General features: G+C 35.1%; 4 protein-coding genes across 4 annotated transcripts; 3 read left to right on the top strand and 1 right to left on the bottom strand.

Moving 5' to 3' along the window:
* The first annotated feature begins 8,844 nt into the window (after window positions 1-8,844).
* LOC113765475 (trans-resveratrol di-O-methyltransferase-like) lies at window positions 8,845-10,773 on the top strand. The gene is made up of 2 exons (XM_027309673.1): window positions 8,845-9,650; window positions 10,004-10,773. Exons 1-2 carry the CDS (start codon window positions 8,868-8,870, stop codon window positions 10,310-10,312), a joined length of 1,092 nt encoding a protein of 363 aa, XP_027165474.1. The 5' UTR covers window positions 8,845-8,867; the 3' UTR covers window positions 10,313-10,773.
* Window positions 10,774-35,542: 24,769 nt separating this feature from the next.
* LOC113766914 lies at window positions 35,543-37,072 on the top strand. Its single transcript, XM_027311074.1, has 2 exons — window positions 35,543-36,612; window positions 36,729-37,072. The coding sequence occupies exon 1, from the start codon at window positions 35,573-35,575 to the stop codon at window positions 36,602-36,604; it is 1,032 nt and encodes a 343-aa protein (XP_027166875.1). The 5' UTR covers window positions 35,543-35,572; the 3' UTR covers window positions 36,605-36,612; window positions 36,729-37,072.
* An 11,888-nt stretch (window positions 37,073-48,960) lies between these two features.
* Window positions 48,961-58,169, top strand: LOC113765106 (plant UBX domain-containing protein 7-like). The gene is made up of 10 exons (XM_027309165.1): window positions 48,961-49,297; window positions 52,007-52,137; window positions 52,351-52,464; window positions 53,008-53,203; window positions 54,997-55,074; window positions 55,184-55,252; window positions 56,031-56,174; window positions 56,301-56,403; window positions 57,064-57,311; window positions 57,775-58,169. The coding sequence occupies exons 1-10, from the start codon at window positions 49,196-49,198 to the stop codon at window positions 57,934-57,936; spliced, it is 1,347 nt and encodes a 448-aa protein (XP_027164966.1). The 5' UTR covers window positions 48,961-49,195; the 3' UTR covers window positions 57,937-58,169.
* Window positions 58,170-62,627: 4,458 nt separating this feature from the next.
* LOC113766644 (putative F-box/FBD/LRR-repeat protein At1g78840) lies at window positions 62,628-65,635 on the bottom strand. Its single transcript, XM_027310815.1, has 3 exons — window positions 64,316-65,635; window positions 63,097-63,273; window positions 62,628-62,837 (listed from the first exon to the last, which is right to left on the bottom strand). The coding sequence occupies exons 1-3, from the start codon at window positions 65,633-65,635 to the stop codon at window positions 62,628-62,630; spliced, it is 1,707 nt and encodes a 568-aa protein (XP_027166616.1).
* Between the last annotated feature and the right edge of the window lie 6,454 nt (window positions 65,636-72,089).

Raw genomic sequence — 72,089 nt, 5'->3', positions numbered from 1 at the left:
AGGTTAGAGAAATAGCTAACGGTCGTACCTTAGCTATCGAGAAATTAAGGAAGGGTTGGTTGTTTATCGCGTGCATGACAACTATAACTGATCTATTGCTAAATGTTGGAATTATTTCTGCATCAATGATCAGTGCATGAACCATTTCTGATGTGTACCCTTGGCTAGAGTTTCCCCTTAATTATTTCTTTGAATTAATTATTTCCTGCAGTTAATTTATTTAGTTAGCATTCAATCCAAAACCCCCCATACTCTGGACTCTAGAAGGAACGAGTTATCCCCAGTCCCTGTGGATTCGACCCTACTCACCGCTATATACAAAATCTGTATTTTTCTTGAGTAGGTAATTATTATTGCACAGGTTCGGCACCTGTCAATTTTTGGCGATAGGGTATAATTTGTTAGTATTTTTATTATTAATTTTCCCTTCTATCCCTGACAAATATTGTGTTAATTGCTGATATTTACTCATATTTGGTATTTGGAATCAATTTCAGGAATGAAGCAGAAAACTACCAAAAAGGAGGGACTTTGTGAAAAATATGGAGACTTCTAAGGGCTTCAATCCTTGGGCCCTTGAATTGGTGGGGGACCACTAGTGAAAGGCATTTGGTCATTTGGGCTTCAAAGAAAGCAACGTAGAGAGACTTGGAACAAGAAGTACTTGGGAGGCTTTGTCCACATGTGTGGGGACCACCTAGATAGCTTTTAGTCATCTTTCTTTTGTTGCTTTAAAAGGGGACAACGTACAGAAGCAAGAGATATCTAGGGCTTTAGTTTTAGTTTTTTTAGTTTAGTTCTAGTTTTCTTTCTTTGGACTGGCCTCTGACACACGCCAGGTATTCGACAATATTCCCCAACGGGGAGATTTTCTCATGAGGCGTGGTTAAGCTTTTCTAGTCAAGGGGACAACTGACGATTTGGTTCGACAATTACTGTGAGATCGAATCTGTTTTAATTATTTTCTTCATTTATTGGTATTTATATGTTCCTTGATTTTAATTGCTATGGCCTTGTGTATGATTGATTAGTGCGCAATAATTAATTATTCATATAGGCTATTTTTGCTAAATAGGAGTAATTGAATCCGTAATTGTTCGTTATCTCTACCTCAGTAGCAACTGGCGTAATTGGGTTTATGTCAGGGGAGCATATGATCTAATTTAAACAAACCCTCGTAGCGTGTTTGTTGGTTAGGATTGGGCCTTTCTAATTATTCATGCAATCTAGAAATTAAATCCTACGGTCGTACCTAGGGTTATTTTTAGGTTAGAGAAATAGCTAACGGTCGTACCTTAGCTATCGAGAAATTAAGGAAGGGTTGGTTGTTTATCGCGTGCATGACAACTATAACTGATCTATTGCTAAATGTTGGAATTATTTCTGCATCAATGATCAGTGCATGAACCATTTCTGATGTGTACCCTTGGCTAGAGTTTCCCCTTAATTATTTCTTTGAATTAATTATTTCCTGCAGTTAATTTATTTAGTTAGCATTCAATCCAAAACCCCCCATACTCTGGACTCTAGAAGGAACGAGTTATCCCCAGTCCCTGTGGATTCGACCCTACTCACCGCTATATACAAAATCTGTATTTTTCTTGAGTAGGTAATTATTATTGCACAGGTTCGGCACCTGTCAACGCGGTTGTTGGTAGTCGTACGAAAAAATCCAAACTGTTTCCTGATGTTCTTGTTCAGCATCCAGCAGTGATTTTCATTCAATTCTGACCACCCACTCTATATTTTTGTATTCGTTTCGAGCTAAAGAACTAGTAATGATATAGGCAAACAAAATTCCCAACCTTTTTCCTTTGTACAAATTTCTTATATTTAAACGCATGTCATGACGATGAATTGTTTTATTCTATTCCTTGGTGCTTCAGTACACACTTTTTATAGTCTTTTCAACCTTTGTTCACACCTTGTAAAGTTTTACCACTTGCTAGCCATCTACAGTTGGGATCAAAGAGTTACCAGTGGATAGGAGAAAATAAATCCTACACTTGATCTTTTATGAAGAAATAAAAATAAAAGGTAAAGAAATTATTAAATATTTAATAGGACTTTCTGGCTAATTTCTTAGATTATAGATTAAAAAAAAAAAACATCCGCCAAATGCACCTCCGACATGGTGTGTGTCTCAATTTATAGATGCCATGCTGAGTCAGCACGGTCGCATGGAAGAATTTTTTTTTTTTTTAAAAGTCAGAATGGGCGTGACTTTTTAGTCAGCACGGCTGCCGACAGGCAGTTGAAAAAAAACCGTCAGGAGCCTGACAGTCACAAAGGCCGACAAGGCCATGTGAAGTCTGAGCCGGATGAGCAGGGGCAGGGGGTCATATTCTTGTGCACTATTTCGTGAAAATAAATAACAATAACAACACCAAAGAATTTCATTTCAAGCCAACAGAAAACAGGCATCATATATTAGTTTCACTTCTCAATTTTCAACATTACTTCAAGATGCATATTAATTATTACTAAAATTATCAGCAAAAAAGGCTCCTTTTGCCTTCTCAATTACAAAATTTCAAGAAAATATTATAGTAAAGAAAAAGCCAGAACCACTGTGAACTATAGGTGGCAAACCAACCCAATTAACTAAATTTACTTATACCCGCCAATGAATAGATGGGTATGGTATCTTAAATTTTTGTATATGAGTATCAATGGTTTACCCAATAATACACATTTATTAAATGGATATTATTGGATAACCCATCAAACCCAGTTAATCCATTTAAAATTCTCTTTCCCCACCCATTTTTTTTTTCAGATTTTTCATTTTGTCATGATGTTAACTACTTTTATTTCATTATTATTATTATTTGTTGGTTTATCTTATTATTTATTTTCTCATAGTTTGTTAACTTGCTCATTTTTTAGCATTACCAATTTATGATAAATTTTAGCCTCTTTTTTTTATCTTTATAAAATAAAATTTTAAATTTATATATAAAAAAATGTTAGGGGTTCAAAATTTTTGGATTAAGTTTTAATATTAACTTTTATAGTACTTAGTTCAAATTGTTATATTCTTATTATTTAATTATTAAATAATATGTAATTTTGCGACATAGAGTATCAATGGAAAAAAATTGGTAATTAGGCTTATTGAACATTATAAGTAAATATTTAAAACTAATGATAGGTACAAAGAGCGGTATAAATTGATAACTTAATTTGTAAGAAATGCTGCTCCAAAAGCTCCTCTGCCAATCTGCTCCATTACTTCATATTCTTCCAACCGGGATTCGCCATCTCCATTTTCTGTCTCTATTAGGCCTCTTCCTCTATCTAAAGATGAAAAACAAAAAACCAAAAGGGTCAGTCCAAATCCAGCCAAAGATACAAACCTGAGCTGATTGAAGCAGTTTCTGCACTTATCCTGCTTTAACCGAGGAAAAAAATTATGGGCTCACAGCTAAATCCTTATAAGCAACGAACAAAGGAAGAATCTTGGGTTTTGCACAGCTGCAATCAAGCAAAAGATGCCTTCAAAGTTCGGTTCTTGATAGACAATTTCAGCAATGACTAGGCATAGAAATAAAGTCTGCAAAAAAGCAACATTCTACAATTATGTCAGCTTTGTGTCAGTCCGAGCCGTGCTGATTATGCACGGCTCGAACTGACACAAAAGCTTGGCTGCAGGTTTGTGTCAGTCGGAGCCGTGCTGACTGTGCACGGTTCTGACTGACACAACGTTGAATGCACTGACATTTTTTTACTTGTGCGAATTTTAATTTTGGAGCCGTGCTGAGTCAGCACGGCACGTATAGAATAAGAACAAGCCCGTATCAGAGGTGCATTTGGCAGATGTTTCTTTTTTTTACCTATAATCTAAGCAATTAGCCGACTATATCAACCTCGACTTCTCCATTTAACTCATAGACTTTCATTTTATCCGCCAAACTTGGCACCAATTCACTCTCTTTTTTTTTTAAAGGTCAAAATATTTTTAATATTATGTTTTGACCTTTAGATTGTTAAAAATTATTAATATATCTCAAATGTTTCAAACTTTATAAATATTGTCCTAAAGTTTGGTTTTATTTTTCAAATAAATTCATAATTTTAATTCTAAACTTGTTAATGCTCATTAAAAAATACAAATTGCTACTTGATTGTTCTAATTTTTTTGTATTTTTTTGTTAAATATATTTGAAATATCAAATATATATGAATATACTTTTATTAATATTAACATGTTATTAGGTATTTTACATATAATATTTAATTTTTAAATAATTTTTATTTATGACGTCATCCAGTTCAATCTTGATCGAATCCGATTGAATCTATTAAACCCTGACCTCTGACCTCGATCGAGTCGATATTCGGTCCGGTTCTGAAAACATAACTATTTTCTCCTTCACATTACTTGAAGTAACGTTAAATAAGCATCTTGTATCCAGTAAGAGTGGCATTTATACGTTTAAGGTGCAAGGACAAGTCTATCATCATCTTTCTAACCTAATGCATAATGAGATGCACAACACCATCTCTAACATTTCTGCAAACGCAAAGAATGGGATAATATCATGAAGTGCTAGTTTAAGCTAAGCGCGTATTGTACTATTTAACAAGTGGAGCTTTATAATTTTTTTTAAAATATTTATTTGGAGTTTTACAGTATAATTTTTGTCTGTTTTTCATACCTGTAGACAATTAATACCAAATGAATAATCATAATAAGATTAGCCGTCAAATTGTGATTGGGTAATACGCTAGCTCGCTGCTCCATGAACAGCCCCATGGGGAAATGGCGACCATGCAAATGCCAAATGCTTTGAACCAAGTAAGTTTGTGAGGAATTTGAGGGCAAGCTATGCATGTGAAAGCAGAGCACGGGCTGCTTAGCTACCCAATTAATTTCAGGGAATAATTTCATTTCTTCCCGAATTAACTCTTTGATGATTTACAATTCACAAATTAACTCTTGATATACACTAACTTCATTAACTTAACTTGAGGAGACAAAATGGTTTTGAGTGGATATCTTCCCTCACTGGGTCACAATCTGCCTCAAAACTAACTAGGGTATACCTGACTATAACCGTGCACCCCATAATAATAATAGTAATAATCATCATCATCATCCGTCCTTTGCATGGCTACTGGCATTCTGGCAAACGCATGTAACGTGATTGGGAAATCCCATGTTGATTTACTCGCATAATATGATGAATTATGACTAATTGAGAGGAACTGGATATTACTTCATCATTGCATTAAGTTTTGTTTATGTTGAATTAATAGTAGACAGTCAATTTCTGGGAGATGCTATCTACCAATTCGGATGAGTTCTAACTCATTCAAATGAAGTTGAGATAGGCTGTAGATGGCTGTGACAAAGGTTAATTGAAATTTGTCAAATTTAATGTGTTTTTCAGTTGATCTCCATGTTTTTTTTAATTCATTTTTTTACATATATATTTTTCTCAATACGCTCATTTTGATAGGACATTGTTTGTTGACTTTATTAAGTTTATCACGGAAATTATAGCTACGTGATTTATTTTAGCCTCGTGACCTGCACTTGAAATCATTGAAGATTGAGGAAAAAAAAAAAAAGCTGCTGAACTACTCAAAGCTCAAGCCAACAAATATTCAACTTCATAAACTTTCTATTCCTCAAATGTGCAGTTTAACTTCATAAGCAGAAAATGACATGGCCAGCCAATCAGCCTTGCTAAATTGATCATTGCTATACCAATCAACAATGCAGGTCTCTTTTTATTAGTTGTCTCATGCCGATTTAATCCATTCAGACTTGTTCATTAAATCAAATTAGCTTCCTGAAAATGAAATCAAAAGGTATCTGCTCACTTCGATAACAAGATATGCAAGTAATGTTGGAAACAAAACCAAAAGTGACAAAATATAATTTAAAAGCTTAGTACCCAAACAAATGTGTATATTTTTAATTATGTGTCGTAATTCTTTTTTAAGATGTTTGACAGACTAACTGCACTGCAAATATAGCAACAAATCAAAGTCAAGAAACAAAAGTTTAGCCCATTCTGGAGTTCAATATAATATAATCAAAGTTTAAATTGTATAACGGGTGAACATATAACGCTCGTTAAAATATATTTCAAATGTTATACTTTTTTAAAATGTAAGATTAATTAGATAAAGTAAATAAATATAAGAGAGGGTAGGTAAGATTAAATAAGGAAAGTATATAAATACAAGAAAAGATAATAATTGTTACTATGTGTATATATATGATACGTTAAGTGAATATTATCTAAGACACCCATTAGTAAAACCCAAGTTTAAGTTCTTCAAATATTCAAATCAAATATTTGTACTTATATATATTTTTTCTTTGCGAGGATTTTGGTTCCTTTAACACTTGTATAGGCTTTCCTTTCTCCATCTGTACAATAACAAGGAAAGCTTTCCAAATTTACATGCGTTAGAAAATGTCTGCCTGTGTTGAATTTCCAAAATAAAGAACTTTTAAATTAAGAATTGTGTTATCTTGTGGCCATTAAGACTTGTAAATCATACCAAACTCACCGTATAAATATACATCCTAACAATTACTACTATACCTTATATTTAACTTTACATTTCTAAGATATTTACATGTGAACTTCATCTTAACAACAAGTGCTTAATGGACACTTATTAGATAGGACCCTAAATTAAAGACTACTTCATTTACTTTAGCATCATGCCGTGCTCAATTACCCCATATTTTACAGGTCGAAAGTGAGTACTAATTTGATATTGATTAACAATAATGGCGAGTACTAATTTTCGAATCCATCAGAGTTGTCAGTCTCTCATAGCAGGATGAAAACAAGTCTTAACGTTTCAATTAAAAAATCGATCCCTATATTTAGGACAAGATATAAAGTTTCTTAAGCATTGCAATACATCATATCGTTGTGAAAATTAAGAGAATTTGCTCAAGAATGACGCATCGACGTAAACTTTAACTCAACCATGACTCAAAAGTTGTGACTATTTAAATTTCTTTTTCTTCACCTTCCAAACAAGAAGCACCACCTGCAGCGTGCATTATGTGATTTTCTCAAGTGATAATACGAGTCGACACAAAGAACAATTAATTAACAAGCGCTGATTATACACTTTAATTTAAGCACGTCTCCAGAAACAATGAATTATGTGTAGTCACACCAAGAAGGAGACTGAGTAACCCATATACTCATATATGAATTGGTCAATGATGGTTACAATTTTATCATTTATTTTATTATTAATTTTTCCTATTACCTGACCTGATGTGGATTAATTATTAGATTTGATTTATTTTTCGTAATTTGTATTTATTTCAGGGAATAGAACGAAAATATGATAACAAGCGCCAATTTTACGATCACCGGGAAAGAATTAAAAAAGAAGGCACTCAAGGGCATTTTTGGAACAAAGGAGGCGCAGCCCTTTTTGGTAATTTGGCCGAAGAAAGAAAAAAGGGAAGTCTTCGGTTTTCTTGATAGCCGCGGACGCCGCACAAGAGTAGGAGGAATCAGACCTTCAAAAGTTGCCGGCTTTTGAGAGTTCTCACGGGATTAAGGTTAGTAAAAAGTCGTCCAAAAGTCTGCTGACTTTGACAAAAAAGATAGTTTTTCTTTTGACTTTTCTGGAGTAGCTTTTCTTTCTTCAGATAGTAGGACCTCTAGCTTAGTTTAGTTTTGGACTTTTTCCATGTCATCTTCTTGTGGTTTCTCTTATGCGTATGTAAAGACCAAGTGGAAACATTGAATTCCTTCCTGTAGCTTGTCTTTCTTCTTGATTACTACGAATTGAATTTCCCCGATTTCAAGGGACAATGGCCGCGGTTTCCTTTACAATTTCCTATGGGTTTTGTTCATCAAATATGAATTAAATCCCCTCCTCTAGTCAAGGAACAACGAATGGTTTGAGTCGCCTAAAATTGTGAGATCGATTTAATTTTATCTCTTTCTTTTATTTATTGGTATTCGCATATTCCCTGGTTTCAATGTTTGTGATTATTCAATTAATTGATTGTTTTAGATCCGAATAATCAGTTAATTTGATAATCTATTGTCAATTGGGACGTTAAATCCGTAATTGTTTAATTGTCTCAAAATAGTGACAACTGACATGATTAGATTTGTGTCAGGGAGATACGCGAGCTAATCTAAAATAACCCAGGTAGTGCGTTATTTTGTTAGAATAGGGCCCCTCTAATACGTAAGGCAATTGGGGAATTAAATCTTACGGGCGTACTTAAGATTATTTTTCAATTAGAACAGTGATTAACGTGCGTACCTTAGTCACCGATACAGTAAGGAGGGGTTGACTGTCATCGCTTGTTTGGCAGTTGTAACCTATTTATTAGTAAATACTTGGAATTGCCTTTGTTTCGATGATCAATTAGGTGAATCATTGCTGAAGTTATTTCCTGGCTAACTCGTTAGTTATCATTCATTTGACTTTAGTAAATTGTTATTTAATTTTTAGTAGTTTCTTGAATTTTATTTGCATTTATTTGATTGTCACCTTCTACGTAAAAACACCCTCTGATTACTGTGAATTTGAAAAGAAACAGTTACACCCAGTCTCTGTGGATTCGATCCTGCTTACCACAACTACAAAAATTAACTTTAGTTGAGCAGGTTTTTATTATTGCACAGGCCCGACACCTGTCAGTCAAGAAAAGGAAACTGATGTCAGCTGCCTTTGGATCCTTTTTTCTGAGTTGATTTCATTGTTTATTTTTTTAACAGGTTCTTGTCAGACTATTAGAAAAAATTATTGCAACATTATTCCTGTGAATCCCATAATCCGCCTATAAAATGCGAGTTCTACTTGCAATTCCCACCACCAAAAAGCGCAAAAAATCCTAGAATTTCAAACAAAAAATGGATTTGGCTAGAAATATTGGTGATCATACTGATGAGCTTTTTCAAGCACAAGCTCACATATGGAACCATATATTCAACTTCATAAATTCTATGTCCCTCAAATGTGCAATTCAATTAGACATTCCAGATGTTATTCACAAGCATGGCCAGCCGATGACCCTCGATCAATTGATCGATGCTATTCAAATCAAGAATGAAAAAGCCCCATTCGTTTATCGTCTCATGCAGATTTTGATCCACTCAGGCTTCTTCATTGAAGCAAAGATTCCTGGAAATGAGAATGATAATCAAAAGGGTTATCTGCTCACTTCTGCTTCTGAAATTCTTTTAAAGAGCAACCCTTTTAGCGTGACGCCATTTTTACTGGCCATGCTCGATCCCGCCTTGACTGATCCATGGCACCATCTCAGCCAGTGGTTTCAGAACAGCGATGAAAGCCCATTTTATACTTGCCATGGGAGGTCACTTTATGATTTTGCGAGCCATGAGTCTCAGCTTAATCAATTCTTTAACGAAGCAATGGCTAGTGATGCCCGGATGGTTAGTAGCGTGGTGACCAAAGATTGTAAGCACGTTTTTGAGGGTTTGAATTCATTGGTAGATATTGGAGGTGGAACTGGAACCTTTGCTAAGGCAATTGCTGATGCTTTCCCTCGCCTGAAATGCACTGTGCTTGATCTTCCTCATGTTGTTGATGGCTTGGAGAGTAGTAAGAACTTGGCCTATGTTGGAGGTAACATGTTTGAAGCCATTCCTCCTGCAGATGCTGTTTTAATGAAGGTATGAAATCGATGTTGCACGTTTTCTAGTTGACAATTTTCTTTTATAGAAGTTTTATTTAGGTTTTCATCCTAACTGCCTGAGATTATAGGATTAAAATTCACCAATTATGGGAAGTGTCAACTTCAAAAGTAAGATTGAGCAGAAGAAATTGAGGCTATGCTTAATCTAAGAACTGCATCATGAAGAGGGACAGAAAAAGAACAAAGTTTTAAACGTCAAATTGATGGCATGTGTTTGGTACTATAGGCGAATAGTTTTGTTTTTTCTTTTTGACGCAAAAAGCTTTAGATGGGGTGTAATGTCTCTAACAAAAATTTTCTTTCATTGTGATACAATTTGCAATCGAGCAGTGGATATTGATTGATTGGAGCGATGATGACTGTGTACAAATACTAAAAAAATGTAAAGAAGCAATTCCTAGCAAGGAAAAAGGAGGCAAAGTGATAATTGTTGACACGTTCAGCAAAAGCCAGCAGAAAGGGGATGATGATCATGAGGCGATTGAGACCCAACTGTTCTATGATATGGGGGCGATGGTTCTAGTCAAAGGAAGGCAAAGAAATGAGACAGATTGGGCGAAACTTTTCTCTGAGGCAGGCTTCAGTGACTATAAGATAACTGCAGTATTGGGCTTGAGATCTATCATTGAGGTTTATTAGTAATTAATTAATATGTCTTTTGAAAATGTTGTTTGTGCGATGAACCTTTAGTTAGGGTGTTCAGAATAAATTTTATGGCTTTGGAGTGTTTGTTTTACTCATTTATTGGCAATAGACAAATTGCCAAAGTCCATCTTGAAGCTGAACGTGGGCGGCTGATCAATTTGGTTCGTGCTTGTATCTTGAACCAGATTTACTTGCAAAGTTCACCAGATTTTCTGGCAATTGGGCATTGAATGAGAAGAGAAAAATTACAGCCGCTTGTAGGATCCTTACTAGTATAAATAAATGCCATTTCCTCAGTTGAAGGGCACCAAAGCTCAAGTGAAAGATAGGAAATGAACGAGTTCAATTGTGGAGTGAGTGTTTGAGCAGATATCTCAAGAGTGAGCCTCTGATAAATTAGACCAAATATTCTCAACAGTGAGGCTCAATTATTAGTGTCTAATATAAATGTATTTTGTCTGTTGTTATTATATATATTTTGAGTGTAATAAAATTGTTTGTTTAGCTCCTTTATATAAAGGATTTAATTCATTGATTTGGTATTAAACCCCACCACAATCCAACATTGGAATGCGTCCAAATCCCAGTCTGGAATACGCAGCAAGCACATTATGTATAAATGGTGTGGAGTTGAGGTAGCTAAGGACAATAACTGTTTCCAACATTGTTGAAGTGGATGCATCGCTTCCACTTTAAATTCAGTGATTACAGTTGAATGTACGTTGAAGAAAGAACGGATAAACATGAGGGGCAAAAAACTGAAAAAGATTTTCAGTTCTTAACTTGCCTAAATTGTACAGCACTTTCTAAACAAAATGTAACTCAATGTAAATTACTTATTCAATTTTGAAACACTGACATTGTATCTAATTAATATTCGTGTATGTTGAACGACGCGTTGGTCAACAAACGCGTTTTCTGCTTTGTCCCACATCAATAGAAGCCAAAGGAATTCTTCCTTTGGTTTCCTATAAATAAGGAAGCCTATTGAAGGTTTTAGGTGCACCACTCAAGAGAGTTATATAGGCTATTAGTTTTTTGAGTCATCTAACCCATTTAGTCAAATATTTTAGGCTTTCTTGTTTTGAATTTAGAAATATTTTCTAAACTCTTTTGTAAGTGCCTTATTAGTATAGGAACCACTTTCCTACGGCTTTTAATATTTCTTCTTCATAGTAGAAATATTACTCCTCCCTCACCCGTGAACGTAGGTCAATTTGACCGAACTACGTAAATCTTTTGTGTCTTTTATTTGCTTTATTATTTGCCTTTATTGGGTTGCCGCAACCCTTTTATATGGTCGGTTTTACCGCCTAATTATTTTATGGCTGGTGTCTACCGCATAAACATTATATGGTCGGTTATACCGCCTAATTTGTGCTAACTCTGGTTTGTTTGTTCCTGGGCCGGTCCTAAGAAACTGGTATCAGAGCTGGTTGTTATATTTTGCAAGACAAGTTCATCTGGTGGGGCCCGTTCATCTTGTGGGGCCCGTTCATCCCGTGGGGCCCGCTTATCTCTTGGGGTTCGCTCACCCTGCGGGCTTGTTCACGAGACTTGCATATCTGTTTGACCAATTTTTTTTGAGACAAGTTTCAAGTTATAGATTTTGTAGCAACAATGACGATAACAAAGACGGTTGTCGAGAAATTCGACAAGAATGTCAACTTCAGCATGTGGCAGCTCAAGATCGAGGCCATTCTTGTTCAAGACGGAGTTGATTTGGCAATTCAAGGAATTGAGAAAAAGCCAGAAGATAGGAAATGAACGAGTTGAATTTTTGAGTGAGTGTTTGAGCAGCTATTCTCAAGAATGAGGCTCAATTATTAGTGTCTAATATAAATGTATTTTGTCTGTTGTTATTATATATATTTTGAGTGTAATAAAATTGTTTGTTTAGCTCCTTTATATAAAGGATTTAATCCATTGATTTGGTATTAAACCCCACCACAATCCAACACTGGAATGTGTCCAAATCCCAGCCTGGAATACACAGCAAGCACATTATGTATAAATGGTGTGGAGTTGAGGTAGCTAAGGACAATAACTGTTTCCAACATTGTTGAAGTAGATGCATCGCTTCCACTTTAAATTCAGCCATTACAGCTGAATGTAAGTTGAAGAAGGAACGGATAATGAAGAAAAAGATTTTCAGTTCTTAACAAAAATATAGCCCATTGTTCCGTTCCAATTTCTGAATTTTCCCCATCAAAACCTTATTCTTTTTCCTTTATTGATTGTTTTCTACAACTTATGGAAATAACTATGCCGTAATTTCTTTTCACCTTCAAACGAAGAGACAAGAATTTCAAGAGTAAGGTATTACAAAGTCTATATGTATGTTCAATTGTCAAAATGAAAATGTTTTTACATAACCCAATAATGAAATTACAGCACATCTGACATATTCGTTCCTTTTTTCTTTCACTTTTTTTTTTTCAATTGAGCATTTTGATATGGATTTCTCTATTATCTCATAGCATTAATGCATTTGTTGTTGTTGAGCTGAATTTTATTTTAGTACGTGTTAAAAAATTCTAAACATAAAATTTGGTTAGAAAACCACTAAGGTGCAAAGAAACTAATAATAGTTAAGACCACAACATCTGGTAGATAAAATTGATAATATGAAATAGTAAGGTCGTTCCATGTTAACTACATAACATAGTTTAGTTATATCTAAAAAGTTTTGACAAACATATGAAAAAATCCATGTCGCTTTCATATCTTATTAATACCACTTAAGCAATAGCAAAATTAATTGAAAATTAAAAAAAAAAAAGAAGTAAGGGATTAGATGGTAATCAGTAGATTAGGTAGGTGAGATGGGAGATTGTAGCCAATTTAAATGCAACTACCAGTTCACAGAACCTAGAATAAGATATTTTGGCTGATTAAATCCTTGGATTAGGGTCTATACCTCAAATGGTTAGCAACTTACCAATTTGTATTAGACTTCCAGATCTCATTCGGTTTGTGTTCAACTAACTTGTTTTTATGTACTATTTTTAAATGAAATACAGGTCAAATTGGACACACACTCATTTTTGGTGAGTTCTGATCATATTAATAGAGTCAAGTGATGTTTATAATTTGAAGTGATTTTCATCATATCGTTTTCAAAATATAGTTTCTTTGAGCTACTGATGGGCTTTTGATATAAGTACAAGTTTAATTCCGAAATATACCCTTTTGACTGCAAGTATACAGGTCAAATTAGTAGTTTATGGCAAATATCTGGTCAATCCCATGAGGAAGATTGGACAAATACCGGCACTACTAAAACTTCTCTATTATTTAGACGATCAATGAATTAAAAGAGATAAAACTATGTTAAAACTTATGCAAGATAAAAACAAATGAAAGCTCCATAGATTATGGTATTCCTAACCATTCATGCAAATGCTATTTTGGATCATTGATTACTACTATCTTGGCTAGTTATGGCGTAATTTTCTTATGCATGTGAAACCTACTCTCGTAATGAATCAACTATACTTATAACTAATCCATGCCTACTCTCGTGGTTATTAAATTAGCTACAAGTTCATTTCTTCTATGAAATTACATGAAATAAATCACTAAAGCCACATAGACGCACTTCTACTCTCGTGAGTGTACTCCCTAGGTTTAGCACTTTTTGAACTAGTGTTAAATCTCAATTTTCATTGAAGAAACAACACATTTAGTAATCACAATTAATGGTACCAAGTTAATCATGATTTAAAGAGCTAAAGTGCTAAATAACTTGCTCAAAATAATCGCATCAAATAGTCAAATAATAAACACTAACAATCAAAGAAAGTTTAACCAAACCCAAGGCATTAACTTTAGATACACATAGTGAACATAAACTTTAATGTATACCAGATGCCCTGGTTATTTCGACTATTGGAATTAATGATGCATACATGCAAAATTACAAACCTTATTGGACAGTGATTCCATGAAATCTTTAGGTGAAACTAGAAATCAGGTAATTGATAGTTGGAATTGTAGACTTTTTATACATAATATGTTTTCTTTTTATCTTTTTTTTTTTAGAAAAATATAGTAATTGGGAAATCAATGTCCGATTGCTGACGTCTTCACAATTTTCAAAGTCCGATCACCTTTGCATGAGCTCATTGTCCATATTTACATTTTTTACTTTAATTTCCATTTATTTTTAATTTTTTATTGATTTGTTGTTTTTTCTTTTTTTTCATATTCTGTTTTGGGTTTTTCTCCTTTTTTTTTATTTTGGTATATTGTGTTATGTTACTTGATGATGATGATGATTCAGTAAAGTTCAAAATTTTCTATTTGAATTGGATATATATTTTTTAATTTTCTAATGACGATTATACATATTGTCAATCTTTGGTGTTATTCATTTGGATACCTCAAATTTTAATAGATAAATTCAAAAGAATTAATTTTTTTTGTTATAACAATTTTAGGTCCCATTTTAAGATAGAAAAGAATTATTTCTTTTTTTTGTGACGATTTTATGTCCCATTTAACCATATAAGAGAGGAAATTTTTAATGAAAATAAATTTGGGATGTTAAATTTAGACAAAAACATAATAAGAGTGAAGTCTGGTGATTCTCTTAGTGAAGGATGTCTGTACAAGATAGGTATTTTGGAGATATTAGTCTATGTCTGCGTATCTGTGTGAGATCAATGGAGGCTGTTTTGTTAATATTATTCTTGTTTTGTGCAGCAGCAATATACACGGTAAAAAAAATTTATAGGTTCATTTTCCACCTTAGAGTGTTAGTTATAATGCTCATGCAATTAGCTAGTAGATTAGTACTATCAATGATCTATCTGCCTACAAATGGCCATATGATATGGATTTCTCTATTATCTCACTGCATTTATGCATTCATTGTTATTAAACTGAATTTTATATTAGTACTTGCTCAAAACTTATAAAGATAAAATTCAGTTAGAATACCACTAAGGAGCAAAGAAGCTAATAATAGTTAAATCCTCAACATCTGGCATATAAAATTGATAACAAGAAATTTGTAACTTCATTCCAAGTTAATTGCATAACATAGTTTAATTATATCTAAAATGTTCTGATGAACATATGAAAAAAATCATGTCGTATTCAAATCTTACTAATACAACTTAAGCAGTGTGCAAAATTACTCGAAAATTAAAAAGATGTAAGAAATTAGGTGGTAATCAGCAGATCAGGTAGGCGAAATGGAAGACTGTAGCCATTTTGGATGCAGCTATCAGTTCACACACCATAAAACAACACATTTAGGTTGGTTAACATCCTTGGATTAGGGTCTATATCTCAAATGGTTAATAACTTACTAGTTTTTATTAGACTTTAAGATCTCATTCTGAGTTTTAACAAGAATTACACTTATTTTCTGGTTTTATTGTATGTTTGGGTACAACAATCAAGTTTTGCAGTTACATCTGACAAGACCAAGCTAACTTCAAGAAAAGTTATAAAATTATAGAGGATCTAATTTACAATGTGTCATAGGAAATGCCAACGGATGGGTTGGACTAACCTATCTTTGCATACGGTCGGAGTAAAGGATGATTGGATGGACACTGAAGATTATAGCTTTTATTGCAACTGTAGCTTTTGCATTCGTTGTTAAAGCTAATGTTGTCCTGTTATTTGGTGCATCCTTGTTGTTTCTGCAATCTCTAATGCTGTCCTGTTTGTTGGAGGTAAAGTTGCTGAGAGTCCACAAATGACACGCGAGTTCTAACAAACAGCTGAAGAAACTTCTGGACATTATCCTTCGCTGTGCATGTTCCCTTGCTCCAAATCATGGTATTGACCCCAGAAGCTTGATTTGATTAATCCTACTTGTAAGAAGGGAACACAATGGCAAAGCCTACAGCTCTAATTTACTGACACCATGAAGTAATGTCTCAAGTTAAATCAGCTTGGCCACTCAATTTTCAGTTTTCTTCCCAAAGTTCGACTAGAAAAACTATAGTTATTAAACCCGGTCCGAAAGGGAGCTGACGAAAGAGGTGGGTGAATGAGTTACTGGTTCAACCAGTGAGTAAGTGGTTCAACCGGTGAGTCACTAAATATATTTAAATATTATATTTCATAATTTTTGATATAGTTAAAACTATAATAAATTATGTCATAGTAAATGCTGAATTTGCCTAATTTATTATAGAATCATTAATTCTTATAAAAATTAATAAAACCTAAATTCAATTAGTAATCTATCAAAGTTCAAGTATAAAATTTTATTTAAGTGTAATTATCGGGTTTATTTATGAATTTTAGGTGCAAAAGATTATTAGACATGAATTGTGTGTAAAAAATTATTATGATAGTTATTAAACGATATTAGAATGAATTGTGTGATATGTTATGTTTTATATTCGTTTCGTAATTTATAGAGTTTGGGGAGTAATAAAATTTATTAAAAGATTCCAAATAAATTTTATTTTTAAAAAATAAAATAAGGATAAAAGTCTAATAGATAATATAAAAAAGACTAAACAATCAACAAATGAGTTGTTGCTGTAGTGGTAATTGCATTTGCATATATACAAGAAGTTTGGGTTCAAATCTTCACATCTAAAAATTTTTAACATGTAAACTGGGTTCCCTATAAAATCGAATGGTTCATCGGATTGACCGATTAAACCGTCGATCCGTTAAAAAGTCAACGGTTCACTTGTAGGAATGTTTGAATCAAAAAATTTGGCTTGGTTCAATGACCAGTTCACAGACTTGACGAGTCGAACCACCAGATCAAATTGGGTTTAATAACTATGAGAAAAACTCCAAGTCTATTGCAAACTACATGTGCTCGACATACATAAATAATCTAACAAGAAACTAATTCTGGAATTGGGCTTAGACATGCTTCCTGAGGTTGTAGAGCTTAGCCCGAGATTTAACTGATTCAGCCTTCAGTCAAAACTTAAAACAAAATACAGTTCAGTTCCCGATTTGATAAGTTTGCTGAATCGGAAATGTACAAGAGATGTCAATGGAAACCCTCGCTTGCGGCAATGTTTGTTTTTCTTGGTTTTTTGCCCTTTTTTTTTCTGCTAGTAATTAATTCTCGTTCTTTTTCACTCCCTCATTTTCAGTAAACTTTGATCAATTTAATTGATTCCTAACCCCTATTGCGTATATGCTTGTACCAAGTATGTCTTTCCTAATAATTATTCTTTTGTATTAATATTTTTTCCGATGTTTTTTTCCTTTGAAGGTAAATGCACTAGTGACTAAGTAGCTTACAAGAGAAGTACAAGTGATAGGTCATAATTTGTTGTTAAATTTATAATTATTCTCCCCCTGATTTTAGCCAAATATTATTTTAATCGTCGGATTCTACTTATATTTGGTATTTTGTGCTTATTTCAGGAGAAAGAATGAAAAGTGCTTAAAATCAAATTTCAGAGAACTTCTTGATGAGTAGGTGTGCCCACGCCTAACTCCAGCCTTCTTGGCCGGACCCGCGGGCTTGGTAGCAGCAAAAATAGGCAATTAGAAGGTTGGGTCCACGTGAACCGCGAGAAGCGTGGGATTAAAACTCCAAAAGATTAGCTTTGGTTTCATTAATTGGGTCAAACGTTTTCTTGGCTCCTGGCGGCGCTATAAAGGAGAAAAAAAGCCAGATTTACGGGAGGGCATTTAGTCATTAGCTTAGCTTTTGCTTTTTAGGGTCAGACGTTAGCTTTCTCGAGGGCGGCGGCTACTAAAGATATAAAAGGGCCAGATTCACGTGTAATTGGGGGCTCAGCTTTAGTTTCCTTTTTCCATCTGAAAACATTAGAAAGCTCCGACTGTTTTATTTTCGCACGGCTGGTTCTCCATTAATGGAGAACTAGCTTCTCAATTCTAGTCAAGGGGATAACTGAAGATTTGGTTCAACAATTACTGTGAGATCTAATTTATTTTAATTGCTTCTTTCATTTATTGGTATTCATATGTTTCCTGCTTTTAACCGTTATAGCTCGTGTGGATGATTGATTAGTGCGTAATAATTAATTATTCATATAGGCTATTTTGCTAATTAGGGGTAATTGAATCCGTAATTGTTCGTTATCCCTATCTCAGTGGCAACTGGCGTAATTGGGTTTATGTCAGGGGAACATATGATCTAATTTAAACAAACCCTCGTACCGTGTTTGTTAGTTAGGATTGGGCCTTTCTAATTATTAATGCAATCTAGAAATTAAATCCTACGGTCGTACCTAGGGTTGTTTCCGGGTTAGAGAAATAGTTAACGGTCGTACCTTGACTATCGATAAATTAAGGAAGGGTTGGTTGTTTATCGCGTGCATGACAACTATAACCAATCTATTAATAAATGTGGAATTATCTGTGAATCGATGATCAGTGCATGAACCATTTCTGAAGTGTACCCTTGGCTAGAGTTTTCCCTTAATTATTTCTCTTAATCAATTATTTTCTGCAGTTAATTTATTTAGTTAGCATTTAATCCAAAACCCCCCATACCTTGGACTCTAGAAGAAACGAATTATCCCCAGTCCTTGTGGATTCGACCCTACTCACCGCTATATACAAAATCTGTATTTTTCTCGAATAGGTATTTATTATTGTACAGGTTCGGCACCTGTCAACAAGATATAAGGTGCCTTGCTTCCATTTAGAAAAACATGCAACCTATCTAGTTTACAAGTCTGCTACTACGATTATGCTTGCATCTCCTTTCTACTGATGCAGCGCCAGCACTATTTGGATACCTATGAGAAGTTGGATTTTCCTTCCCCTCTACTAATTCTTTGATTAATCTCACCAGCAAGCATTTCAATCCATAAACCATGAAAATTCATATGCCTTCTTGGAAAATCTAATCTCAACCTCCTCCTTAATAAGAGCTTCTGCATAGAACTTATAATGCCAGTGCGGTACAACCTGGGGAGGACCATTACTGCTATACCTATTAATTTCGCCAAACCATCAACAGTTGGCTTGAATGTACTAAGAGGAGGTGAAGGCCACCAGATCACAATTTCTCTATGATTTGCATCCTGAAGAAAAATGAAGAAGACTCATCTGCCAGATCATAAACGAGACAAGCAATAGGCAATCTGATGGAGCAAATTGAGAACATGACAATGGCACACCATTGATGAAAATAAACCGTTCGTCTACCATGGAGCCGCGCTTGGTCAATGGTAAATGAACAGATAGCATAAATCAGGCAGCCTAACATAGTAAAAGGAAGGTTGATATTCGCCTGGTCTTATATGCACATTTAATAGCATCCCAGCAAATTCTGCTGGAAATGACACGCACCACCTCCCCCCTTTGCTGTCAATGCATCATAGTACAATCGCCATCAGTCAATGTCAAACTAGATCCTGCACTACTAGAAGAGGGAAAAAATCGCAAATGTGTAAATCATGATGCTGGAAGACAAGAAATGGTCATTTGTTTCTTCAGCCCAAAAGAATTGACATTTTGACATCTGCACAATTCCAGAAGACATAGTTCGTGATACCTATGAAAACAACATGTTACACTTTTCAGATGCCAGTCTTTTAGCCGATGAAACTTGTTTTCTCAGACAGAAGAATCTAAGTTGGCCAAGTAGTCAGGGACTTCCCCCGCTATTTGGTTGAGGGTTCAAATTTTGGACTCAACAATTGGGAGTGGGAAGGGTGGGAGGTTAAAAAAAATGGTTTGGCCTGGAAAAATAACATTATCTTACTTTTTACCACTAGCATTGCAGTTGCCTTGACGTGTATTATGGTCTGCAGTCTGCACTCACTAAAGAAAGGGTCGAAACCGAAAAACCGAAAAAACAAAATAATCATAATCATAATAAGATTATAAGAATTAGAAACTTCATTTTGTTTATTCTTTGTTTTATAAGAGAACCTCCTCAGTTGAATTCTATTTTACCTCCGTCCTTAGCTAACATGGAGCTGAGAAAAGCGCTGAAATCAGCTCAAATGATGTGAATATTCGTTCGGAAAAATGGAATAACTGATTGTTGATTCGCTAAAAGAGGAAAAGTGTAAGTTTTAAGTTCTACAAAAGATGTCAGTATCAGTATCAAATGAGGAAGATGAACTGAGGTGACTGTGTTTCACAAGACGGATACTACTGTACTACTTACACCTGTTATGCCTTTCACAAGTTATTTGGTTGGAGAGATGAGATTCAGCAGCAATTCCTTCTCCCCATGAAATATTGGTAATCCAGCTTTTCATGTTTTTGTCATAAAAGTATTTTCGTATTTCAAACAGAGAAAGAAAAGCACAGGCAACATATTGGAACACACATCCTAATGTGTGTGAATGACATATGAAAAAACTTCACATAATGCTCACTTGATACCAAAGCCACAGGAAACATAAGATAAATCAGCACATCTTATAAAAAGCACTAGTGTGAATTGTGGCTCTGAAATTGAAACTCAAAAGAAAAAAAGGGATAAGGGAAGTCTTTTGCAACGCACAAATCTCACCTAAGTCAAGGAGTACATCCAAGTTGGAGGACTCTTTCATTTTACAGCTAGAATGAAAATGGTCACTCTTAGTTGCTATTTTCCGACAATCAGTTTTGCTCTTGCATGTCCCGCCTCAATTCGGAATTGCTCTCCCAATCATGGTTCGCCATCGCGGGTCGCGGTCGCGTCGCGGTCTCGATTGTTCCACATCCGTCGCGACATATCGGTTGAATATCGGGTGATACGAACATTATAACACATTAAAGTTTCCAAAAATTTTGAAAAATTATTAAAATTAGAAAATATTAAAAAAGACATAATTTAAAAAAATATCGGAGTCGACTCCGAGTTGACTCGGGTATATCGACCGATATCATGTATCACGGATTCGAATCGGTCAATATCGGTTGAGTCAGAGCGAGTCATCGCGGATATGGTGATATCCGCGTTTCGGGTATCGGTATCGGAACGGTAGGGACCGTTCCGGTTACGACTCGGCCGAGTCGTCTCGGACTCGGCCGAGTTGGCGAACCATGCTCCCAATCCAAAATGAGCCATCAGGATCCAGACAAAAGTAATGAGCTCACCACCTTTACTGAGCTGCTGAGCATGAGCATTTGCTCGGCAGTGACTGGCAGCATAGGACAACAGTTCCACCCACACTTTACTCATTATCTCCCACCTTTTCTTATCATTCAACTTTTTCAAATCCTTTGCAAGCCTACAGGCATCGAACAATATTGATTTGCTTCTATCTCCCTTCACCTCAATGGCTTTAACAAGAGCATTTACATTAAGTAGCTTTTCGCATGCATTTCTTTTTCGATTTGCTGAACTTGAGTCTCTTTCCAGTTAATCCATTCTGGGCTATGCAGCAGGTGATCAATTTTCTGCAAATTCCTAAGCCTGGGGTTCTTATAATTAGTTCTGATTTCCACCTGCTGAAGAACTTCTTAGCTTCTTCACATGTGTCCCGAAATCGAATTTGTCCAATGCCAGAAACTGCAGACATCAAATTAGGCCTCATAACCAAAAGATACAACATATAATCAGATATAAGCTTACAATAATTGCGATTGGAATTGCCATCATCAGGAGTCGTGCAATAGCATAGCTCAGTGGCAATATGCCACAGCAACAGGCTCTCATCGTATTCAACTTCGTCACCTTCACTTGATGAAATGATGGGATATGGGTAGTGATTGGTGTAATCCAACAGTGCCAAATCACCTCTTGCTGAGTATATCTCTTTAGCAACATTTGTGGTTTTTGCTTTGGTAGCTTTAACCTTGAACTCAATAAAGATGAAATCCTTTAAGTCCTCTGGAATGACAATGTCCTCCTTGTAGTACATTTCATCAAGAACATCCTTGATTCCAACGGTTTCAGCTGCAATATCTAACCATCTCCAACGCTGATTCACACAAAAGTTTATCAAGTTACATTGCCAAAGGGTATTAGACCACCTTTTGGAACATGACAGCTTTTCACGGACTGCATATACAGTTGTTTTGACTGTGAGATTCTTAAGCTTGACCATGGTCCAGTCTGAGAAAATGAGCTTAGTAAAGGCTACAAAATCCAAGAGAACAGCTCCCGAAAGCAAAATGTAGGTAGTAGCAACATCAAAATGGTTAATATCGGGTTTATGATGTGATGCAAATCTCTCAAAAGAAAGCACTATAAGTATAGAGCAGATCAATCGAAGACAATAACCTTTTTTACTGTGTACCACAGCCATCTTAGTGTAGAGAGTATCATATATGAAATTGAGCTCCACCTCCATTACTCTGAAAGCATCAAATGCAGACCTTTGGAAGAAAAATTTTCTGCTCTTACTGCGCTCATGAAAGCTAAACATATGGTCAACAATCAGGCCCCTAAAAGTGGTAAACAATTCATACCCATTTTGCACAATATCTATATCACTGATGTCTTCAGGACTCAAATTCTCTTCTTCTGGATTTGCAGAAGTCTGAGTGCCTCTGTCATGTTCCTTCACTATCTCTATCTCAACTGGAACTTGAGCAGCTTCCTTAGATGAGTACTCCTCCATAAGCTGCATAGTTTGGTCCAGCATCTGGCAGTGGAAGCATAGAATCCTTAATATTACCCAAACAAGCTAAATATAAAGCCCGTGTTCGCTCAGCATATTTAATAGTTCCAGCAAAAATCAAGAGTATTGTGGGGACATAGAATACGTTACGCAGGGATTGTGAAAAAACATAAGCAACAGCAGAAAACTGAATGATAAGCCCAAGCAGATGCCTAATCCACAGCTCATTGTCTTCAAGCGAGATGGCGGTAATATTATCAGGGCCACCAAGATGTGGCAATAGAAATGGAGCCCAAAATGCTGCAAGGTCTTGATTTACTGCAAATTTCTCAGGACAATTATTACTTTGACCGTTGGAGATGAGTCCAACAGCAAAAGCTGCAAACCAATCAGCAAGCAGATAAAATAACCAGATGGTAGCAGTCACTATCATGTTTCCTGTTCTTTTACGTGATGCCGCACAGCATATTAACACCACTTGGAAAAAAAGACTGATGAGAACAGCAGCACGAAGATTCCACTCATCCCATAGCCTCTTTACTCTGTCTGGAATGGGGAAGGCCATGCAACTTTTTGGTTCTTTCCTCTCCTTTCCTCTCTTTATTCACAATAGCAATCCAGCTGTAAAGAAGAGAAACTGGACAGGAAGCAAGGACAAATTCCACCATCAAAGACATAGACGATGGCACAAGATGGATTAGGCTTTCGTCATATACAAAATTTCTCAAGAACAACAGGTGAAAAAAGGTGAAAATCTGTATAAGAACCCCACTTGAGACTTCTAACAGAAACATGGATGCATTGTCTTTAAAATGAGGGTATCAAATGGAGCGCCAGGCACACAACATAAATGATTGACCTAAAGACCTTATTACACCGTAAATTGTGTCAATACAAACCAAAAGTTTTCCTACACATCCACAATGAGATTTCTAGCAGTAGTTTTCTTCAAGCCTTTCTGGACTTTAGTTGTCTGTTATCATCCAAAACCTTCAATCATGTAGAAGCATCTGTAAATACTTCAAAACGGACTAACTCCATTATGAAGGTCTGGGGTAAACGGAAGTGGTTAACATCCAAATTCAGGATCCTCTAAAGGATTGTCGAGTTTTAGAGGCTTCTATAAGCTAGTGTGAGCTCAAAATAGGTCTATCAAAATGTGCATGGCAACCTTGCATTCGTGGTTTGCACGATTTTACCATTTTATAGCGCAAAAATCAAATTCATCATCTGATTCAACTCTCAGGCATTTGAGCATCCATTTTCAAATATATATATATATATATCATCTGACAATTCAGCAACACCAAGGTTTAAAGGTATATGTGTAATTTTTTCTGCTGTCTAGTTGGTATCCTCAAGAAAGAAAGGGGGAGGAGGGGGGGAACTTGCATATGAAAGTACAAAAATTGCACTCTATACTTCTGAACAAGCAGTGAGTCAATGTCAAATGCTAGCAACAATCAGAAGAATTAGGAAACATGACTGACATAGGATTGAACATCATTACCTGATTGACTTTTACTCTCTTTGGTTCTTCTTCTGCAGTTCTACTTCTTGTGTGCCTTCAGTTTGTCATTTAGGTTATAAGAAAAAGTATAGTGGTCTGTAAGAGTAATCCGATTGAATTTTGCGGTAAGAGTGTTTTGTCCTTTTGAATTTTGTAACTCAAATCATATCATATTTTCACTACACTAAAGTATGAGTTGCCTAACGTAATTTCGAGCAACTTCAGTTGCATTTTCATGAAAGCAGTTATGCTGTAAATTTCAACAAATCCAGTGGCGTTTCATTAGTTGTCGTCTGGGTTTGACTCCTGCTTCAAATCATACCCTAGTAGCCTTTCCCTTACCACTGTATCGCCGCCGCCGTTTCCTTCTCTCTCCAATATCTACGGCCATAGGCCTGAGAAAAAAAAAGCCTTTTTCACTCACCACCATCCGAAGCGCCAAACAAATGTATAGGATTGGAAGAGAAGTCAAACTATTCAATATTCGAATCGAGTTTTATTTGGTAAAAGTTCATTCAATTTTGATTCGTCAATTAATTAATTTAAAATTGAATAATATTTTATATTCGCTGAAAAAAATTATTTAATTTCGATTTTGACAAATAAATTATTTAAATTTTAATAAAATTTCAAACTCGTTAAAATAACTAAACAAGTTTAAATACTATGACATTTGATTTTATTAGACTCATTTACACCCTCTACAAATGTCTTTCCTCTTTCTTCACTTCTCCTCCCTTCCTGTTAGCGGCTTTGGTGTTTATCCAAGAACTAGGCCCTCTCCATCTCCCTCTCTTTGCACAAAATTTTCATTCCTCCTACATCCCCCCACCTTTCCCTTCTATATTTTGGATCCTGGACTTCCTCCGGAAAGACAAGACTACTTTTTATGTTTGTGCCATATCGATTAGAGTTAAGCACACCATGTGATTGCTATTGACATGAATTGCCAGTTGTGCTGTTCTCGATTTTCCTTCCATATCGAGGTCCGATTTTTCGTTCATTCGTACCCGACATTGGGAACAATAATAGTGAGTAGCAAATCTTCCTTCTTGGTTGCGATCATACCAGCACTGATGCACCGGATGCCATCAGAACTCCGAAATTAAGGAACCATCAGCCTTTGGGCTTGTGACCACCATCCCACCAATCACCACAATTAAATGTGGATTTGTTTCAAAAAACCCAGACGAGTACGTAGTGCACCCATTTGGTCTGGTGGTAATTCAGTCCCTTCCGGATTATCCATGGACCTCTTTAGGTCCACCCCCTCCCCCTAGTGTAGGATAGATTATGATATACTACAATTGTCGTCTCCGGAAAAAAAAAAGTAGCAAATCAAAATAAAACCCTATTTGATAACTCACTTCAGCACTTAAACTTGCTTAATATATTCAGATCTTTAACATTTCTAGACATGTTTGATAACAAGAAATTGAGCATTTTAATTAATTAAATGGTTCCAAATTGTGTAGGATTTCATTTAATGCAGAATAAGCTCAAATATTATGATTTCAGTATTTATAATTTAATAATTTAACGGATTCAGATGTCGGTTTTCAAACGTCAGATTTGAAATTTCAATTTTGTCAAACGTATCTTAAATGAATGAACCTGAAAATATTAAATAAAAAAAAAAGCAGGTTTGGCTAAATAGTTTACACCTTATGTCCACCTCGAAAGACATGTACAGCTAAATGCTTATTACTAGTACATGTTGTGATTGAGTAGCTTAAGCGGCAATCCCCTTGCCTTTAATTACATTTAAATAAACGGAAGATCCTTTTCACATGACAACTTGCAGTATTTATTGGGTGGTAGTGACTGATTTGTACCACTAATCATTCTTTAATTCACTTTTTAATTATTCTTCCAAAAAGATAAGTTATCACATTAAGATGGGTCACTGACTCCACCAACTGCAATGACTTCTTTGAGTTTGTTGTAAATTAACGCGTAATAGGTACGTGCAACTGTGCAAGAAAATGATTGTCATCCAAAACTACCTTTTGCCCCTTCGTATTTCACATCGAAAATATATAGAACTAGTTTTGTACCCGTTCGTTGAACGGGAATCGTCGAAAAATAATAAACTTTAGTCAATTTATAAAAATGTCGATATAAAATACATATTTAATGTATAATCTATTATAATTTGTCTTAAGTATATTACCATGTGCGCATTGTAATGTAAAGTATTCTTATAATATAAATTTGAACATCTAATTCAGCGAATAATAATTCAAAAATAGAAAAAATAACATTCAACAATACCATAACATTCAAAAACTTGAAAATAAATAAAAAGTGCAGTAAATAGTATCAAATAATATTCTACTATTCAGAAACTTTTTTTTTGTTTTTTTCTATTTGAACATTCTCCTCGATTTGTCCGTGCAAATCAGCATTTATTGATTTTCTATTATCACTGCATGATAGCAAAGTAGGATAACTAAATATAAAAAAAATAAATGATTTATCGCATTCAAGTTTGTGTATAACAATACGTAAAGATTATAATTAAATAAACGGCCAGAGTCTTTTAATTAACTAATGAATTTGCAGATATATCTAATAGAGATATTTATGTTTCTTGTATTTATATCGCATTACTTTCCAGTGCCTTTTGTTTTTGGTTATTTTTCCTGAAGGCAAATTAACAAACATCGTAGTATATGATCACAAAAATCAATTAACAAACATGTTAGAAAAAATCCTACAAAAATAACGATGAAAGTACTTGTTTAAATCCTATGTCTTCATACAAAACAAATAGAAAATAAAACAAAAAAAATTCAAGATATGTTACTAAGCTCTTACAATTGAAGATCAACATGCCTTTTTAAAATATATATATATATATATATATTGAAAAAAGATGTACCTGATAATCAAGAGGAGTGAAAACCCAAAATCGATACTTTAATATGCCAACCGCTTGCACTGGAAATACCTAACCATGAATTTGATACTTGAAATCAATATATTAGAGGCTATATGTAGTATAGACATAGGAAATAAGAATTGATAAGAATACAAAGAGATATTGATAAGAACATTAAAAGTATGTTTATCTTAATTTAAGTTGCTTAAATTACGTAACTTTGGGTAGGAAATAAGAATCTTATAATATTAAGAATTCTTATAGGAAATAAAACCATAATCGTCCAAATAACTTTGGGTAGGAAATAAGACCTTATGTGACTCGTACTATGCACGTATATAAACCTGTACGTAATAAATTTACAAATGCGTTATCAAGATAGATTTTATCGACCTTAAAAGACCACCTCCACTATATCAAGTCCTTTAAGTGCATGGACTCCTATGATGTGGGTCCACACACGAAATACTCCCCACCATCTGGGCAAAGATGTATTGTGATTAAGGAATTATTAGCAGAAATATATTAAAAAAAAGACGGGCGGAGGACACGACGGACGGAGGGTCGGGTAGGGGCTTTCGGGGTGCAAAACTTCAATAAATATCTAATGTTTTATCTCATCTTTCTTTAGCTATGATAATGGGATTTTATTTCTTTGGTTGATGACACTCCATTTTTTTTATGGACTTTTCCAGAATTTTTCAATCAGATGAAGTGCCATTTCTCTTTGTACATCAATTATGCATGGGGATTGTGAGTCTTGTAAAAACTTTCTCGAGCTAACTTTCTTTAATTTCCATGTCTAGATTGTTTGTATGTTGTTCTATATATGGGTAAATTATCTTAAAATAAAAAGGATCTATGATGAAGCTGTTAAAAAAAAAAGAATAGGACACTATAAAAAAATATATTATCATTTATTCCTATATATCTAATAGAGGAGATTTATGTCTCTTTTATTTATATCGCATTACTTTCTAGTTCCTTTTTTGGGTAAGAAATAAGAATCATATAATATCAAGAATTTCTATAGAAAATAAGAATTGATATATATCCAAACAAAAAAGGAGTAAGCCACGTAGGAAACTACTTACCGTCTCGTTAAGCCACGTAGGAAAGAGAAAATATGAAGGGATAAGTATGAGGATACGACTTTATTATATATATATATATATATATGATTTGGATTTAGAAAGAAGGAATTGCATTTTTTGTTTTTTTTGGAGTTCATCGGTAGAGGAACAGAAGCAGAAGAGAGGGGCAACCACCCTCCAGAACTCCATTTACCTCTCTTCTGGTGGTTGTCCTCCGCCTCAATCTTAAACTAATTAGATTTTGGTCCTCAACAATTAGGATGTGGGTAAAATGGTTCTTTTTGTTTCAAGGAAGAAAATTTAGTCCTTGATATTTAGAAAATTAATCAATTTGGTCCTATTAAATTTCAGGCAAATTATATTGAGTCTACGATCTTTACTATTTTTAACTAATATCAGGCCGGTTTTTAAAGAATGTGGGCGATACACGAACACAAAATAGGCTTTAGAGGCATTTACAAGTGTTCTAATATTAGGCATTTTATTGTAAAAGAAAATTTCAAGAAATATTTCAGCAAAGTGGTATGGTCTTGAACTTTGCATTCTTAAAATCCCAAACATAATAATAACCATGCAGTCCTAATACCAGAAAGGGAAAAGAATGGTTAACAAATCAATGGAGCATTGAAAAAAAAAAGTACAAGTCAAATAAATAAATAATTAGAAAAATCATACCACATCAGAGCTTCAATCAATCCTAGAGGTCCAAATGAGTCGAGTTACTCGCAATTGAAGTGACCGAGCTCGAGCAAACTCGAGTTTAAAGATACTTAACTCGTTAGCTCGTAAGTTTCAATCCTTGTTTTCTTTTCATCATCTTGCTGATTCATCTTTTCCTTTTTTTTTTTATTTCAGAACTAGCCATCCTTTTTTTTTAAGTTCCAGATCTAGCAACTATGATGGCAACCATGAAAGGCTCTTGCTAGATTACCACCATGGAAGTATCCGTGAGAGAACATAGGGTAGTTAAAGGTTAGTGATCATCTCTTTAGGGATAGGAACAGTCAAAAAGTGAAGAAGAAAAAGCAGAATACCAAACAAATAAAACAAACCCGGTCCTTATGGTTATTTTCAATTCCCGGTCAGACCCGATTTTGACTGATTTTTATTTAGGGCGGTTTTTTGAATGAACTCGGACTGAAAGCCTAGCTGATTCTCGGTTCAACCAGTCAAACCAGTCGGTTTGATCCGAGTTTAAAAACACAAACAGCCCCCCACCTTTCCCTTCTCTATTTTGGATTCTAGACTTCCTTCGGAAAGACAAGACCATTTTTTTATGTTTATGCCATATTGATTAGTGTTAAGCACACCATGTGATTGCTATATTGACATGAATTTCTAGTTGTGCTGCTCTCGATTTTCCTTCCATATTGAGGTCCGATTTTTTGTTCATTCGTACCAGCATGGGAACAATTACGAGTGCAAATGAGTTAAGATGAGTCGAGTTTTGAACTAATTAAATTCAGTCTCAACCTAAGTTTATGAAATTCGAACTCGAGCTCGATGAGCTCAAAATGTAAAACTCGATCTTGAACTCGAGTTTAAAAGAATAAAAAAAAATTATTTAATTTTTAAAAAATAAATAAAATAATAATTTTCCTTAACAAATAATAAAATATTAAGAATATATATTTAATTTTATTATTAAAATAAAAAATAATATATATAATCGAGTTCGAGTTGACTCGCGAGCTAACGGGTTTAATATTTTTGAATTCGAGTTCAAGATCGAACTTGACTCGAGCTCAATGTTGACCTAGTTGGACTCGAGTCTCTCACGATCGATTCGCAAGCGATTAAATTCGTTTGCAGCCCAGGGAACAACAATAGTGAGTAGCAAATCAAATTAATACCCAATATCCCTATCAAACACATCTTCAGCTTATCAGGATATACTATTCTTCATTCGTAACGACGAATTCTTGCATTTGTACATTTCTGCTCCCTACAATTATCGTACGTGCTGGCAAAGCATGAATAGTCAATCCAAGTAATAACTACAGTACAACTCAAAATTATTATTAAACTATAACCACTCATATAAACAAAGCAAGCTACAGAGAATTTTCTTTTTACGTAAAATTAGTCAGCCATACTTATTTTTTGGATTAGCATGATCAATGAGGGATTCCAAATCTCCAAAACGAGTCAACTGATAATAATTGTGAATAGCTAAATCATGAACGGTTACAGCTTGCTGAATAAAAGTGTGCTTTGTTAGTGTTATTTCATATGGACTAGAGCCAATTTGAAAGCAATCTTGCATCATCACAGGACGAATAACTGCATTCTCAGCGCAAGATGTCGAATGCAAGTGAAATAAACAACAGCAAGAATCGTATCCCCTTGCAACTGAAATACCCAATAAACGTGTTTAACAAATCACAATAAAGATTGCTACTGATAAACAAAACACAGACCAAGGGCATCCTCGTGCGAGGGTGAAAAACTAGTTTGATAAATAAAAATGTACACTTGAATGCAATTTTAAGCTTCTTAAACTAAAACCCTGTTTGATAATTCAATTCAACACTTAAACTTATTTAATATATTCAGATCTTTAACATGTTTAGATATGTTTGATAACGAGAAATTGAGCATTTTAATTAATTAAATGGGTTCGAACGGTGTAGGATTTCATTGAATGCAGAATATGCTCAAATATTATGATTTCAGTATTTATAATTTAATAGCTTAACGATGTCAGATTTTAATTTTACCAAATGCATCTTGAATGAATGAACCTGAAAATATTAAATAAAAAAAAAGCAGGTTTGGCTAAATAGTTTACACCTTATGTCCACCTCAAAAGACACGTACAGCTAAATGCTTATTACTAGTACATGTTGTGATTGAGAAGCTTAAGCGGCAGGCCGGCAATCCCCTTGCCTTTAATTACACTTAAATAAACGGAAGAACCTTTTCACATGACAACTTGCAGTATTTATTGGCTGGTAGTGACTTATTTGTACCATTAATCATTCTTTAATTCACTTTTTAATTGTTCTTTCAAATAGATATAAATTTGTTAGGAAGTAGTCAATTTCAAATTGTTATCTTCTGTGTACTTGATTGCTTGTAGGGCAGCCCATTAATTTTGTCGAAGAATTGTTGTCCTTTCTGTTATCTGTGCTGTCCTCGATGTTTTCAAAGTCGGACAGGTAAATGAATTAGGTGGATTTTTTTTTTTCCAAACAAATTGGGTGGATGTTCGGTTCTTTTTTTTTTAAAAAAATTTTAAAAATCGGTTTAACCAGTCAGTTCATCGGCTCGATGATTTTTTTAAAACTTTTTTAATAATAAAAAAATAGCTAATAATGAGGAAGTATGAAATAAAGGCAAAAACCCTGAATTCTGAAATATCTTTTACACAATGTCTAGCAATTTTCAATTCATCAACCAAAGAAATGAAAATGTTTTTCGTTTAGCAATATTAAAGATCAAAACAAATATAAATTTATCTACCGAATATCTCAAATTAATGGAAAAAGAAGATTGTGACTCTCCCAAGTCAAGAACAAATCAAATAAGGTTTGTAAAATCAACTCCAATATTGAAAATTAACAAAAAAGAAAGAAAAGTAGAACAACCATGTACTGAAGATATATGCGTCCTTTATAATTGATATTTATATTGGCTATTATCATCTTCTTCACTACCAAATGGCCTTCTATGGTAAAAAAAAAAAAGTTTGTAATGTACATCTTTACTAACTTTATCATCATTTTCACCGTCTAAATAATAAAATTAAAAAAATGATAAAAGGGAAAAAATGAGGAGTAGAAGAAGAAACTAGAAGGACGGCTGAGGTATGAATAAGGTAGGAAGAGCAATCCAAAGTAATCATATATATATATATATAATAAAGTCGTATCCTCATACTTATCCCTTCATATTTTCTCTTTCCTGCGTGGCTTAACGAGACGGCAAGTAGTTTCCTACGTGGCTTACTCCTTTTTTGTTTGGATATATATCAATTCTTATTTTCTATAAAAATTCTTGATATTATATGATTCTTATTTCTTACCCAAAAAAGGAACTGGAAAGTAATGCGATATAAATAAAAGAGACATAAATCTCCTCTATTAGATATATAGGAATAAATGATAATATATTTTTTTATAGTGTCCTATTCTTTTTAAGGCTACACCAGAAATTATTGCCACCTACCCCCAATCATCGAGTGAAGCTATTACCACCAACGACCCTTTCATTCAGCCATCTTATCCCAAAATCTTATCCGGAACGTGTTTTTTGTGTTCATGCAAGTGAATGTCTACTGAGATAATCCACATCGGATATCGGAAGAAGAAAGAAATGAAATATAAGTTTCGGTCCAATGAATTATTAATAATTTTGAATTAACACATAGTTTCAATTTAAAAAGTTATTGGACCAATCTAGTAGATTTGGAGGTATCAAAACAAATCTCGTTTGATCTCTGTGTGGAATTCTCTAAAATCTGCGTACGACTAAGTGGATAGTTATGACCAAATTTTGCAAGTACATAAAATTTCTAAGGGGAAGGATTGAATGAGATGTCCCACATTTAAAATCGGAAGAAGAACTAAATCAAATATAAGTTCGACCCCATCAAATTACTAATAAATTTGGATTAATCATTTTGACTCAAAAAGTTAATGGGTCACACCAGTGGACCCAAGGGGTTACATCTACCGTTTCATTTAGCACTATATATATACGCAGGTGTGCAAATGTTTATGCACTCAGGATCTCACACCAAATGGCTTTTAATCATTTTTTCTTCCTTGTTCTTGTGCTCCTTGCATCTAGTTAGTCTCTCATACTTATTTTGTTTTATCATTTGCATATAGTCATAATTAACACAATACTCTCTCTCTCTCTCTCTCTCTAAGTATATTTCATATAGTATTCAAATTATTCGTATCATCTAATATGAAAGGAAGGAAATAGTATCATGAGAGAGTAAAAAAATTATTGCAAGGACATTTTTTTGGGGGGAGGGGTGGCACGAAAAGTGCCTATTAGAGAAGTTTAGGGGGTAAAGTGCAAATAAGTGAAAGTTCATGGAGATTTAATGCATTTAACCTAATTGAATTGTTAGTTTGTCTTTAAATTCAATTAGAGTATTAATTACTAGTAGAACTCAATTACCGTCCATTACTAGCTAATTTCCTACTAAGATTTTTGTTTTTAATTTCTTTTGCAGGCGTGGTGGTGCTGGGGCAAGATGAAGCTGGGGAAGCTACAGAAACCACCAATGCTGTCAAAACTGCATCCAGAAAAATGCTGCCAATTGGAGAACAGATTATAAAAATGCTAGGCGTTGGAGTTCATGATGGTCAGGAACCGAGCTGTATACCCGTCTTGGGATCCTGCGTAGGCAATCCATGGGGCTGTTGTCCTGGCTGTATGTGCATCCGGCAGCTTACCGATAGGTGTCATGGTTACTGCTGAATCAAGCTAAAGCTCCAAGCTAAAATGCTGCTAGCATCTAAGGGAACAATTAGCAAATTGTTCTAGCCGTTACATAAATAAATGGAAGCATGTTTCTAATGTAGTATGTTATCTCCAGCTGTTGAATAAAATATTGTAAATGGATTTTCAGTCGGAAATCCATTTCTTTTGTATGTGAACTTCCTTTTGATTATTTTCTGCAATTTCCATTCTTATATTTTCTTTTATCTATCAATTTTTAAAGTTTAGGCGTTGGGATAAAGATTTATTTTGTTCAATTATCTTTATATTCTCTCTAGTAAACTCTCTCAAATTTTATTTTTGCAACTTTTTCTTCTTTTTTGTTGAATTTTATTTATTGTTGTGAGTAGAGGGTAAATTTATCAGTTTATTTGTTCTATTTTTTGGCTCTTGACAGTATTATTGACAAGGGAGGAACATGCCGTTGTTAGCTCCAAATAAATAACTAACCATGAGAACTTTTGTTTAATACAAAATAACACAGAGTTTACCCTTACAAATCCAGCCAAAATGTATTCCGAATCATTCATGTCTTAACATAATTTGTTTGATCAGAGAGCATAGTGCAACTGATCTACATAGGATGAAGATTTCCTTAGGATCTGTTTGGATGAGGGATTTGAGTGGATTTGGATTTGAAATCCACCCATCAATTGGAGGAATTTCAAAGCTCAAAATTGTACAGTGGAGAGAATGACATAAAATATGCATCCGTAATTTATCTCAAGGAGGAAGCATGTTTAGCCAAAAGACTCATTGGCTTGGTTTAAATTGACAATACCGTAGAATAAATAGTCCTAATGTTCCAGGTTATATGAGCATATAATTAAATTTAGGGTAAAAATACACTTTATCCCCAGTAGTTTAGCACTTTTTCGCATAACCCCCTTGAGGTTTGAAAAGTTATATTCCCTCCGTCCCAAAATTTGGGTCGCTTTTTGGGAAACACACTTTTTATGTACAGTAGCATAATGGGACACATTTATCTGATTATTCCAATCGTGCCCTTTGTTGTCCGTGGAGTAAAATAACAAGCTATTGGGTGTTGGGGACCACTTGCCATTAAGACATTTGACTAAAAGGCAAAGACAAGTTAAAGTAAAGCAAACATCCGTTTCCAACTCTAGCTATTCCTCTGTATACTTGGGTTTCATAAAATCAACAAGATTAGTTACAGAAGATTGACAATGGAAAAAGGTAAGATTTCTACAATTCCGTTTATCACTTTGTTGGTGCTTTTTTTTTATTTTCATTTTGTTTTATGATCTTTTGATCAATTTGAAGTAGATAATCTTGAGACTTAACATAATTTAGCTAATCTTTTATTTGGCGCCATTTGTTGTTTTTCCCTTTTTTTCTTGAAATTTGGCGGTTCATTGAAAATTTGTAGATGCATTTTTTTAAGCTTTTTGTTTCTCACGTTTCTTATAAATAGATTTTGGAAGCTGATAATTCTGATGCCTTTATTCTCTATATAATGAGATTATAGAGAGATTCGTCTATTGCACAAATTCTGTTTGATAATATTCCCCAGTGAACATGGATAATCATAGTTTTCAAAATTATGAAATCTCTAGGAAAAAGTTGACAAATCAGCAAAGGCAAGCCATATTTGAAGCATTATTGCAATATAGTTATGGTGGACAACTAGAAAGAGGATTAACCAAAGTTATTGCAACACAGTTCAAAATTAGCACGAGGACAGTACAAAGAATTTGGGAAAGAGCAAAGTCTTCAATCATTAATGGAGGCTCGGTTGACATCTCTCGCAGGTTTCCTAAGAGGGTAGGACGCAAAAGGGTAGAGATAGACTTCAGCACTATCATGGAAATACCTCTACGGTGTCGAACAAATATTCGTTCTCTATCAACCAAAATGAAAGTTGCCAAGTCCACTCTTCATCGACGAATAAAAGAAGGTGTTATCAAAGCACATTCAAATGCATTAAAGCCTCACCTTACTGATGACAATAAATTGGTAAGACTCAAATTTTGTTTGTCAATGCTTCAACAAGAGAGTCTTAATGATGCACCTATTTTCGAAAACATGTTCAATATGGTTCATATCGATGAAAAGTGGTTCTACATGACTAAGGAGTCTGAGAAATACTACCTACATCCTGAAGAAGAACACCCTATGAGGACTTGTAGGAGTAAAAAGTTTATTGTTAAGGTTATGTTTCTAGCTGCAGTTGCTCGACCTCGCTTTGATTGTTCTAGAAACAAGCACTTTGATGGGAAAATTGGAATATTTCCTTTTGCCTTCAAAGAACCAGCTAAAAGGAATAGCAAAAATCGTGTTGCTGGTACTCTAGAAACAAAGCCTATCCTATCAGTGACCAAGGAAGTGTATAGAAGGTGCTTAATTGATAATGTTTTGCCTGCAATTCGTGCTAAATGGCCACAAAGTGATGTTATCAGCCCTATCTTCATCCAACAAGATAATGCAAAACCACATATTGATCCAATGGATGTTGAGTTCATAGAAGCTGCCACAAGAGAAGGTTTTGATATTCGTTTATCATTTCAACCACCTAATAGCCCTGATATGAATGTTCTTGATCTTGGGTATTTTAGAGCCATTCAATCACTCCAGCATCAAGAAGCACCTAACTCTATTGACGAACTAATTTCTGCTGTTGAAAAGTCTTTCGATGAATTATCATCTGAAAGTCTCAACAATGTGTTCTTAACCTTACAACTATGTATGCTTGAGGTGATGAAGAATTGTGGAGGGAATAATTACAAAGTTCCACATATTGGGAAGCAACGGTTGATAAGAGATGGAAATCTTCCTTTGCAAATTGGATGTGATAAGGAGCTTATTGACAAAATCATCCATTATCTACAAGCATGAATGTACTGGTATTGGTTAGAATTTCCATATTATTTAAACTTTGCTAACTTCTAAATTATGATAAAGGTAGTGATAATGCTATCTAACTTATGATTGATTTCTTTTTCTCTATTTTGTTCTGAAGGTATATCAAGTCATGGATCAAGTTTCTGGACTTGGATTATGCTAACGCTTTTTGTGCAGAACAAGGGACTTGACTTTTGCTATTAATGCTTTTGTACAAAACAGGAGACTTGACTTTTGCTAGACTTTTGCTACTAATGCTTTTGTACAAAACAGGGGACTTGACTTTTGCTAGACTTTTGGTACTAATGCTTTTGTACGACTTTGCTACTAATGCTTTTGTGCAAAACAGGGGGCTTGACTTTTGGTCCTAAGTTATTTTTGAGGGTTGCTTATAAGATTTGGTTGTCACTCGAATCTATTTTAGGGGCATAGATTTTGTATTTTGTTGATTTGTATAGACAACCATGAACTCTTGGAAGCAATGAGCGGTAAATGTTATTTTAGTCTTGGTGCTTTCAAATTAATGCCTTGCTTGGATGTTTAGGATTTCAACGTAATACGCACTAGTTGATCATTTTATTTTTTCTTTGATATTTTTTTCACTCTATTTATTTGTTAGTTTGATACTAGAGGCAAATTTAAGAGCAAGAACACAAGTTATAGGACAAATTTTACCTTTTCTTTTTTCACCTTTACATTAAAAAAATTAAATAGTGATAAACAAAAGGGTAAGGAATGCATCTAGCATTCTTTATTTGTTTATCCAAAAAAAAAACTTGATTTGTATTATTGTAAGAAATTTGTTCTTTTGTTAAAAAAAAAAAAAGATAGAAAGACAAGAAACGAAACTTTCATTGCATCTGCAAACACTTGTGTAGCTTGAAAAGAGTAAAGAAAGAAAAAATGAAAAACAAGGAAAAAAAAAAGTAAAAAAGGAAAAAAAAAAACAAAGATTTGAAGTGCAAGAAAAGAAATGGAAATGAAAAACACAAAAAAAAAAGCAAGGAAAAAGAAGAAAAAAGAAATAACAAAGATTTGAAGTCCAAGAAAAGTAACGGAAATAAAAAGAAACGCAAGGAGCTAAATGTGTTATGGCAGGGCCCATCATAATTGTTTAGTGCAATTTTGACTTTTCAATAGAAGGGTATAATTGGAAAGTAATTTTAAAAGTAGTTTGACTTTTTTAAAGTGACTCAAATTTTGGGACAAGTAAAAAGTGGAAATATGACATTAACAATGGGACGGAGGGAGTATATAACTCTTTTATAACTTGGACAAGAGTGTCCAAATGGCAGAATTTGTATTCCATAATATAATCAATTTCTATAACTTGGTCCAATATTTTCTATATTTTGATAAATTTTTTGTATGAATCTAGTCACAAGTTAAAAATTGATTTGGAATGGCAAGTCAATTTGAAAGGGACTGCGTTTGTTGACCTTTGGAGCAAAATTACTTTGGCAGGAAGACTTTTACTCCTCGCGAAGCATGTGAAGATCGATAAACATGATAATTTCTCCTCGCGAGTAGAAAAGACTCATGAAGTCATTATTGCGATGGGACGAAAAACACGAGGCAGTGGGGCTTTGATGTTTTATTCTCTACTTGTCCATTTACTTTTTGGTTTATCTGCCTAGCATGGTACCCAAGGTTGTTAAAATTGCGATGACAGGTGCCGAACCTGTGCAATAATAAATACCTACTCAAGAAAATTACAAATTTTGTATATAGCGGTGAGTAGGGTCGAATCCACAGGGAGCAGGTAGGAAATTATTTCTTTCCAAATCAGTAGAACAGAATTGGGGGATTTTCAATGGGAGGCACACAAATAAAATAAAATAAAACAAACAAAATTCAAAACTAACTCACAAAGCACAATTCACTGAAAATAACAATTAACAAAAGTTCTACCCAAAGGATCAACTGCTCAGGCACGGTCCAATTAAATGCTCATCGATGCAAAGATATTTCACCCATTTATCACTAGGTTGGTTATAGCCATCAATAAGCTCTGACAACCAGCTATTCCTTACTTTTTCGACAGTCAAGGTACGACCATTGACTGCTTCTCTAACCAGATAACAACCCTAGGTACGACCGTAGGAATTTAATTACCCAATTGCATTAAAGCCAGAAGAACCCAACCCTAACCAATAAACACGCTAAGAGGGTTTATTTAAATTAGATCTTGCGTTTCCCCATCATAAAACCAATTATGGTGGTTGCCACGGGGTGTTAACTAAATGAACAATTACGGATTCTATTTAATTAACGTGGCAGTAGGCTATTAAATTAAATCAAATACCCGGCCGTTGATATTCAATTAATCAAATACCCATGAACAATTAATTCAGGAAACGCACGAATAGCAATTAATTAGAGGAAATAATGAAGATTCGGTTAGATCTCACAGATATTATGGACCGCGCCTTCGCGTCAACCTTTGGGTAGAGGGGGAAATTAGCCGCTCCTCATCGTGTCAATCCCGCGTGATTTAATTGAATTCATTCAATTATTTGACGAAGAATTGGGGAAAGGAATTAATTGCGGCAACAACGGAGAAGACCCTGCTTTTGCATTCGTTCTAGGACCGTAATCGCAAAGCCAAAAAACCAACGCGAATTGTCTCCAAACAAGGGTTACAACCCAGGAGTCAAATCCGTACAAGACAAAAGCTAAAGGAGAGGAAGTTACGTCTTTTCCCGAAAAAAGAACAAAAGGAGATTTAAAGCTAAAAATCCAATTGCGGCTGACGGAAAGCGAAAGAAGAGAAAAAGCGTCTGACCGCCAAGAAACGTAGGAGAAGAAAACTAAGCCTCCAAAACAGATAATCCCTGAATCTTGCTTTTTCCTATCTCTTTATAGCCGCCGCAGGAGGTTTTTTTCTTTTGGAAGCAACGTCTGGCCCAGTTGATTTAACAAAAGCTATTTCCCTTTTGGAGTTTTGATCCCATGCGCCTGGTCCACATGGACCACGGTCCGTCTTTCGGTTTCGTCCACCTTCTAAGGCGTGGCCACGCCTTGGAACGGGAAGTCTTCTGGAAATTCACCCTGCGAGATCATTTTTCATGCCTACCACCTACAATTCCCACAAATATCGAATATGAGTGAAATTCCAATTCTTAGTACCGTGAATAGCCAAAATTAGGACAGAATAGCAGTGCAAAATACGCCAAATAACCATTCTATCAAATCCCCCCACACCTAGACAATGCTTGCCCTCAAGCATTTCGGAGCTCAGAAGTACAACCAAGAGAGCAGAGGTCATGTAATAGTCTATACTAACACAAGCATCTAGGGTCCCTGACAACATCACCAAAAGTAGAACACACCGGACATGTTGTAATTCAAGGAGTATATACGAATACTAGGAACGCTCAATTCAACATCACGGAATGCCATTACCATAGGCTTGCACATTTATCACATCTCCACCCCTTAAAAGTGAACTAAACACATAAATCAAAGGGACTTTAATAGGGTTGTAACGGGGCTCAGGTGAAAGGCGAGCTAAGAATGTATGGATAGGGGGTAAAGTGTCAAGAGAATGTCCGAAACTCACCAATAACCACAGTGCTCTAACTGGAGGAGTTTCACTAACAAGGCAGTTTCCATTTGCTGTACACCATGTACACGTGACACAAATTTTTTCTCTTTTTTTTTTTTTTTTTTTTTTTTTTACTGCTCGCAAGGCGTGGGCACGCCTTGTAGCCCATAGTCCTCTGGTCACGAGGTCTCTTCAGAATTTTTTTTTTTTTTTCAGGAGAAAGTCCTGTAAGGCGTGGGCATGCCCTGTAAGCCAAAGTTCTCTGGTCAGTGGCCTTTTTCCAATTTCTCCCCCTTTTACAAGGATAACATCATACCACTCCTAATCTAACAGCACTTGCAACCCCCGAATTTGTTTGATTTGCACAAATGATGGATTTCAGACATCCCTCGACAACACAGGGATAAACAAGAAAGTTTAAAGAGGTCTTGGGTTAACAAACACGGATATCAACCAGAAACGAAGGACAAAAGCTCAAATTGGTTCACTATTGGGATATAAAATGAGGGCTAGATTTTTTTTTTTTTTTTTTTTAGAAAGCTGAAGAGGGTTAAATCCTAAATGCCCTTATCATTTCAAATGCATCCAGTTCATCAAAATGCGGTCTTGACATGTACAAAATAGCAAGTTCTAGAATGTTCATACCATGTGCGATACCCACTCAATCAAACAAATTAGAGCAAACAAGAATAATATGCTCAAGTAAGGCTCAAAAGCTCCCCAAAAGTTACAAAAATGGGTGAATTCCAGCATACTCAACATTCAATGACATTGCCAAGGGAAACAAAATGCACATCCAGCATATACGACCACATACCCACTCATATTGATTATGTCATTTATCACAGCAACATGCCCCAACACTAACAAGCATAGACATAACCAAAAAGCCGACTAACTACAATGTTTTTCATTTTTTTTTTTTCATTCATCCCATGTTATATATTTTTTTTTTTTGAGTAATCAAAGCAAAAAGAACTAATGAAAAACAGAACTAATGGAAATCAAAGCAAAAAGAACTAATGAAAAACAGAACTAATGGAAGCCACTCCCCCCACACCTAAGATCTACATTGTCCTCAATGTAGAAGAGACAAAATAAAGTAATAGGAGGAAAGAAGAGAAACTTCCCTGGCTACTGAAAAGGTGCGGCTGGAGCCTAAGGAGGCGGTGGATGCGGTGGAGTCGCGCGCTGGGTTCTGCTGCTGGATGCTGCGCGCGCACGCCAAGGCTCGCACACGGTGGGCAGCTGGTAGGCCTGCTGGGCGTCGCGTGCGCTGCTGGTGCCGCGAGGTTGCGCGAGTAGCAGAAGGGGTCGCGCGAGGTTGATTTGAGCGGCGGCGGCGGACAGCGATGGTAGGCGGCGGCGAGCTTGACCAAAACAAAGGAAAAAAAAATCTGGAAACGTAGGCAATAGAAATTTGGAGAAGATTGTCCAAGACTAGTCAAAGAAGAAGGGAAAGTGGAAGGAGTAGGGTCTTGGTCAAACTTTTTTTTTTTTTTTTTTTTACTTTTTCGCTATCGGAGGGGTTGGAAGGCGTGGGCACGCCTTGGAGAGCATACTCTTCTGCCCACCACATCCAAATGATGTCCAAACGAACTCTTTTTTTTTTTTTTGCAAGGCGTGGGCACGCCTTGGAACCCCTACTCTTCTGTCCAACACCACAAAAACCATCAAAACATTAAAATAAAACTGAAAAATCATAAAGTAAGGAAAAATGATCACAACTAATATTGTAATCCTTGGGTTGCCTCCCAAGCAGCGCCTTTCTTTAACGTCTTTGGCTAGACACAGCACCACTCTTCAGTCTGGATGTAATTGAATTTTCCTTGTAATTGGTGGCCCTCCTCCAGGATCCACATGGCCATTGAGTGCAACTTTTTTCCTAAATTTTCTCTCCATTTTTACCTCATGAATTGCTTTCACCCTATAGGACTTGTTCGCAGCAACCTTGGATTTACCCCTATAAGCAAACTTAGAAAATTCTTGCACAGAGGGATTAGTGGTATACATAGCAAACACAGAATGAGAGTTAACAGGATGTTTCATTGTATCAAAAATATTAAAGTGGACTATTTCTCCATCAAATTCCATCGTGAGAGTACCCTTACTAACGTCAATTTTAGTCTGGGCAGTACTCAAAAATGGTCTTCCTAATATAATGGGTGATGGATTTGGGGCACTTCTATCATCCATGTAAAGCACATAAAAATCAGCAGGAAAAATTAATCCATCTACTTGCACTAAAACATCCTCAACTATCCCATCCGGATAAGCACATGTACGATCAGCCAATTGAATTATTATCCCCGTTTCTTTTAAAGGTCCTAAATTTAGGGAATCATAGATTGATTTAGGCATCACATTAATAGAAGCTCCTAAATCTATCATGGCATTTTTGATACTAGAATGACCAATCTTACAGGGGATAGCAAACATACCTGGATCTCCGCATTTGGGTGGGAGTTTCCTCTGAAGTACAGCTGATACATTCTCTCCCACCATCACTCTTTCATCACCCCTTAGCTTTCTTTTGTTAACGCACAAATCTTTCAAGAACTTTGCGTACTTGGGTACTTGCTTGATCGCGTCCAATAGGGGGATGTTAACTTGAATTTTGCGGAACACATCCAGGATTTCTTTTTCCTTTTCTGCCCTCTTTGTCTTTTCCAACCTGCAAGGAAAAGGAGGTAAGTTAGATTTAATAGTGGGCGGAGAAGTGAAGGTTACCTTAGGATCCTTGCGAATACGCCCTTCCTCTTCAATTTCCTTCTCTATCTCCTCTTCACTTTTGCTTTTTGAACTTCCCACTTTAGGCCCTTCCAATTCCTTGCCACTCCTCAGCGTCATGGCACTTACATTCCTGGGATTTACCTCGGGTTGCGATGGTAGTTTCCCATAAACGTGGGACTCCAAGCGGTTGATGGCAGTTGCCAGTTGGCTTATTCGAACGTCTTGGTCCTTCTTGTCAGCTTTGGTGTCCTGCTGGAGCTGCGCGGTATTCGCGGCTAAGGATCTGATCTCCTGTTGAAGCTGGGTAGTAGTCATGGCCAGGTTGGTAGTAGTCGTGGCCAGGTTTTTGACTAGGTCCTCTAGAGAACTTCCTGAGTTGGAGGACGAGGGTTGCGATTTTGGTTGCCATGGCTGGTGGAATCCTGGTGGATGATTTGGAAATGCATTTTGTTGCCTGTTCCCATAACTGAGATTGGGATGGTCCCTCCAACCCGGATTGTACGTATTGGAGTATGGGTCGTACTGCCTGCGGGGTGCGGGCACGCCTCCGGCCATGTTTACCTGTTCCGCCCCGTCCTCTTGCAAAATGGGGCACGAGTCTGTGCAATGGTCCATGCTAGTGCATATTCCACACACCTTCGCTCGCGGCGCGTCTCTCATGGCTAATTGCCTAACAACTGACGTCAATGCTGACAGTTGCTGCTGTAAGGATGAAGTCTCTACCTCGTTGACTCTACGGGGAGGGTTGCTCTCACGGAAGCCAAATTGCTGGGAGTTCTCTGCCATGGCTTCGATGAGCTCCCACGCTTCCCTTGGTGTCTTGTTTGCCAGTGCTCCCCCACTTGCAGCGTCGATGATACTCCTATCGGTTGATTGGAGCCCTTCGTAGAAGTATTGGATTAACAGTTGCTCACTAATTTGATGCTGCGGGCATCTAGTGCACAACTTGTTAAACCTTTCCCAGTAGTCGTACAAGGACTCACCGGGGTATTGTTTAATGCCGCAGATCTCCTTCCTCAAACTCGCAGCCCGGGATGCAGGGAAGAATTTTTTCAAGAATTTTTTTTTCAGCTGCGCCCATGTGATAATACTACCTGCTGGTAGGTAGTACAGCCAATCTTTAGCTGCATCTTTTAGAGAGAACGGGAAGGCTCTCAGTCTAATTTGCTCTTCAGTGACCCCAGGAGGTTTCATACTAAAGCAGACCACCTCGAACTCCTTTACGTGCTTGTGGGGTTCTTCGCCAGAGAGACCATGGAAAGAGGGTAAGAGTTGAATTAATCCCGACTTCAGTTCGAAAGCGGTATTCTCAGCCAAAGCGGGGAATGTGATGCATAAGGGCTGGTGAGTCAGCTCCGGGGCAGCCAGCTCCCAAAATGTTTGGTTGTTGGCCATGCTTACTTCGTCTTCCGCTGACTCGTTTGCAGCAAATAAGTGCCCTTCTTTTTGCCTCTTGGTCTCTTGCCTCCGCCTACGCGCTGCCTTCTCTACCTCAGGATCGTATACCAATTCACTTGTGCGAGAAGAACGGGGCATAAACTAGCAAAAATACCAAGAAGAATAAAATAAAATAAAAACTGAATTTAAAAAGAAACAAATAATCCAAACGCCAACTCCCCGGCAACGGCGCCAAAAATTGACAGGTGCCGAACCTGTGCAATAATAAATACCTACTCAAGAAAATTACAAATTTTGTATATAGCGGTGAGTAGGGTCGAATCCACAGGGAGCAGGTAGGAAATTATTTCTTTCCAAATCAGTAGAACAGAATTGGGGGATTTTCAATGGGAGGCACACAAATAAAATAAAATAAAACAAACAAAATTCAAAACTAACTCACAAAGCACAACTCACTGAAAATAACAATTAACAAAAGTTCTACCCAAAGGATCAACTGCTCAGGCACGGTCCAATTAAATGCTCATCGATGCAAAGATATTTCACCCATTTATCACTAGGTTGGTTATAGCCATCAATAAGCTCTGACAACCAGCTCTTCCTTACTTTTTCGACAGTCAAGGTACGACCATTGACTGCTTCTCTAACCAGATAACAACCCTAGGTACGACCGTAGGAATTTAATTACCCAATTGCATTAAAGCTAGAAGAACCCAACCCTAACCAATAAACACGCTAAGAGGGTTTATTTAAATTAGATCTTGCGTTTCCCCATCATAAAGCCAATTATGGTGGTTACCACGGGGCGCTAACTAAATGAACAATTACGGATTCTATTTAATTAACGTGGCAGTAGGCTATTAAATTAAATCAAATACCCGGCCGTTGATATTCAATTAATCAAATACCCATGAACAATTAATTCAGGAAACGCACGAATAGCAATTAATTAGAGGAAATAATGAAGATTCGGTTAGATCTCACAGATATTATGGACCGCGCCTTCGCGTCAACCTTTGGGTAGAGGGGGAAATTAGCCGCTCCTCATCGTGTCAATCCCGCGTGATTTAATTGAATTCATTCAATTATTTGACGAAGAATTGGGGAAAGGAATTAATTGCGGCAACAACGGAGAAGACCCTGCTTTTGCATTCGTTCTAGGACCGTAATCGCAAAGCCAAAAAACCAACGCGAATTGTCTCCAAACAAGGGTTACAACCCAGGAGTCAAATCCGTACAAGACAAAAGCTAAAGGAGAGGAAGTTACGTCTTTTCCCGAAAAAAGAACAAAAGGAGATTTAAAGCTAAAAATCCAATTGCGGCTGACGGAAAGCGAAAGAAGAGAAAAAGCGTCTGACCGCCAAGAAACGTAGGAGAAGAAAACTAAGCCTCCAAAACAGATAATCCCTGAATCTTGCTTTTTCCTATCTCTTTATAGCCGCCGCAGGAGGTTTTTTTCTTTTGGAAGCAACGTCTGGCCCAGTTGATTTAACAAAAGCTATTTCCCTTTTGGAGTTTTGATCCCATGCGCCTGGTCCACATGGACCACGGTCCGTCTTTCGGTTTCGTCCACCTTCTAAGGCGTGGCCACGCCTTGGAACGGGAAGTCTTCTGGAAATTCACCCTGCGAGATCATTTTTCATGCCTACCACCTACAATTCCCACAAATATCGAATATGAGTGAAATTCCAATTCTTAGTACCGTGAATAGCCAAAATTAGGACAGAATAGCAGTGCAAAATACGCCAAATAACCATTCTATCACCAGTGTGCTTCTTTCAAGGGCATTTTTGTCCTCATATTTTAAGCAAAAAGGGCACACATAGTCCACCTTCCCTCCACTAGCTTAGAAATCAACGGGGAATACAGTGGCCAAAATTTCCCCAAATGCCCGCCTAGACTCGTAAACGGACTTCCCAAAAACTACTGAATTGGGTAAAAAAAAATAAATATTCTCAAAGATGCAAGACTTAGGCTCCAGATGAGACATCAGACAAAGGGGTCCAACTCCGTCTTTATCCACAACCAATACCTCACTAGGCATTAAAGACATCAGAAACCAAACCAATATCCTCAAAAACGCAAGCTTGGACTCGTTAAAGACATCAGAAACCAAACCAACTCCAGTAATCGATTTGAGGACGTTGCCATGGACGGAGACGATGCCAGCGCCTTCTTGGCCGCGGTGCTGGACCGCGTGGAGGGCTAAATTGCACAGGCGAGAAGCTTCGGGGTCACCATAGATGCCCACCACGCCTCACTCCTCTCTGGGTTTGTCGTCATAATCGTCGGAGACATCGGAGACGACGTCGGAGATATGATTCTTGGAAGCGGCCGAGACACCAGTCCAGTGGACTTTGCGGGTATGGGTGACGGGGTGGCAGGGTTTTACGAGGGTTTTTGAGAAGGAAGAGCAGAAGGGCTTGTCATGAGGAGGCGTTGTAAGCGGAGAGAGCTTCTGGGAGGCCGCGGCGGCCGCGACTGCTGCGGTGGCGACAGAGACGGCCATGGGATTGCGTGGGGGTTGCGCAGGGAAAAGTAAGGGAGGTGAGGGAAATCAAATAGAAATGTGGACTATGTGTGCCCTTTTTGCTTAGAATATGAGGACAAAAATGCCCTTGAAAGAAGCACACTGGCGTTCGTGTGAATTGGTCCTCCAGTTGCAAAACCGGAGAAACTGGTTGAAAGGGCCCCGGGTTCCCCATTTTACAAGTTCGAGGGCTTAAAGTCAGCAAAAAATAAATGATGGACTTAATTTTACCTAGATAAATAGTTAAAGGGCCAATTAGATAATTTGCCCTAAATAAAATGTTCTTCTGGGAGTAAAGTGCCTATTGATTGCATCTAAAGCGGAAAAAGTGCAAATCACCTCATATTCATCCAGGAACTGTAATTAATCCCTATAAGAAAATTAAACACTACCAAAGAGATCAAATCTCACCGTGCCAACATTTGAACCTGTTGAATAATGAGCATTGCCATTTCCTGGTATTCTACTGTCATCGTTTGGACTAATTTCACTTTGTTTTTTTGAACACTGTCACTTTTTTATTTTATAACCTAAACTTTAATTTTGAACACTTTATACTTTAAATTCTTAATTTTGGACACTTTGCGCTCTATACTTTCAAGTTTGTCCAATTTAAATCCAATCAATGACAACTTTAGTAAAATTAACGGTATAGGGAACTCAACAAATTAATGATAATGTGCAAAAAGTAGTCAAAAAATGTCAAGATATAATAATAAAAATAAAATAATATATTATTATTAATTTACACCATCTTTTATCTCATTAATTTTGCTAATAATATTAGTAATTGAGATCTTATAAATCAATGATAATGTACTAAAAATTGTCAAAAAAAAAAATTAAGTGATAACAGTTAGAGTAATTTTCAAGTTCAAACTATCGACATAACTAAGATTAATCAGTATTTGAGACTTTTAACATGAGTCTTTCTTTTTTTTTTTAAAAAAAATATATATAGGTAAGATAGGATTTAAGAAACGGAAATGGAGGAAGATGAGATTTGAACCTAGGACGTTTATGTTTATGTTCTGGGGTTTGATTACAGGTATTCAAAAAGAATCGAAAAAGCGGGTAATCGAGAAAATCGAATTGGTCCAAATCGAAAAAAGAGTAACCAATCATAATTTTTAAAATAGTTAGGTTACTCAAAATTACTTGAAAATTAGGTTAGAGTATGATTTTCAATTTTAAAAAATTGTGATTACCTAAGCCTACCTGCATATGTATAAGGTTAGTTAAGATAACCAATATCCAAATCTAAACAATAATTATTTATTCATTTACTAATAATTTAAGTTATGAGCCCCATGTCATTAAATATTTTATTTTCACAACTTATAAATTTGTATATTTAACCGCATCTTCCATTTACCTTTTTTTGCTTCCCACATTTGATGCCACTAATTTTATTTATTCTACTACTTTATTTTTTTTGTCTTTCTTCAAAATTTCTTTTCCTTTCTCATAAATTCTATCCACTTCACCACTCTAATTTTTTAAATTTTTAATTGTTTAGAACTTACACATTTGGTTGTGAAACAATTTGTTATCTTTAATAGAAAGTGAATTAATAGTTTTTAAGAAGTAGAGAAAACGAAAAAAATGTTCAAAATATTTTATGTTTTAATTATCTATTGTTCTCTGATTTTCTATTTTGTAGATAGTTTTTCAGAATTGTAGAATTAAATACTCTCATTAATTTAAACAACTATTGTATTATTTTCTTTGTTAATTTAATTTATTATCTTGAATCACCAGACTAATCCACACGTGTCCCATACCAACCTGCCCAAGCCGTGTCCGTGTGAGTTGTTTCATCGGAGATTCGATCCTTAGCAGTCGTACTCACATAACTAGGTTACTACTACCAGACCATTGCCCCTGACCAAAGCCCCGGGGGCAATCGCTATTTGCGATTAGGGTTAGTAAAATTGTAAATGGACTGGTTGCTTGCTCCATAAACACCCCCCTTAGACTTGATAGTCGTCTTCTTGTTACGATTTAGTTTTATCAAGTCTCAAGGTTTTTTTTCCCCTGAAAAAAAGTCTCAGGGTTTGATGCGTAATTTGGCCTAAAATCGAGTAACATTAATTATAATTATCCCATCGCAAAAAAAAAAAAAAAAAACCCCATTCCTTGGGCAGCAGGCTTCTTCCCTAATTCTCCCAATTTCCAAATTCCATTCAGATAAGGACTTAACTTCTTATTCCCAAAGAAAAAGAGATTGAAAGGGAAAAATGATTTGGAAAAGGAATTAAATGTGATATATCCCCAGTCCCTCTACAAAGCCCCTTTCTTTCCTCTTTCAAGCTTAAGTTTGCGAGAGAGGAAAACTCAGTATACTTTATTAAACAAAAAAAAAAGAGTAAAAACGATGGACGGAGTTTTATCTCCGGCCGATCAGCAGAGCTTAGTCTCTTCGTTTCTGGAAATCGCCGTCGGCCAAACTGCCGATACCGCTCGTCAATTTCTTCAGGTCGGATATATACACTCCCTCTCTCGCTTAGGGTTTATCTTGCGGATCTGATGATTTATTGAATTCGCATTGTTGATTTTTGTTGCTATAATTGTTTCGTTTTTGGCTGAAAATATGTTGAATTTTTTTTTTTGTTTCTAGTGATATTTTGTTAGTGTAAAAGGTCTGAACTGTTTTCGGTACTTGTATCTATTTGATGATGATGAATGATATGAAGAAGATAATTTGAGCAAAAATAGTTAATTGATTGAAAAGCTTAGAAGCTGATTATCTCAATTTGACAGTTATTCGAGAATAACTTATGAAGGTTGCAGCTAAGATAAACCTGCAAAGTCTGATTTGTTGTATGTTATAATAGAAATATGGGGTTCTGCTTCTAGTGGCGATATGCATGGTCCCGCTTACGGGGTTCAAATCAATACATTATAAGAAGAAATATCTATTTTTGTTATTATTTTTTGGGGTTTTGGAGAAAGAATTGTGGGATTGGATAAGGATTGAGATGACAGAGGGTTTAAGAGTATGGTTCTTTTCTGTTGTGCCATTTATCAAAATGGTGTTTTGCTATATTAGAAGTTTCTAATGGTCGCAGAATATTTGTGGCACTTATGCTGGCTTGTCCCATTAATGCAGTAAAAAGGTAGTCTTTTTAGCATGAGGAAAAATGAAACGTGATGAGAATTCTGGATTTCCTTGTGAAATAAAACTGGGATGTTTGAGGTCTTCGTTTTTTTTTCTCTCTCTTTCCTTGGACAGTGTATATAGTTTTATGATAGCTCTGGAAATTCCTCATCAAGCTGATAAAAGAAACCGTAAAGTTCTACTTTGAATGCAATTGTTTTGAAATAAAGCAAGATGCCTTTCACTTAGATAGACAAACTGGGATGTTTGAGGTCTTCCTTTTTTTTTTTTTCTCTCTTTCCTTGGACAGTGTATGTAGTTTTACTTGATAGCTCTGGAAATTCCTCATCAAGCTGATAAAAGCAACTGTAAAGTTCTATCGGTTATATCTAGCTAAAAAGACAGCAGACTTTGCCTTAGCTTCTTAGAATTGAGGCAATGCAATAGCTAATCCTGCTTGTCCTTTGTAACAGAGTTTGTGAAAAAAGGTAAGATGGACAGGCAGGAAGTGTAGGATTTTGTTTTTGAAACATGATAGGTGGCAATATGTACTCCTTGTTAAATGCGTGGATGATGAACTTCTTATATTTTAAATATAAAATGATGAAAAACTTGAGTACTTCATTTGATAATTTACTGTCTTACATACCCCTTTTAAAAGTTTTCAACGATGATGCACAATATTTCACTTTATATATAAAAGGGAGATGCACCAATGTTGCTTTTTGGTTGCTTCAGTTACTGGGAATTTCCTTCCTACTTCCATCAAACATGAGAAGCACCCGTGCATATAGCATAACAATTCTTCTTTGTTGCATGGACCAACAGTTACTTCATTCACAAACTTTGTTCCCAAGTAATATAGAATTTTTGCTAACTTCGCTGCCTGTAATATGTGTCATGTTGCATACCAGTAAACAGATTGACACCTCACACCCAATCTTGAGTGCACATAACATAGATGAAAAATATTAACTCTAAAATGTAGAAGCAAAGCTTAATATTTTTTAGTAAGGAAGAAAAACATGGAAGATTTAAAGCAATTGTTGAGCTCAGTCATTATGTTGAAAATCTGGTGCAGTATTTGTTATTCTTACAGTGGCATTTTACTGCTGCAATTTAAGAGACATCTAAGTTCAATAAATTTGTTAAAGAAACTTATGGACATTTAGAGGTAAAGTCTGTAAGTCTTTCAAAATACATTTACAGTATTTTTTTCTAAATGTTGACTGCTGTACAGCTTTTTCCTTCAAGATTTATTTTTGGCATTGGAGGCATTGGTTTTAAATGTGGAAATAAGTTGTTGAAGTATAGTTTGTAGTTGTAACTGCATTGATTTGTGAAGCAAATTTGAGTATGTTAAATTGGCTAAACATGGAGGAGTTGAATCTAATGAATAGTATTTGCTGCACGTAGAAGAACATATCCTGTTATCATAATTTAACCAGGCAGGGTCTTTAATTGCATCTCTAACAAATTTTGAAAATACGAAGACATTCTGCACAGTTCACCTGAATGATTAACTTGAAAATCTATTGTTAAATATAAAACTTAAAGAGTTTGGTCCCTCTTAAAAATTCTGTCTTGATGTTGGAGTCCTAGCTTTTTTCATTGTGAACTTCTTGTTCTTATTTGTGATCTGAATTTGATCTCTTTGTAAACTAGACTCAGTAGTTATTATCTTTTTTCTATTGAGTGCTACTTGAAGTAGTGATTTGCAGTTGTGGTAAACTTTGAAGAGGAGGCTTTGGCCTTCAACATCTTTGAGAATTATTTGCTATTGTTTTAGTCAGGGAGCCAAACTTTGGGGGGTCCATATATATCAATGGTTAACAAATTTAGAATGTTTGACCTTTTATTTAAGAGTACTTTTTTGAGTTGTACTTCCTTTAAAGGTGGATTAAATAAAAGGTCAAACATTCTCATGTAATCCACCTTTAAGTCTTTCAAAAATAAATCTTGAAGAGTTGTACTTCCTCAGATACATCCTCAAGTAAAGGTGGATGACTTTTTTCCTTGTTGCTAACTGTTGGAAAGTTTGCTTTCTGATTATGTGAAAATTTTGATAGTCAATATTCCCTGCTGCAGGCCACAAGTTGGAAGCTTGACGAAGCTATTCAGCTTTTCTATATAGGAAATGAGGGTGGGGCGGCAACATCATCTGCACAATCTCCACAGTTGGAAAGTGATTTACCCTTGGATGATCCAAGCTTGAGGAGGTGAAAAAAAATTTATATGGCTAGATTGTCCTTCTATTGTTTCTGTGTCTTCTTTTTTTATCCTCTTCTCGTTTCTACTTGTTTTCTGAGGATGGATAAATTTTGGAAAGCTTCAAAATTGTGGAGACTGAATGTAGAAATTAGCATCTCCCAAACCATAAAGAAATTATACATCAGTCTAATGCATTTCTTTTACAACATGGCTTATTACAGTGGAACAAGAACAGACTTGGAAGACCAAAATATAAGACAAGGTGATGGAGATGATGTACGGCCACCTTTACCTGTAATAAGGGATGTACTCTATGACAACACAATGCTTTTTGGGTATGTCCTGATTCCTGGCATTCGGTGTGCTTTTCCTGGAATAGTTGAATGTTAAGAGCTGTTAATTTTAGCATATGCACTATTTTCTTCTTTTGAGCTGTGTTAGTGATGTAGATAACCTCATGGATGATTGTTCCTCATGCTTTTATGTGAAGAGGTATTTTGTATTACAGATACCTAAAATACTTTTGTGGGAAGAGGGATTACATTTTATCTAATTTCCTTCTCTCCAGATTCAGTTGTTCTTAAAACATTTATTTGCAATTGTTGTGGAAGAACATTTCGGATATATTCAATCTTAAAAGTAATCGTGCTTCATTTTTGAAGACAAGACTGAATTATGGATGTTATATAGTGAACCTCTGTTAGTCAACCAGAATTTGAGAGATTATGGTACTATGCGAATGCCCTCCTTTGGGACTGAATTTTTGTGAAACAGACTTGATCAAAATGAGGTTAATTACTTTAGCATGTGTTTTGTTGTTTAGTTACTTTTGTTGTCGCTATAAAAACTTTTTTTTCCTCCCTTTTCATTTTTTGAAGTGCGTCAAGAATGGGGGGTTCATCTAATGAAGCTCGTACAGTAGTCCCCTTCCGCAATTTTGAGGAGGAATTGAAACGACCTGGTGTCTGGGAAACAGAGAATGGTTCTGCATCTACTGTGGACAAGTCTCAATATAATCTTGCTTCGTTATATCGTCCTCCATTTGCTTTGATGTACCAGGGATCCTTTGAAAAGGTAAATGGCTTAATTTGGAAGAGCCCTGCAGTTTTTTGGCTGAATAAGTGTTTTTTCTGTTGATTCTTTTTTTGATTTTCTTGGGGTCCTCTTTCTTTTTTAATATTTTCGAGCTCCTTAAATTGTTTAACTTTCTAGACCTCTTATCATTTCCCTAAAGCTTTTATAAAGGTGTTTCAGTGGTTTAACTAATTATACAATTGTGAGTATTTCTTATTTGTGGCCAAGTGGAACAGACCGGAGAATGCACTAATGGAATGTGTTGGTCAAATTGATCACCAGGATTCTAACTTTATTATAGAGTTTAGGAACAACATATACCCCATCTGTGAAGGGAATAAAGGTGAGCTCAAGGAGGTCAAACTTCAGAGAGCAATGAATTGTTTTTCGACTTGTCGTTGGACAGGAGAGTTCTCAAGTAATATTAAATGAGCTGATAGTGTTCAAATTTTCTTTAGGCAATTTTTGCATAGTGAATATGATCATCTGTATGTGTTTTGATAGGATCTAGGATTGAGTCTCTGGTCCCCTTCCTCTTGAAGCTTCTGGAATGTTGTTAGTCAACGCCTGCAAAGACTGGTAGATTTCTAAGGATATATGAAGAAAGAGGGTAGTAAACTGGAGGTTGTGATTGAATGGTTGAAAGTCTCTGTGTATTCCTGAACTTTTGCAATATTATTGTTCAAGATTCCTGAATTTGTGCTATCAAGTTTCTTGGTTTGTATTAAAGTCATTGATCACCCAGCGCAGTCCTTTTGTTGGGATGAGTCCATGAAATAAGGGAGATAACTATGCAATTCAGAATGGAAAAAGGGTCCCCTGGGAAGGGGGTATAAGATTGGGGTATGACAAGGAGAATTCCATTTTACCATGTGAGGCACCTGTATACCTCATGTCCTCATTGATGACAGTTTGGGTATTTCCTCCTTTGGCATATTTATGCTGTAGTTCGTTTGTATCACCACTTAAAATTTTGAGGTTAAACCTTTGCCATGGAATCTGACAACAGTTTTTGAGATCTTGTAACTCTGAAAACAGGGAATGGAATTACTAAAAGTGTTTTAATTCGCAAGCTTATAACTACAGACCAAGTATGGTTTGACTTATTGTTTGGGAAGGTAAAGCTGTTATGACAGGAGGCACCTAGGTTTGCAATCATTTTTTTTTAACTTGTGCAGTTTATTTTTAGTACACTGTGTTTCATCAAAGAGCTCCACTAAAGGATAGCTGTGATTAACTTATAGAATAGCTGAATTTTCGTTTCTTCATCTGGAGCTCTAGGTAACTGGTTGTGTACACTTGGCAAGTTTAAGATTGGAATGACGCCTGCTACTTCTGTAATTGATTAAAGCCCACCCTGTATTCAACTGCAATGGTGATTCTTGTATTTAAGGCTATCTTCTCGATGGGCAAATTTTTTCTGGAATCACAATAAACAATTCTCACAACATCCAAATGTAGTTACAGTCCTTATTCAAGATGAAATTTTTTTTTTTTTGGGTTTTTGGAAGATTTATTCTTAGCAGTCTTTTATTTGTTAGGTGGTCGGATCATTCTTCTTCTCTATCTCCTCCTCGTTCTTTAATTTTTCTTAACAAATCCTCACATGAATCTTCATTGCAACCTGACTAATTCTTGTTGGACTTTTAGTGAGGCGCTTTGTTGTGGAAATGTGATCCTTTATTCTCCCTGATTTATATTTATAAGAATATTGCATGTCTGAATTGATGGTAATGGATTGTGGTTTCTGTATTTTATATTGATGTTAACTATGTTCTTTTTTTGTTTTGCAGGCAAAAGATGCTGCTAGATCACAGAACAAATGGCTTTTGGTAAATTTGCAATCTACGAGGGAATTCAGCTCGCATATGGTAAATTTTTCTGATCTCACTTAGCATCCTCCTTACTCTCTGTTCTTCCTCAACCAGTTCTTTTATGTGGGCTGACTTCCACCAATTTTGCTATTTACTTCTTTTAAAGCTCAATCGTGATACATGGGCCAATGAAGCTGTTGCTCAAACTATTAAAAGTAATTTCATCTTCTGGCAGGTGTGTTTTTCTTCTTCCTCCTAAAAAGTTTGTTCTGTATAAAATTTGTGTACCTCTCAGACTCTTGTATTACAAGTTCTTCATTAACAAATGACATATTTACATCTGTCTTAATCTCTGTCAATCAACATCAAATGTTGTATGTATGTGCATGTGCAGTGGTTTTTTGTTTAATTAAATGCGCAAGTGTTTATTTCAATGCTACTAGAAATCATTAGATTTTTCAGAGGTATTTTCCATGCTTTCACCCTTTTTTTTGCTTGTTTGACTATGTTCATGATGCCATTTTTATTAGGGAGAGGAGATTCTGTTTCTAGGTCAGATGTGGCATTAATTAAATATAGGGGACATTCAAGTTTTTTTAATTTTGAATAGTTCTATACTGATATTTCACTTTTTAGCTTTTGAGGAGCGTTATCCCATCTAACACCTTTATGTAAAGGATGTCAATCACTAGTGTAATTGGTATCATGACCACTAGACAAGGCACTCAGGATTAAGCTAATAAAAAAAAGTTGGATATTTTCTTTCCACTAGACAAGGTATCACTAACGTTGCTTTCCAGAAACAGAGATTGATGAATCACCATGTAGGAAATGAAGCTGTCAAAGGTAGAAAACTCCTTTAGGTGATTTATTGGTTGTTGAGGTTAAACAAGCTTTAAAATGATTTCCTGTGTGAAACCGCTTCTATTTTTCTTCATTAGTTAGGAAACTCAATGTGATTGCTGTGGTTCTTCCATTACCTTTTTTTTCTGTGATGTCGTTCGTATATACAGGTATATGATGATGCAGAAGAGGGCAGTAAGGTCTGCACCTATTACAAATTAGATTCTATTCCTGTTGTTATGGTGATTGACCCTGTGACTGGTCAAAAAATGCGCTCTTGGCGTGGAATGGTTCAACCAGAAACTTTGTTGGAGGTACATTATTCATGCTTGTAGTTTGTAGACAAAGATCATGTTCTGCTGCCTAGAAGCTTTTATGTTTTTTGCTTTTAATAGTTTCTAAGTATGAAAATTATAATAAATTTCTGTTGACTGCTGTAGGATCTTTTACCTTTTATGGATGGTAGCCCAACAGATCATCATGTGAATCTATCTCATAAACGGCCCAGAGAGAGTCCTGTCATTCGTCCTCACCGAGTTCAAGGTTCCTGAAATCCTTTTTTCTCACCAATTACTTTCTGAGCTTTTTTGGTTGTTTTTCCGATGCTGTATAATATCTACTACTGCATTCAGTCTTTCTCTACTTTGATTGAATCACTGTTTGTGCAACAGAAAACAGAAATTATGGTTTCTGTTCATTTCAAATTTCTATACCTATTGTCAAAATGATCATTGTTGTTTTTTTTTTGTTGACTAGTGCTCTTATCCTACAAAAGCTTTAGTGATTGAAAGCTGTTTTCGGAAAGCAAATTTTGAACGTGCATTTCCAGAATATCTTTTCCGACTGTTCTAAAGCAGAGCTACTTACACTCACTTAAAAACATGATCATCACATTTTTCATGATTTTTTTTTTGTGCTTGACATGGTATTAAATATCCATGTGGTGCTTAAAGGTCATTGGTGCGGCTTTTAATTTGTTTTTGAAGCTTTGAAAGCTCAGTTTAGGTGCCCCATTATTTTTGAATTGCTAACATCTTCTTCCACTGATTATTCCTGTCTTAGTTGTCCATTTGTTTTTGGTTAAATATCCTCTTTGACATATTTTGGGTACATTTAAACTTCTATTGCACTCATTTTACTTTGCCAAATGCTGCCTTGAGGATGACAAATGGAAATTGAACCGGAATTTTTCTTGGATGTCAGGTGAGACTGAAGAAGATGAGGATATGCTTCGGGCATTGGCTGCTTCAATGGAAGGTGTGAAAGATATGGATAAAAAGGAAGCTGATGATGTTGACGAATCACCACAAACATTGTTAACCAAGAACCCTGCTTATCCACCACTGCCCGAAGAACCCAAGGGTGACAAGAATCTTCTCTGCAGGGTTGGCGTAAGGCTTCCTGATGGACGCAGACTTCAGAGGAACTTTCTTCGGTCTGATCCAATTCAGGTAAGATTTCGATCAATACTTTTAGTAGTACTGAAGTGTAGTAATTTTACTATTATCACTCCTTCAGGGACCTTATACATCCATGTTCATGTGTTGATTTGGTTTGCTGAATGTAAAAAATGGTGAGGATCAGTCATTTTAAGTCGTGGAAGGCCATCAATTTGAAGGCAAATAGGAGATTGTGCCTTTGTTTTGTTCTACTATAAGGATACAGTACTACTTTTCCAGTTGCATAACAAGCAAAATTTTTCGGTCCTGATTTATGATGATTAAGTGACCAACTGATAGGGTTTTGAGCAGCCGGTTTTTTACCTGCTTCTAATATAGGATTAGCTATTTACGAGCATGTCATTTCAAATGCTGTCCATTCCATTTACTTAATTACAGTGAAATTCACTTAATGCTCTTAGTGCTGTCAATTTGGAAGCGCTCTTTGCTTATTTTGCTTTTTCTGTGGTTTCAGTTGCTGTGGTCATTCTGCTGTTCTCAGTTGGAGGAAGCCAAGACAAGGCCATTTCGCTTGACACAAGCCATCCCTGGGTCCAAGTCCTTGGACTACAGCATAGATTTAACATTCGAGGCATCAGGGCTTGCTAACTCCATGATATCAGTTACATGGGAATGAAGACAAGGTTCAGAGTCAGCGGCTAAAATTGTGCCAAAAAGCTTCTGTTATTTGACTGCCGTAATCTTGTAGTATCCCTTCTTTTGTTGCTATTTCCTGACTTTTTGAGTCTCTTGGAAGGGAAGGCTGTGGAATGATTGAAGTTATACGTTCCCCTTGCGTATCATGTAAATATTGGACAGTGGATTTTCTATATTTATATACACACATATATATATCTGAGAGTTTTGCTCCGCCTCAATCTACGTTTGGTTGCTCTATTAAACGCGCTTTCTTACCAGAGGTAGAATTCTAATAATCTTTAAAGGTAAAAAGTAGCTCTATTTCAGTCTACATTTGTGTGTGTGTGTGTGTGTGTGTACGTTGGATTATTTAAAAAATCTCTCTGAAGATTTCTGCTAATATCACGTAGCATGTGGGAAATTTTAAAATTATTACTTACCTTCTAGTTAGAGATTAACTACTATAGTATACGAATTGGCAAAATTACCTTCATGATATTACCAATTCTTTAGGCAAAAAATATGGAAGACAAAACTCCTAATACCTGAAATAAATAGAGCTGTTAAACGAACCGAACTGTTCGGTAGTTCGGTTCGTTTCGACTCGTTCGTGTTCGTGAAAGACTCGTTCGAAATCTTAAATGAACCGAGTTCGAACGAATTTTTTTGTTCGATTAATAATCGAACGAACACGAGCATGTTCGCGAGTTTTAACGAACGTTCGCGAACATGCTAAACGAACGTTCGCAAACACGAGTATGTTCGCGAGTTTTAACGAACGTTCGCGAACACGGATATAATTATCATTTAATAAATTTTAGGGTTAATTTTATGGCTGGACTTTTATATTTGGAGGGCAAATTGCTTTGTTTTATTTGTTATTTTTATGTTAATGTTAGTTATATAGTTAATGAATAATAGAATTTAGTCACTTAGTGCTTTAATTGTTTTTGAGAATGGTTAATAATTTGCATGGCATATTTAAGGTTTAAAAATAATTTGGATTCTAAATAATTTGGATTCGAGCATTTCGAACATGTTCGCGAACGGCTCATTTATGTTAAACGAGTCGAACACGAACTCGAACTCGAACACGAATTTTGCTTAACGAACCGAACACGAACACAGGTTTGGAGTTCGAAAATTAACGAACGAACACGAACGTTGTTCGAACTGCTTAACGAACAGAGCTCAAACATGAGATACTCGGTTCGATTCGGTTCGTTTACAACTCTAGAAATAAAACAGCTATTTTTACAATCTTGTAGTAACTGTTTAGGCCAAAAAAAATCAAAACAGTAAGAACAATGGCTGCTGAAACAATCATTTTTGCTCTTAAATCCACCCCGCTCCCCCAGTCAAATTTCTTAGTCCTCTTGTGCCGACTTTAGACTAAATCAGCCTCACTATTCTAACATTTATCAAGGAAAACAAAATGGTGGAAGAGAAAAAATGGCTATTTTAACAATGAGTTTTGCATTTATGCATCTCTCCTGTCCACTTTTGATTCTCATATGTTAATGTTACATTAATTTACCCTTGCTATTCTAACAACTATTTAGGCCACCAAAAAAAAAAAGAAGGAAGAGGAAAAACCAAAAATCCATTAAAAAATGGGTATTAGAAAAATTATTGTTTCTTTTAAATGCCCCCTTCCTACTTTTTGTCATTCCTAGGCTAACCTTATATTAAATTACCCTCAATATTCTAACGATTATTTAAGCAAAAAAAGAAAACACTGAAATTCGTAAAAATTGGCTATTGTTTAATTACTTTTTTACTTAAATACCCTCTTCACTTTAGTCCTCTTATGTCAACTTTATATTAAATTAGCCTTGCCATTCTAACAATCATTTGTGCAAAAAGAAAACAAAAAAGAAATTTAAAGAATTGGAAGAGAAAAAAGTCAAAATCGATAAGAAATGGCTATCTAAAATTTATTTTTGTATTCAAACATATTTTATGCCGGTTTTATGTTAAATTTCCCTAATTATTCTAACAATATAAACAAAAAAAAAAAAACCAAATTGATACAATCACCACGATTGTTATAATTATTATTGTACTTAACACCTTCCCTGGCCCCTCAACTTTTTAAGTTCTATGTAAAGCTTCTATTAAGAATTAGTTTGGTTGAAAATTTAAGGTAAACAACTCAAAAGCGTAGACTTGGAACAAAAATACATCGCTGGCCTTAAATGATTATTTTAAGAATATTGTTGTGATGACACGTTGTTAAATGATATGGTCTGAAAAGAGGTTGATGACTTTTTCGAAACCTCAAAGTATATAAGTGATATCGAAAATCTAAAGGATGGTTCTGAAAATTTTCCAATATTCATACGTAGTCTTTGTTAACTACATAGCATAGTTTCACATAGGGATAATATCAGAAACCTCTCCTGAAGTTTCTCTTAATATCACCTAACACTTCTAAAGTTTTAAAAATCTCACTTACCTTCCTTATATTTGTTATTTGTGTAGCAAAATTTTTAAAAATCCTAAACTACCCTTCACTTGCTAAATAAAAATATTCCTAAATCACTTTGTTCACTTCAAGAAAACTATCATTTCAAAAATAATCTCTTGTAGTACTACTACATCACATGCTATATTCCATAAAAATATAAATTTGAAAAATAAAAATGATATTTGAAAAGAAATATATTTGCATCAATTTTCTTATATATGCTCAAAACTGACTTATTATGAATTTCTATTTTTTCAACATTTTCTCAACCCTTACTCAAACTATTAAATTGTACCAATTATTATAAAAATTAACTTAAAATAAGCAAATAAATCATACCCCACTTTATCACAATCACAAAAGGTAAAAGATAAACAAAATTTAGTTTATTATAATGTACAATAAAATACTGCATAGTAATCCAAAAAATATGAGTAAGAGAGAATTATGGAGAAAAGGAAAAACGAAGAAAGTGACTCTTGTTTCTTTTTTTTTTCTTTTTTTTTTTTTTTCAAATTTTGAGCTCCATTTATTTGATATGTTGTGAATTATATGCCAAATGAAGAGAGAATTATGGAGAAAAGGAAAACGAAGAAAGTGACTCTTGTTTCTTTTTTTTTCTTTTTTTTTTCAAATTTTGAGCTCCATTTATTTGATATGTTGTGAATTATATGCCAAATGAGGGTTAATATAGTCTTTTTATAATTATTAGGGGAGGTAAGTGATATTTCTAAAACCTCAGAGGGCCAAGTGATATTAAGAGAAACCTCAAAGGAGTTTTCTGATATTATCCCTTTCACATAATAAGCGTGAGTATGGACTATGTGAATTAGGATAGAGTTATGCAAGTTCCACTATTTAAGATAGCTATCACTCCCACCGAAATGGTCATTCTCGTTTCCTAAAGCTAACATGGAATAAATTTTCATACTCCAATTTGCTCTCCTATGCTCTTATCTCGTTTTGTTGCATGACAAAGCTTTGAAATCTTTGTTTTATGACCACAATTGCGAAGCCTATTTTGCGTATATTGTTCAATCATTTGGCGGACTAAAGAAAGTTGTGATTATGCTTCACACATGTAAAGTTTCGTTTCTTGTACGAAATGTATTTATTTGTATAATCACAACTCTATTTACTTTAATTAATTAAAATAATCCTTATTTGCCTAAAGCAACATAGGATGAGGGGCGAATTAGATTAATTAGGTTGATTAAAATTTTAAAATTATGAACTCACATTAAACAAGGCACAAAGATATTATCACAAAGTAATAAAACTAATAAACAATGACAACAAAGTAAAAGAGTATGTAAAGAAATGTAAACTGTCCATTTTATAGTGTGGTTTGGTTATGTTTACTTCCAATCTTTCTCAAATTTAGAGATTCTTTCACGAGACTGTATCTTCCAAAGAGTAAGACGACAACCTTTGTACGATTGAGGTAATTCAATTCAATCTCCTTGAGCCTCACTAGCTCATTGAGATTTGGATTATAGTCCTCCCTTGAGAAACTTCTCTCAAGTACAATGAAGTTCTCAAATTTGAACACTATTGTTGATGGACAATTTAAGCTATGAAATGTCGATTTTGGGTAGCTATCCAAGATCAGCTTCCATCTAGTTTTGTCATTTGTGGCATGACTATTAAACAATGAAAACTATGTTCAAAATTTTCTGATTGAATGTGACTTAGGTAATGGAAAATTGGGGGTTTAGGATAAAATATAAATGCTCCATCTGGAGGGTAAAGGGTTATTTCTGTGTGCGTGTGCATATTTGTCTGTGCTTATATCTTTTTAGGAGGTTATTGAAAATCATGATTTAATCAGATTAATTCAGCATTTACTATATAGTTGAATTCTATTTCAACTTCTCCTATTCAACCATACCAAAAGTTTGTATGTATATGAGTATCTCTTTTTTTTTTTTTTTTTTTTTTTCTGGTCTTTACTTGTCTTATCCAGAAAATAATGAAGGCATAATGCATGCTTCCTGATTGAACAAATAAGCTACATAGATGAAATTCGAACAACTTATTTCAAAATTAAGTACGATGTCAAATCTTGGTTGCTAGGACATGTGAAAAGAAAAAGAGATTGGGGAATAGTTCCAACTACGCTAGATAATAGTACTCCAGCAATATGAGACTTGTGCAATCTGCAATATTGGTACAATATCTGAAACTTGTTTTCACCCATGACTTTTGTGTCAAAATAGCTAATTTTCTTGATCTGCAGCTATAGGAGATACAGAAATGCATTCCAAGTTTATGGCCTTCTTAAGCACATAATCTACCAGCTTGATTTCTTCATCACTTCCTCCAAAGTTGGTTATCCACACATTCTGTAGTGATTGTAAGGCATATTCATAGTTGGCTTGCTGCATGTTATAACCGCTTGAAGCCTTCTTTTTATCAACGTCCCAAAGCTGCATTTTTGTGGAAATCTCAAATTAGATTATCTCCACTTCTGAACAGAATTTAGCAATTTCCCATAAAAATGTTATTATGAGGACTTTTATTGGGAGGATGGGGGAGAAGATTATGCCAGGAAGGGGAATAAAAACTACTACAATTCATTTGTCATTTCTTGAAGAGAAAACAAGATTTTAGATACCAAGTTGAATTACATGAAATAAAAATAAACATGTTTACTATAAAGAATCATACAACCCAGAAAAGTAGTACCTTCAGCTTGATTTGAAGTGAATCCACATGGACGAGCAAGGTCCCAAAACGGACTGATATAGAAAGTATGCCTTGAAAAAGATCGATGAGATTAATTGATACTTCATCTGTTTTCACTTCTAAATGCTTGACATAATTCAGTGGAAGTTCAGCAACTTCCTTGAGCATCATCACACACTAGCACAAATCAAAAGAAGATGCCATTAGCACAAATAAGTGGCTGATGTACAAGAATATTTTCCTTTTGGAACCTTACCCTAGCCATTTCTTAGGATTATAATGTGGACACAATATTAGAAAGCCAAAATGTTTGCGTGAAGGAGTCCATACAACAACATAAAGAATATATTTGATTTAGTAATCCATGCAAACTTATATTCGATTTAGTAATCCATGCAAACTTAAAATTCTCTATAACTAAACTAGTATACTAAAAGTATTGACAGTACAAATTTCATTATATATTACCTTAAATATACCATTTATGTGTGCTTTTATACCATATCTTGCTAAACCTATGAGATCAACACAACAAAATAGAGAAACAAAGGATACACCTTACTTAGTAGCATTAATTATTTTTAATTCGATTAACATTAAGAGCATTACACACCATCATTGCCAACTTTTAATTTGTATGAAATCATAAAAAATTACATACTCATGGTAGTTTTGCAACCTTATCATGGAGGAAGATGGTCAGAGGGAAAACAAAAAAGGGGGTTAAATACTTCCCAATCTAGTCATCACATAAAGTTATGAAGCAGGTCAAATCAACCATGCCAAAAGAGAAGGAAAAGAAAAGTACGCATACAATTCTACAAGGGTCGCCCAGCCAATCAGATGAATAATTAAGTTGATAATTACATGGGGACACCAAGTTGAAAAAATTTGTTTAGTTTTCGAATAACTTTGAATTCCCAAGAGAAGAAAAGCTACAAATGTCAGTAGAGAGAATTGATTGTATTAACATAGATAAACAATATGTTGTGTTCTACATACATGCTTTATGAAACCTACATTGGTAGCTATGTGAACAAATGGAAAAAGTGAGAAAAAGGACATGATTTTCAAATAATAACATTCAGGGTTTTATTGATGTTGCAAATGCTGAACTCACAGAAGACTAAGGAAATGAAAACTAAGAAAGAGGCTCTATTGAGTCAAATTAACAGTACTATACAATTGAAATTGAGTAGATAAAGAATACAAAATTTACCTCTTCACAATCATGGATGAGCGTCATTGTCATGTCACCTGCTGAGGAAAACATCTGAAGAAAATCTCTTGTGCGGTGAAGTTCCAATATATCATGGGAGTGAATAAATCGCGTCCTCAAACTTAGTTTTACTTCAACTTTGTTGGACGTTAGTGGTCGAGAGAACTTCACCACTGGCCCTTCATACTCAAGCACCAGGAGATTTGTACACACAATTTTCCAATAATCCATGTATTTGCAGTTACATATGACAAGACACTTAACTGTTGAGCTGATTACATGAAGTTTCCTGAGAGTCTTGCAACACTTCAATTCCAAGGAGACAAGGTGCGGGAAAAATGCATTGGTGCACCAGAAAGAACCATCAACTATTTCAATATCGGAAAGGATGAGTGTTCCAAGATATTTGAAATAAGGGTCCTGAAATGCCTTAAATTCCAATCTTGAATGTTTCAAGGACACAGTATCAAGTTTCGTAGCCTCATGTTCATTCCCGACCATTGAAGCTACAAGAACTCCAGCTCTATTCATCAAGTAGGGACCCTTATAGAAGAATCTCTGGAGGTTTGGTAGATCTATTTCAATTTTCTCCAAGAGTCTGTTACACTTGACCAAAAAGTAGCTTATTTTGTTGTGATGAATCTTGGCAATTTTAAGCCCAAGACAACGCATCAAAGACAGGTTTTCAAGAGAAGGACATGCATTGATTAACTTGGGCAGAAATTCATCTCCAATAAGAGCATTTTTGATGGAAAGAGTCCTCAGGAAAGGCAAGTTCAAAACTTTGTAGGAATATCCAAGGTTGATGCCTACCACCTCAAATGATTTCATAGATGAACAATGAGAAAAGATTACCTCTGGAAGTACATACAATGTGTTCCAACAACTACGATATTTTCCATTTGAAAACCTCAGGTCAAGAGCTTGCACATTTCCCTTGGTTGCTTCATCAAGAATTTTGTCTATCAGTTGGTCGATTTCCCCATTACTAGGAAATGTCATTTGAACACTGAGTTTTTGGAGATGAACCATTTGGCGTCGCACCAAGCATAGCTGCAAGGCTTCCACAAACTTTTCTCTAGATGGATAATTATCTTCATTGAGATCAATGATAGGAAATGTTGTGAAAAGCATATTCCAACGTTTGGATAAAAGTGACATGCTCCAGACATCTTCTATAGAGAGCAATGAGAGAATATGGTGATTCAAGTGGTCTGGTAGAGAGCTTAATCTGTCAGCACTTGTCTCATCTTTCTCTTCTTTTGTCTCTTGAATCCTATTATTTTCATTTCCTTTCCTTCTTTTGCATACCATTTCCATTCTATTTGTCTTGAGAAGCTGATGAAATCAAAGGAAGGACCAATTTTGGTTTTATTAGCAAGCTTTTTTAAAGTTAAACTAGTGAAAACAATCAAGAAAGAAGACGAGTAAAAAAACAACCTATAAAATACATCTACAAAATTTTCCCAGAAAGACAATTCATTAAATCAATAAAAGATTCAAAGAAAACAGATAGCATATGTAGGTTTTCGTACCTTTTCAATCAAAAGAAGAAAATATTCAGCAAATGTTGAGAGTTACACTAAGCTAGAATTGAACCCGAGTTCCTGTGCCTCCCCTATTTCCACTCCAAGTGCCAAAGTTCACAGCATCAAAAGATGATATATTAGAAAGAAATGCAAATGAATGGGGGAGAGACAAAGAAAACAAGCAATGGGATAGCAAATTTCTCCCTTGTATGATTGTGTACCTATATAAGCGATAAACTAAACTAGTCTTAACGGAATAAACATTTTTCATTTAATATGCTATGTCATCCTTCTTTCTAACTAGAAATCGAGTAAATGCCACTTCAACAACCTTTCATGGTTATCCAAAATTCGAACTAGATGGATGTTTGTAATCCCAACCATTCTTTTAATCTCGAACTCAATAAGGAAGGGAGTAATTCAGCAAAATTTTTTTGTTGTTGATTCTTTTGAGTAGTGCTTCTTCATCTATACTACCTATTAGTACTAATGATTGTTTGTAAAAGAAAACACCAAGTAGCTAGCTTAAAACAAAGAATTTGTTTTTACGGTTTGATCAGTATATCGAATAGAAATTTTGTATGCGAAGGAACAATTGGAAAAACAAGGACTTAAAATTGTATAAAAAGCTAGTCCATCAATTCAGTATTTTCTAGACATCATTTCAGGTTTTTATTCTTGATTTGAAGAACTAGACAAGAATAATATTAGACAAAAAGGTGAAAATAGTTGCGGCTTCTAATGGTTACAGTGTCTGAAATAAATTCAAGGAAGTTTGATTGAATGAGAATAAACGAAAAAAAAAAAAATACAAGAAAGCAACTTATAGCTTTAATTCGGCATTACTAGATCTTACCTGTGAACTTGAGATTGACAATTTTGTGAAGAATGGTAGAAGCTTTGAACACGAGAAGTTTTCACCAATATTTTGTTGTTTATACAATGACATGTAATAAGTGATGTATACCAGGAAATATGTTACGTAAATTGAACCTACCAATTTTCCTTTTTACTAGTTTTGGCATCATTCACAATCTTTAATCTTTTAGTTGGACATTTATATGACAATAAAGAGTGAATCTCCTAGTATTAAAATTTACAACTAATCACATGTGGAGAAATGAATCAATTTAATTATGTTCTTAATAGGATCCATACGGTCATGAACAGCAAATTTATTTTAACTTTTTTTGTAGAGTGCACTTTACTTCTCACATGCTGTATGAATCATAATGTATGCTTTAAACTATTAAGGAAAGAATCTTATTGGAAAAAGATTAAGTGAATGTAGTGCTATCTTTTTTTTTTTTTTTAATAAAACCAATCAGTATGAATGGCTAATAGCATTCTACAGGAAAACTGCAGAAATTGAAAATGCGGGCTCAGAAATACGCGACTTGAAGTCGCGTATTCCATTCTGCAACAACAAAGAAGAAAATGCGAGCTTCAAAAGGCGACTTCAAATCTCGTTTTCAACAAAGAATGTAGTGCTATCAATTAGGTGGATTAAGGAATTTTTGTTAGTTACCTCAAATGTGAAAGTTATTATGTCTTACTGTACACAGAGGGAGAGCCATTAGTTGGATGTAAACTTATTTTTTAAAAACCTTTTAAATGTTTAATTTTATCCTCACAAAAATTTAATTTTACCATTCTAATCTAATCACCTGACCATCCATAAGCTTTTATTGCCAACTAACACAACCACAACTAAATTCCACCCTAATTATCTAAATTCATATTGCCCACATAACCACCCATGAGTAATATATCTATCAAATTAGTTTTAACATCCTATTAAAAAAAAAACTATTAAAAGATCAGTGTTTTTTCTATTCTAGTTGATGAAAATTTTATACTCAATTGTTTTATATAAGAAGTGATTTTTACAAAATTGAAAAGACAAATTGCACAGACATCGATGTGCTCTCAACACTAGTGATTACTGTTATAGTAGAACAAATTTCTTGGTGTTTAACATATATGTTATAATCAATAAACTTCACTTGAGGGAGAGGAGGGGAGGGTTTGGTTGAATGATGAGATGGAAGGAATTATACGTAAAAGGTCTCGAATTTAGTATCTCCTACTTATAAAAAAGAAAATTATAAAGAAAAAAATTTGTTGGAGGTTTTTTTTCCTTTGGGATATGCTAGAGTTACAATTATAAGTGAGCATGTCCATTACTGTAGCAAATAATTACTGTGCAATGAATGGTTGAATTTTCAAAACCACACAAAAGCAGTGCTAAATTAAAAAAGGATACATATTCAATTTTGTTAAAAATCTTGAAATCAATAAATCCTTCTATTTCATTAGCAATCAAATAACAGTGCGACAACCACAATTTTGCCGCAAACTCAAATCACGCGATTATTGGATGGTGATTAATTTACTTTTAAGTAACTGGGGATGTGTATACGGTGGTTAATATCCTGATAATATTATAAAATTTTATTTTTTATTCTTTTGTGAAGCTTTCGTCTACATTGATTTTTTATGATATCTCCATGACATCAGCATTTACGATCATTTCAGTGCAATTCCAAGATTGGCGCGCGGGGAAATTCGAGTAGATAGGTTAGGCATTTTGTCTATCAGGAGGAGAAAAGTACACTAACCTATGGGAGGATTTAGTTGAGAGTTTTTAATTTTAATTCTTTTTGCTTTTGGGTTTGTTGGCAGGGAATTTTCGTTCATTTGTAAGGGGAAACTTTGTCAAAATTTTCTAAAAATAAAATAAAATAAGATTTTGATAAAAAAAAAACACACATTCATGTAGGTTGCATTAATCTGCTAATTTTCCATTTTTGTTTATAATTAATTTACTTTTAATCATATATGACGATACAAACAAATTTGTATCTTGTTGGAAGTACTCTGAACTATTAATAGTTGATTTGGTAAGAATTTCTTAGGAAATAATTTAAGGAACTTGCTTGTATAGTCTTCAAAGCTACTGGATCTCAAGATACAGTTTCAGCTCTCCTTGTATTAGGTTAAAATTTTCTAGGTACAATGTCAGGAAAATATCTCAAAATAAACACAAGTGTTGACTAGAAACGTACTTGGACAATGAAGCATGATTTGCCAAAAAGCTTCTTCAAGAAAGTAAATAAAATGGATCAGAATTGAAGGAAAGCTTTAATCACCATCAGATACTTTCTTTCCAGGAATGAATGAATATTGGGCTGGTTATTTAAAAAATGAAAAAAAGGGATCAAATTAAGCTTAATTCATGAAGAAATAAAAAGAACCCATTACCAGAATGTTATATTTTTTATATGGATCCTCAATAATTACTAGAGATTTTAAGCACGAATGGTTTAGTAAAGCATTTTAAAACAGAACAGTAGAATGGGAGAAGTTTTCTCAGAATAATATAAATAAGCAAGGACTATCTCGCTGGTTCCAATCTTTTGGGGGATAGTCAAAACAATGATCTTTTTACTTTACATCTACTTCACTCCATATTCCACCTCCACCTTTGATTATCTGACTTCTACAAGTTCTGTAACTGACTGAAGTGGGATGTAGAGAAGCAAGCGACAATGGACAAAACTAGCAGAAATGTGTCCTAGTCTCTACGTAATTGATTTGGAAACTGTCTGCCTTCTGAACAATGCAAATTTGTAGAGTCACTCATTTGTAAATTTATAATTCATCAGTCTAAACTATGGAGCTTACTTCACAAATGAATTGAATAGCAGAAACTTGAAAGGCGATTGTGTTAGAAGAGCCAAACTTTAGTAGAAAGCAAGTACAAGTCATGAAGAGAGTAAAGGACATTGGTTTTGAAAGTTCACAGTCATGAGAATGCCTGAAAACACATTTTTTTTCATACAAAAGGAGACCCTAAGTCTTAGAAGGGGAAAGGGGAGAAGAGGAGAGTCTGAAAATCGAATCAAAGTCTTCATGACCACCTGACGAATATCCTTACCAGCTAAACTGAGTCATCGAGACCCTGAAAACACACTTTATTTGTATGCTCCAAATAGAAGACGTGAAGCTACCTTTCTGCTTGAGAAACTGTTCCTTCTTTGCATATGTTTATATTGCTGGAATAGGCTATATGATCTTAGAAAAGAATTCAGTTCACATAAAGAAGTTCAATTATGAAGGTGGGAGCTGTATGTCCGACATGCACATTCTTAGTTGGTTACATACCCTAATCATGGATAGCTAGATTAGAAGAAGAACTGAACTTCCATAGTAGTTTGCTGCCTAGTTTGTCAATGTCATAAAAAATACTGCTAGTACTTGCAGGGGGAGCTGTCTGGTGGAAAATTATAAAGTTTAGAGTAACATTTTGCAATTTGATTAATTACGCATTACAGCAACCAGGATTAGGATTAAAAGATCAAATGACATTAAACTAGGTTAGAGAGGCAAAATTGTCGAAGGGATTGCTAAAGGGCTTCTTTGTCTTCAACAAGATTCAAGATTGAAGATCACATACATTGAAGGCAAGCAACATTCTATGTTGTGTTTGCCAATTGCAGAAAAGGACAAGCCATGCTTCAAACGTTTTGCTCACAATAACCAAGTATGCCACATGAAAGATTGTTATAAGCAAAACATTTCAAAGGTCCATTAATAAAGTACAGTAATCAATGAACAATATCATCAAAAAAAGGTTAATGTTCCCAGAAAAAAAATTATTTTTGCATGATTGCAAAACTAGTATAAGATACTCATTTTGGAACATTAAAATCACATACAAACTAGCCACATATTTAGATCTCCTTGAAACCCTATAATTTTTGCTAACTATTGGACTGTGTGGGAAATCTACTAACATTAGAGAAAATTTCATTAAAGACTTAAGTTGATCAGATTTTTTGCCCTAAAAAGTTGTTAAACTCGTGTATCTTTAGTCTAATAAACAACCTCAACCTTGTAATAATATATTAATTTAGAAACTGCAACATTTTTTACGAAAACCAATATTAATTAATGATCATCTACAATCCTTTCCTCGACCAATAATAAAAATATATTGAATAAACAGTGACAAAGGCTTCAATGAAGGGTTACAAGCACAAGAATATAGATAGTATACTCCAATTAAAAGAACAACATCTACATTTCACTTGATCTCTATAGTTACATTGCTTGATGCTCGGGATGCTGAGAACAATTGCAACTTGATTAATTGAAATATTCCAGGACTCAGGTGCGCAAATATGCATCAGCTGAAGAGCTTGTGCATTCTTTAGGAAAAACTTCACCAATTGAAGCCCTACAGAAGTCCCAAATTTATAATAAGCCAAACTTTTTAGAGACTAAAGACAACACATTGAGGCAATGTCCTTATCACTTTCAAGTCATCGTGGCTCCAAGATAATCTTAACCCAATACGAAAACAATTGGTTGCAACAAAAAATCCCGATACGAGAATTTATAACAACAATCTGGTAGGATTAGAGCACTAAGTACAACTTTGAAAGAAAAAGGAACTAAAGATACCAAAGATCTATGTTCTTGAAAGAAAGCCAATAAGTGTTGTTTTACTATCCATGAAGTGGAACTCAAATTTTAGACATGTGAGTTGATGAAACATGTGAAATTGAGTTTTTATCTCCAACTCGGTCCAATACCTGCGTAGGACTTCATGCTTGAGCATAAGCTAGCTAGACATTGCTATAGCTAATTACTGGCTTGTTTTATTACCAAGAGAAAACAGTTATCATAAAGGCAACAAATCAATACAATATTTTATTTGTCCTAAGCAATGTTGGCAAGAGAGACAGGTCATAGTTAACTACTATAGTTGCTCTATCACACGAAATTACGTTAGAAAGATAGTCTATACCTTTTTTGTTATTTATTCTCTTATTACTAGAATTGCTTGAAAAGAGAATGAATTGATAAAACATCACAAATATGGGTACAATATTATGGGAGTTTCAAAACATTTTTTTAACAAACAAAAAGAGCGGTTCTTATCTCATTTGTAACTTGATTATAGCACTCACGTCAAGTTTCTTATACTAAAAATATATTCAAAATATGCAATGAAGTGATTGAATCAATCAAAGCACATAAAATAACCATGGCTTCTAGCTTAAAACCAGTTGACAATGAAAGAGTGGCTTAGGATCATATATATTAATGTGGCTGAAGTTCCTTAATTAATCAATGTGGGACATTTTATCTATTAACACCCCTTTGACACATGCCTGAATTGAGTTGGACTTGAGGTATAGGTGAGTGGAACCTTAGAACCCTCAAAACTACAGGTT

The sequence above is a fragment of the Coffea eugenioides genome, chromosome 3, assembly GCF_003713205.1.
Source record: "Coffea eugenioides isolate CCC68of chromosome 3, Ceug_1.0, whole genome shotgun sequence".
In the NCBI taxonomy this organism is placed as follows: domain Eukaryota; kingdom Viridiplantae; phylum Streptophyta; class Magnoliopsida; order Gentianales; family Rubiaceae; genus Coffea; species Coffea eugenioides.
The sequence above is the reverse complement of the archived record's forward strand: the minus strand, read 5'-3'. Positions and strand labels throughout refer to the sequence as shown.

Bases quoted from the DNA above. Each gene is read 5' to 3' on its own strand.
- LOC113766644 (XM_027310815.1), bottom strand. From the start codon at position 65,635: ATGGAAATGGTATGCAAAAGAAGGAAAGGAAATGAAAATAATAGGATT. The intron at 63,274-64,315 runs GTAAATTTTGTA...GATTTGTGCTAG, and splicing joins TCATCCATGATTGTGAAGAG to TGTGTGATGATGCTCAAGGA. The intron at 62,838-63,096 runs GTACTACTTTTC...ACAAAAATGCAG, and splicing joins CACTTCAAATCAAGCTGAAG to CTTTGGGACGTTGATAAAAA.
- LOC113765106 (XM_027309165.1), top strand. From the start codon at position 49,196: ATGGACGGAGTTTTATCTCCGGCCGATCAGCAGAGCTTAGTCTCTTCG. The intron at 52,465-53,007 runs GTATGTCCTGAT...CATTTTTTGAAG, and splicing joins GACAACACAATGCTTTTTGG to TGCGTCAAGAATGGGGGGTT. The intron at 53,204-54,996 runs GTAAATGGCTTA...TTTGTTTTGCAG, and splicing joins ACCAGGGATCCTTTGAAAAG to GCAAAAGATGCTGCTAGATC.
- LOC113765475 (XM_027309673.1), top strand. From the start codon at position 8,868: ATGGATTTGGCTAGAAATATTGGTGATCATACTGATGAGCTTTTTCAA. The intron at 9,651-10,003 runs GTATGAAATCGA...GCAATCGAGCAG, and splicing joins CAGATGCTGTTTTAATGAAG to TGGATATTGATTGATTGGAG.
- LOC113766914 (XM_027311074.1), top strand. From the start codon at position 35,573: ATGGAAATACCTCTACGGTGTCGAACAAATATTCGTTCTCTATCAACC.